Genomic DNA, 72,089 nt, shown 5'->3' on the forward strand with positions numbered 1-72,089 from the left:
CTACCGAAAGTTGTGATTATAGGCACTTTATTCTCTTTCTAGTTTTTGGGTTAATATAATGCTATTTATCCAGTAAGGATAGGAGCTATGTTTTCAATTAATTTTCCAGAAAAGCGGAAGAACTTGTCAGCAGCCGCTGCACCGCGGCTCCTTCTCCCTTAGATGATCTAACTTGAGGTAGGGTTTCTTGTGTGGTCTGTGGCCAGGGCATAGCATGTTCTCACTCCCCTTTACCCCCTGACGTAATTAACTCTATAGTGATCGAACCTAGGGAGGCTTAATAGAGTCAACCAACAGGTGTTGTCGCCACAGGGTGCCACCATATCATATAAGCAGCTCACTCCAGCCAATCAGATTCCACGGGTTTGAGAATTGGTTACTAGGAAAACTCTTCTGATGTTTCTGTATGCACTGTGAAAGTCATGTCAACTACCCTGTTAGTGCTTTGCATGACAATCACCTGGGGCTCTGGTTTAAAATGTAGTTTTCATTCTGTATATCTGGCTTAAGAGCAGGGTTGTCTACATTTCTTACAAGGGATGCTGGAGCTGGTGGTCCATGAACCATAGTTTGAATGGCAAAACTTTAAGTGGTATCAGAAACATACAGGCAAGCACCAGCATCCTTCCTCATCACCAAACGCTTGAGGTATTAGAAATAAGAGTACTTTTCCCTACGAGATTTCAGATCATCTTTGGTAAGTAGCAAAAGTGGCTGTCCTGATAGTAAAATTTATTTTACAGTTTTTATGTAACTATTTATTTAGTATAGGGAGTTATGCACATGCCATGCTGCACGTGCGGTGCCTTGCGGGAATTGGTTCTCTCCTTGTAACATGTGGTTTCCCAGGGTTCCAACTCAGGTCTTCAGGCTTGGCGGCACTCAAGGGTAGCTCACTGTCCCGTACCACCCCTAGTGTTTTTAATGTAGTATGGGAAAGTTTTCTATGGAGACTCAAAACATTTAGACAGAAATAAATGACAAAATGTTTAAACTCTAAACAACCTTAAAGATGGTTTATGTTCAAGCCATCATTTTTACGGAGGAAAGAGCAAGAAACTTGAGTGGTTAGGGTAACTGTTTCTGGTGTTGAATGAAAAACGGCACAAATGACATCTGAACACAATCCTTGTCGGTTTTAGGCTGTCGCCAAGTTGATGTCTGTGGACTGCCGCTGCCATGGAGTTTCTGGCTCCTGTGCTGTGAAAACCTGCTGGAAAACTATGTCTTCTTTTGAAAAGATTGGGCATTTTTTAAAGGATAAATATGAGAACAGCATCCAGATTTCAGACAAAACCAAGAGGAAAATGCGCAGGAGAGAAAAAGATCAGAGACAGACACCCATTCACAAGGACGACCTGCTGTACGTTCATAAGTCTCCCAACTACTGTGTGGAGAACAAGAAACTGGGTATTCCTGGGACCCAGGGCAGAGAGTGCAACCGTACATCCGGAGGTGCGGATGGCTGCAACCTCCTCTGCTGTGGCCGAGGCTACAACACCCACGTGGTCAGGCACGTGGAGAGGTGTGAGTGTAAGTTTATCTGGTGCTGCTACGTCCGCTGCAGGAGGTGTGAAAGCATGACTGATGTCCACACTTGTAAGTAACCTCTCCATCCAGCCTAGCATGAGACTCCGCAGTAGCAACCAACGGTTGCAATCTGGAGGGCGCCCCCTACTGTGCAGGGCTGGAGAAGCAGATCCCTGGGCCAATCTGCGATTTCTTCTTTCTGAGAAATATCCAATCACAAGATGATCGTGAGGACTGCTTGGGATTCTAACGTTGAAAAGGTTGGCAGTCACCTTTGGATGGTTTTGGGAATAGACATTGACATATAGGGAACATCAATCTGTCCCCTAAGCAATAGAAAGGGGGGGGGGGGAGATAGCAAGAGAGGGAGGGAGGGAGAGAGAAGAAAGGAAAGGAAAAGAAAAGAAAAGAAGAGAAAGGAAGAAAGAGAGCAAAACGCCCTTATCCCAGAGACCTGGTCCAGGCTTAGGATAAGAGCCTAGACCAGGGACACAGATAGAGAAACCAGTCATGGTGCTTGCACAGCGATCATTTTTCCTCAGTATTTTGATAGAATTAATTATACTAAGTGTTTGTGCATAGACAGAAGAGGCTGGAAATGAACTATGGGGCAGGGGCTTGCTTTATGCTGTCCCAGACTGCAAAAGAAGAGCCACTGGAAAGAATCCTCACAAAGAGATACAATGTCCCTTTAAAGTATTTTTAAAGATGTTAAGTAATGAAAAAAATCAAAATGTAAGAAGTGAAGCATGAATTGGATTTTTAAGTGCCTTTAACCAACAGGATTCCTCTAAGGAGTGAAAGAGAAAATAAATAAAAACCTCTGTAAAGTTCATCTCACTTTTAATCTTTAGATTAAATTATCCTTTTGTTGTAGACCAGTTTCTACCATTAAAAATTCAGCTGTGAAATATTGGGAGGTGAGATTCTTAAAAAGATATGAGAAAAATGGGAGTAAAGAGATACAGCCCCTTAATTATGTAAAGACAGTATTTTGTATAGTATTTTTGCTTTAAAAGATTTATAATTTGTAAATATAGTATTTAACTTATGTGACATATACTAAGAATTAAAGACATTTATTGTTAAAGTCTTAGAGTGCTAGAATAATATAGTTATGTCAAGAAATAAGAATAGCCTTCTTTTTCATACCACTAATTCTTTCTTACAACATTGAAAAGGAAGATAATTGAGGCAGTTGCCTGGATGTGTATTTCTTGCCAAAATGACAGCTTTCTTTCTTCTTTTAAGAAAAACAAAACTGGTTTTTTTCCTTGGTTTTTCAAGACAGGGTTTCTCTGTGTATTCCTGATTGTTTTGAAAATGACAGTTTTTTATGCCATAGATTAAAGTATGTTATAAAATATTAAAGATTGTGTTATTTTGATAGCCAGATAACTGAATTCTCTTTTCAACCTTCTCTCTGCTTTGTTATAATAAATTTCACAGTAAAGGTATTAGTTTGGAAAAGGAATCTAAGCCAGAATAATGGTGAACTTGATACCCTGGGTATTTACTATATTTTACGCAATGCTGCCTTTCCATTTGAATGCTGAGTGCTGTTTTTCTTTTTTCTTTTGAATCTAAGCCAGGGTCTCATGTTTGCTAAGCAAGTGCTCTACCACTGAGCTAAATCCTCAACCCCTCTGTCTTGTTTTAATATCCATATATATATATATATATATATATATATATATATATATGTTTATCTATATATATATATGTTTATCTATATATATGTTTATATTTCACAAGATACCTAGTGAAACATCACAGGGCTGTATTTGAGGTTATATTTTAATGTAAATGTTTACATTTTCACACTTTGTTAAATAATTCAGAATTATATAGAAAAATAGTTTTTCTAAGCTCAGGATGGACACAAAGAAATAATATTTTTATTAATAAGATATTTATCAAAGATTTTAATTTATTTCCTATTTTTTTTAAACCAATATTGAGCAACAATTTGAAAATCAAACCTATGGAAGATATCTCAAATTCTGTTGTTAAAAAAAAATCAAGACTGCTGCCAGGCGGTGGTGGCGCACGCCTTTAATCCCAGCACTCGGGAGGCAGAGCCAGGCGGATCTCTGTGAGTTTGAGGCCAGCCTGGGCTACCAAGTGAGTTCCAGGAAAGGCGCAAAGCTACACAGAGAAACCCTGTCTCGAAAAAAAAAAAAAATCAAGACTGCACATTTCATTGTGACCCTTAAAGTCTAACAGTGACCATTTGCTTAAGAGAAATATGGACATGGCAAATGAACAAATACCATGCTAATTTGAAAGAATCGCTTCAAAGTTATTCTCTGACTATAGTGTGGGGTGAGGTACTCTCATGCTCTTTTTGCAAAGTAACCAATTTATCTGCACTGAAAATAATCACTCTTTTACTTTAAAAGAGAAAGACTATAGGGCATTAACTACTTACCCTACTTACTAGAAAACTTCTCGTATTATGCTATCAGCTGACTGAGAATCAGTCAACCTCTGATTCACTAACAGCTGGTAACTCCAGCCATTGCTTTAAAAACCCAACGCCCACTTGGCTGTCCTTTCGAGGATACCAAGGAGGGATTTCTCACTCCCACGCTGGCTCCAGATTCTCTACCTTCTTACCTTTGACACCACCCCTGCAATTATCCTTCAGTTTTTCACCTATCTATCTTTATGTTGCAAATAACAATAAAGGCGGACTAGACTGACTTAGACATTAAAGGAACCATGCTGACTCAGAAATTGAAAACTTCACAATTTTAATTCGATCAGAGGGAGCGTTATCAGTAAGTGTCCACCACGGTCCTTAGGTTCAGGTCTCCCCATTGCTTTCAGCTGATTTCTGCCACTGTCCCGAATGGCAGGCTCTGTAGCTGTGTGCCTCAAATTCTTGTAACCCTGGCAGCTCCATCTCTGCTTCTCTTGGTCACATGGCCACCACATTTGCAAACCTAACCTTCTAGGGAAAAATAGAGGTCATTTTCTTGTTATGAACACCAAAGACAGGGGGAAGTTTCCGTCCCAGAAGGTCGGGCAAAGATCTGAGTTGATGTTAGCATTGACTGGTTAAACGTGCATATATCTAAGCCAACCACAATGACAACTGGGAGTTGGGGGTGGGCAACAGGTGCTCTTTCTTATCTGTCTAGTGGCAATCTGAGTCCAGCAGTAAGTTTCGACTCCAACTCCTTCAGGCAGTTTGAGAGCAGAGAGGAGAGGATTATGTGTAGAGGAAAACCAGGGTGTTAATTTACCCGGAAAGGGACCAAGAATGACCACCATGCCTAGTTCTAGTGATGTGTTGGCAGTGTCTGGCCTCACACAGAACTCACAGACAGACAGATCAAACCCAAATACTGTGGACTATGTATGTAGAAGCAGTTCCACTAAGGTATTATTTTTTCAGCTGAAGAGTTTAAGCTTTTTTTTTTTTTTTCTGATTTGGGACTTATAAGAGACAATGGATCATCTTAAAATCAAATTAAGGAAAAATAAACCAGGTATGGTGGCACACACCTTTAATTCCAACACTCAAGAGTGGAGGCAAGCAGATCTCTGTGCATTCCAAGCCAGCCTGGTCTATATAGAGAGTTCCAATCTAGCCAGGGCTACATGGTGAGACTCTATCTTTAAAAAAAAATAATGAAAACAATAACATTATCTGTAACCTCTGCTTTAGGAATACGGAAAGCATTTTTCTGATACCAGTACACTATAGAACCTATTCATTCTTTTGAATATAAACAACCACAGTATTCCCTACTCCCAATTTGGATGCTATTTGTTTAGTTCCATAGTTTAAGGAACTATACATGATACCAAGAATAAGGACATGTCATTATATATGTTTACATGCCCTGATTTGATATGTCCTTGTAGCTTTAGAACCATGTGATACTCACAGTACATATTTTGGAAACACACATTTTTCTGATGCATTGTTAGTACTGACATGAACAGTTAGTTCTACTGTTAAGATCAGTACTGAACATTCAACTGTGACCCTTAAGATTCAACCAAATTATTATTTACTAAATGAGAGGCATAGAAGCACAAGGGCCGACTCTTTGTGGGTTGCTAGTTTTTGTATCACCTCCCATAAGTGCTCAAAGACTAGAAAACAAGCCACTAGTTAATTAGTTCCTTAACTCAGAGCGCTATGATCTGCTAAGCTATTCTGATAAAAGTTCAAATTCTTTCTCCAAGTACCACAAATAATCCCCAAGACAAGCCTTTCTAAGAAAAGTCAAGTTATATTGCTTCTTGTTTTAATTTCAATTTTACTATGCTGTAAGTGTAACACGTCTTGGCTAAAGAGCAGGGCTGTGTCAAAGCATGAAAGGGGATATAGGGGGATACCAGAGAAAGATGGGAGAGACTCATTTCCTTTGAACAAAAATATAACTTTAGTAAACACCTTGATAGCATTTGTTGTAGTACTGGCATGTGCCAAAATTAATATCATTCATATACATACATATATATGTATACATGTATTAAATTTCATTCATATATTTATATGTGCGTGTGTGTGAGTACACACACACACACACACACACACACACACACACACACATATTCTTCACAACAATTCCATAAATTAGACACCATTACTGTGGCTCCATTTCTCAGATGAGGGAGATAAGCATAATAACTGTCAGTCAAGCAGCCAACCATGCTCACACAGGATGGACCAGTGGCATCTGTGCCATCCACAGCCACGGTGTTACTGTACATCTCCCAGTATCCAAACCATCAGTGGACTAGGTTTACATCATGTCAAGACTTTGAGGGCTCTGTAAATAGAGTCAAATTACAGATGTTTCTTCATAGTTTGGTTATATAAACTTGGTTAAGGAGTTCAAGGTGATTGAAGCTAGCCTCTATTTTAGATCCCAACAGCACTAACAGTTGGAATACCCAAGAAGCTATCAATCTTCCAAGAAGAAATGACTTGAGGAAATAACAAAGCAATTTATGTCAGCATAAAATAAATACACCCTTGCTGATGTGGTTAGAGCCAACTGCTTCACAAGGCATTCTCTTTAGAAAATGGGTAACATTTGTCGTTTGTGATGGTTTACCTTCACAGACAAAGTAAAACTACCAGAAGCAGATTTGCACCAGGTTAAAGCTTTGAAAAGAAATGCTAGAGAAAGTAGCCCTCTGAGTGATTATAAGAGAGCAGAGCAGTAAATATGAATCGAGTTGACACAAACAAATGTTCGTATGTGTCTTTTGAATGAGCACAGTAAGTGGAAGCATCTGATTTGTAAGAATTGGAAGCAAAATGTCGCGGGATAAAGACAGTCTATTCTCCGTTAAATGGCTGGTCTAGCACCAGGGGTGACTGACCTCCACAGCAGCTGAGAAACATTAGTAACAACCTAACAGCTGTAATCATACTCTATAGATACATCTATATAGGTATATCTGCCTAGTTCTGGGTATCTATAAGAAAAGGTAAACCTGTGTCCCTGTTGAGTCTTTCTGATGAGCGAAGGCCATCACCGTATTTTACTGAATATTTCAATACAACTTAAACTCTAAGGCAAACAGAGGGGACACACAAATTAAATCAGTGATCTCCTTTTTCTCAGTACATAATCTCCATTCTTCACTAGTTACGCACTACCATTCCCACATCTTAAGCTCTCCAGAAAACTAGTATTTGCTCTACTCAAGCTCTTTGGGCAAAAAAATAGCATACTTTAAGACTGCAAAATGGGAAAACTGAAGTCAATGGGATGGATACATAGTCTCTGACATCCCTTCCATTTAATGAGTATAGGATGATTTCACAAAACCAAATCTCATTATTTTGAGAAATTCTTCCTTCTGTCAACTTAAAAATGTTTTCTCTCTTCAAATAACCAACCTATTATTTCTCAAGATACTACTTTAAATTTCATTGACTTAATATACAAACCTCAAAATTCTAGTTGCCACAATACCTGCCACTGTGTCCCATATCCAACATGCCCTGGGATTTAGAACCATAGGGAACCTACTCCAGAATACTTCCATAATAATAGATTTTTGACAGTATTTGCAAAATACATAATTGACCACTCATGTTGACCAAGAGTTTCCAGTTTTATTCACTTATCTGGTATCTCACATCTTCTACCTGCTGAAGAGCAGAAAACCATTGGGGGCAAAGCACATTCTCTAGAGCAGGGACCTAGATCCTATTCCTCACAGCTAAGGAAACTCACCAACTGAACGTCCTACACTGTAGTCTTGGACTTCCCAACTTACTGGCACTACTGACTACTGGCTTGACCATGAACTGAACATATCCAGATGACAGTGTCCAACATGATTCCCTCTTACATCTTTCCCGTGCTCAGAACTGAACTCTGAAGACATTCTTGCTGTTCATTTCTGTTCTTGCCAAAGAATGCAGGTCTCATATCAGGTCCCCTGTAAACAGAACTAAACCTAAGCACAGTAGTGTTGGAGCTGAACTTGCAAATTATTCAGATTTCCATGTTAATGTCGTCATGCATAAACAAATCAAAATGCAAAATGACATTTAGTTTTAAGGTAAGACACTGAGATTCACATTGGACTCTTAGTTAAAACCTGAGTCCCAGGAGTGAGTATTAACCCTTCTCTGCTTGAAGGGATGTCTTTACAGAAGACATTTGTTTCGTAGTAGGCATACAATAGGCCATCATATTTCACTGCTGAGCTACAGCTGATGAAGAAAGGCAGGACTTGGCAGAGATTTTACTTGTCCCTAGGTTGAGTATGTTCATATTAAGCTGTATCCAGTGGTACCAGTCTCCCAGGCAAGGAAAAGCACATTTGAACGGTAGTTAACACATTGTGGAAAATGTACTTGGAAATCCCCCAAAGCGAACAATAATGGCAATAATAATAGTGTCAAAGTCCCCACTTCAGATTCCTCCTTTGCCTAGACCATCCTGATGGCAAGAACCTTCTTCATAGGCCCTTCTGAGCAAGAGGCAAACGCTAGTGAAACAGCATCTGAGGCCCCTTGTCTCCTTCTCTATCCCTGATGCTCTCCCGCTGCCCTACAGCCAGTTGTTAGGAGCAGGGACCAAGGGCTGTGTTCCCTACAAGGCTCCTCACACTTTCATCCATAGCTAGCCTGGTAAGCAGAGCCCCCCCTCCCCCTTTTTTTAGATTTGAAATACCATCTAGCAAGAAATTAAATCTTGGATTTTGCATGTGACGGGGCCTTTGGTGTTCTGAGTAAAGAATGAGATAGAACGTGAAAGTCAGTCGGAGCCTTGGGAGATCAAGGAAGGCCTGAAGTGTAGCTGCATTTCATCCATTAATGAAATCACTGTCCCATCACTGACTGGTTCCTTTCTGGCTTAGTAGAACTGGTAAATTTCCCATGTACACTTGGCAACTTTTGCATCTAAAAGTCTACAAGAGGTGTGGCTAATAACAGTAACTGGATTTAATGAGTGTTTTGTCATTTGGCTGGCACCATAAACACTCTAGTACTGTTTTACAGGAAATTGATAATGTTCACATCATAACCAGTGGACACACAGGGCACACTCAGGCACATCTATGGTGTTAAGCAATACTCTATACCATCTCCTCTTCCAGAATTTCCCCCCTTTAAGGCCGTAGGCCTTCTTCTCTCTGGTTATCAAGCAAATAGAAGCTAATTCTAAGAAATGTTAGGAGCTTGCATTGATACTGGAACATCTTTATTAATACAGTCCTAAGTTCTCTCCACGTCCAGTGCATCCATGCTGCCAGACAGATGCAGAGCTGGACAGTGAGTTTAGTATTAGCAACAAGTAGTACCTGTCAACTCTCCTCATGCTAATCACATGCTTATGGGACAAATCCAACAGAAACACGGCCATTACCTAACCACAGGGCTGACCTATCCTTTTTCCCTCTGACCACCACTGAAGGGCTTCCTCCCTACAGTGCTCTCAAGGTGTACCTTCTGGACTGGAGGAGGACTTAAGACTCCCCATGGGGCCTTCCCCAGCCTCAATCCTGTCCTTTGATGCTCCATTATACTACCTGGCAACAAATAACTGCAACTCTCTTAAGTCTGACTGCTTTTCCTCCCCTCATACTCTTGATTTGACAGGTGGGTGCCAAGAGTTTCAAGAAGGAATAAGAGGAGACAGAAGGGATTTGAGAGGTGGGGATTGACTGATCATTTGGCATGTGACAATCAAAACCAAGTTTGTGGTAGAAAAGCCATGCTGGTAAGAACAAGAGAAGAATCCTTAGAAAAGGTAAAATCCATTCGTGGCTTCTACAGCTCCACACCATATGCATTTGAAGAGGTGGAAGTAATTGGTTGAGTGCAGATTGGGTGAACAAGCATTTCCCCTCTTTCATACTGACTTGAAAAGATGTCAGATGTCCTTCCATTTAAACTGCTTTGCTCACTGAACACAATGCATGTCTCTTTTCTTTTTCATTTAAAGAGGATTACAAGAGAGGGTTGACAGAACAGAATGAACAATGCACCATTTGGAGGCCAAACTATAATTTGTGTAGACCTTTGAAGTATAAAACACAAGCTAAATCATAAAAACTGCAAAATATTGGCTGATTTATTTAAAAACAAATATAGCAAAAAGAAAATGATGAATTTAACTTTAACCAAATTAAAATAAAGCATTCTCTTTATTTTTCTTATTTTTCCCAATATCCATCCACTTCGTTTCTCCTTCCTTTTTCTAACACCCTCCTCCCACACCCACCTCCCACACCCTCCTCCCACACCCTCCTCCCACACCCACCTCCCATACCCTCCTCCCACACCCTCCTCCCACACCCTCCTCCCACACTCACCTCCGCTAGGGAAGCATCTGTGATTATAACTGGAACTGCATCCGCAGCCGACCCTCTACATCACTTCAACTACTACACGGCAGTGTTAGAGCTTTGATTTTAATACACAAAATTCTCAACATTAAATGAGCATCATTTCACTTCTAAGGCTGATGTGAAAGTAAAACAGTTGATTATTGCTTCCAGAGTTAAGCTGGCGCAACCAAGACAGACAGGATCCAGAGAAAAATGACTGCACTGTAGCAGTTACATAACCAATCTCACCCCTCCTAACATTTTATACAACTGTAAAATCCATCTCTCCAGTCTTTAAAATTCAAAGGGATAACTTGTTGTCAAGCAACTTAACTTCTATACATGTTCATATACATCCAGAGTATTACTGTGGTTGATGGCAGAGACTTAATTTTTTTACGTTAGGAAGTACGGAAAAAACCGTTTGTCAAAAAGACACTCATGTGATGTTTTACAGGTACAGTATGTACTTTGTCAAATACACACACATACACATACACACACACACAAATTCACCATGTGAAACCAAGAGTACTTACATTATTTAAAAAAAAAAAAAAACTGCAACATTTATTTTTCAATCCCCTGAAAGTGTAAAACGACTTACAAAATCAAGGGAAATATTTTACATGTCAAGACGTACATGCTGGATATGAGTTATATGGATATGAATATAGAAGCACCAGAACTCTTAAAAGTGTACAAAACTTGTCTGAACACAGAAGATGTATCTCCTTGTGAACTACTACATTCAGTTTGTGGGAAGAAACGGTACCACAGGGTTAGTAATATTCAAGAAGTATCTGAACTGCTTCCGGCTTTTAACAAAACAGCAAATACTGCTTTTTGATTTTTATGCGAACCACCTAAATTTTAGGTTCCAGTTTGAAGTGTTGCCTCATCCCATGACGGGCAGCATGAGAACTACTTTTGGTATGATGCATTTTAAGCTATTCCATACATGTCACATATGATATTAGGATATTTAGTGCCCCAATAAAGTAATTAGGACTTTTCAAATACTCTGCTACAATTGCAGGCAACAGTTGTTATTATGAAGTTAGAAGTAAATAACAAAATTTCTTGGTTTACAAATCAAAGCTATGATAGCAAAGAATTCCTCTTCTAAGACCACGTGGTCAATGAAGGTAGCAAAGCAGACCAATGTCTGCATCACCCGAACTGCGCTAACCCGGCTGTCTTGGATGACCTGATATGTTTGAGGAAGGGACTGGTTCTCTGGTTCTCTCCCACCTCTAGGGTTACTCTAAATAGCTTATACAAAATCATATAATTCACACTAACACAAACTCTAGAAGATGAGCCCCAAATGACACCTACATTAATGTTCATTTTCAATGTATTAAAAAAATTGTTGTGCTTTTCACAAATCTGATGAAAAATTTTCATGTGAAATATTTTATTTCTTGGTTTCCTTGGAAGGAAAAATAAAAACTATGAAAAGAAGTACACCAGAAGTCAGACTGTAAGATAACATTACACATACAACTAGCCAAAAAATCTCTTTAATTTAAAGGATACTGTCATCACATGCCAGGTATTTATACAGAGACATATGTACGAACAAAATTTCCTCCCTAAAAGCCATGTTTTTTTCCATGATAGTTTCACAGCAACCAGAATAGAAATCAATGCCTATACAGCCTGCCTGGTTACCCACTGAATATGCTTTTAGAGTTAAAATACATTATTGCCACTCAAATCTAAACATTGTACTTTTAGGGAACTGTGCTTAAAAATGGCTCAGCGATTTGTTCAGTATGAGGACTATTTACAAAGGTAGCCATTTATGTTAGCAATAAATAATCCTGAAATCGACAGAGACGGTCTGGCTCATGCACACCCTGGATGGCTGCATGCTACTAAAATATGTACACGGAGCGGCTGCTTCCCAGCTCTCCTTCAGGGTCAAAGTGCGTTCCTCTCTTCTCCACACTCCCTTCAGTCTTGCTTCTGGGGGATGCATCCTTCCATCTCGACCACCTCAGGCCATCCTTCGTACTTGTTTGTATCCTTATTGTTCTTTATGTGCTGAGGGAACACGACAGGACACAGCTTAACAAATGCTTGTGGTCTGCTAACTTGCAGTAACATAACCCCCTCGCTCTCATCTCAGTAACACACGTCAACCGTGAGGTAACAGAAACCACAGCTCAAGACATTCACTGAGTGACCCTTGTGGGCTGGGAGCTATCCAGCAAACCTTAAAGAACAAAAAGCTTGTAAAGAAAAATCTACAAATGTTTTTAAAGTATTACTTGTCAGTAAGTTTATATTCTATTTCAGTTCAGAGATATTTGCAAAATTAGCTGATTCGAGCATCAAAGTATAACTGAAATCCACAGTAACTGAGAGCGATAACGCACTGTTGTATAAGAGGGAAATAATTTTAATTTTGAAAAAAATGTTTTTAAAGTCATCATTATTTTAATTATTTACCAAGAACTTGTAAAAACTATCTGGAGATATTCAGTATTTGCTTATCTAATTTTTTTCCCCTCTTTTTTGGTGATGGCAAGGGTTGAGACCAGGTTTTTCTTCATAGCCTTAGCTGGCCTCTAACTCAGAGGCCCACCTGCCTCTGCCTCCCAAGTGCTGGGATTAAAGGAGAGTACCACCACTGCCTGGCACTTAATCTAATTTTCAAACAACTGGTGTGCGAATATTATATGAGAAAATTTCACTAATTTACTCTTGCCCATCAGTTATGAACATCTCAGACACTAACCTGTTCAAAGGGGCTTTTTGTCTTAATGCCCTTCCCACCACAGAAGACCCAGTTATCTCGAAAACCAAGGCTGGTGATGGACGTACTGCCCAGCTCAGCAATGAGCCTCCGCGCCTCATCAGTAAGTCTGAAAGAGAGGACAAGACATAAACACAGGGCATTGCACTTTTTAAATACTTACCGAGAGACTCGCTGAATATGAGGGTGGAAACATTTCAGATTAAATCAGAGAATATACAAAAATGAATACAGAAAAAAAATTGTAAAACAACATTCCTACTTTCGTGATGAAAGGCAAAGTCAAGACGCAAGCAGTTAAGAGAGTACCCTGTAAACATCTGCATTTCCTAACATGTGTCTTCATTTAGTTATTTCCAAGTCCATTCATCATCAAGGGAGACCAGGGCCCTGCTAACAGATGCCTACAGGGCTATCCAGCTCCTAAGCAACCAGTGTCTTTCACTTACTCTCCACCAAAGCCTTTGTGAGTTCCATGTAAATGGAAGAAAAGTGAATGCTGATGGGTACCAGAGGCTTCTTAGCACTGTCTTTTATTTAAGACAAATTCTGAGAATAGATATATAAACTGTACTTCAGTTATTTAATAAAAACCAACGTAGATGCCACGTGAGGGCTAAAGGTTTATCAGGCAGGCGATGACAAGTCAGCCTCCAGACAAACTCTCAACTGAAAGATGCCATTAAAAATACCTGTGAGGATCCCACGTGTGCAGTGATTCCCTCTCCTGCCTCCCAAAGAGCAGAAACAAAGCAGATGAACACTAGCTATAAATCTAGAAAAGGAACACTAAGGATCGGGTACCCAGGCTATTTGACACGAAGTCCTGCAATATAAACAAACAAAACCACCAACAACAACAACCAAAAGCCACCTTTTATAGATTCCTATAGATCCGTCCTGCTAGCACCCGAGGCAGGTGTGTGTGTGTGTGTGTGTGTGTGTGTGTGTGTGTGTCCGTGTCCCAGCAGGACAATCATGAAGAAGGTGCCGATTCACACCAGCATAGCCTTCAGCTCTCTGATGCCCCATGGACAAAACACAATCTTAAACTGAGGAGATACGTGGGGTGCCTTGCATTTAAAAGGGGAGCTTTATAAAATATGGAACACACAGATGTAACATTCAGCTCTCACAAAGTATTCAAATAATCACATCCACAGGACACGGGGCCTGTTTCAAACACAGCTACATAGGGTCACCCTGGAGGAAGTTCACTAGACTCTGAGAAAATAAGCAAAAGCCCCTGGAATATGCAGCCTGTCTGACTCACTTCTGAAAAGACGCAGTGTGAACAAGCGAACTGAAAAGGTTCAAAAAGAGCTCATGAAAATTAATAATAATAATATTGATGGGACTGGAGAAGTGGGGCAGTAGTGAAGGGCTGGTGCAGCTCTTGTAAAGGACTCAGTTCCCAGTTCCCACAATGGGTGGCTCACAACCATGTGAAACTTCAATTCTAGGGTCCAATGCTTCTGGCCTCTGAGGGCATTTGTGTGCATGTACACACACGTATGTATGTATGTATGTATGTATGTGTACACACACACACACACACACACACACACACACACACACACACACGCACTTATGTGCACGCGTGGGCTATTTAAAAAAAAAAAAAAAGGAAGAAGAGCCCATGCCATCTGAGCCTGTGTGAAGACCTTCTCACGGATGCTCACATGCTTCTGGCCAGCTGCATGGGCTCAGCGATCACTTCCCATGGTTGGCTCTGTTGTGGAGCACCTTCTGCACTGGACGGTAACTCTGAAAAGACTGGCTGAGTCCTGTGTCCCAAAAAGTCATGGTTCTTCTACACATGCAGTTTCGCTATGTGCTCTACTTTCTGGCTACTTTTGAAAGAATTCTTTGCTTCTGTCAACACAGCCGGATGAGCTGTGATCCTGGAAGAATAAAAAAACATATTGCGATGTGGCTGACAGGCAGTCGGCTCACGGGGTGCCAATGTCACTGCCTCCTAAGACAGCCATAGGGCTCCATTCACATTTATTCCTCAGAGAAAGTATAATGAATCTTAAATCCACAAACAATGGTAACAACTGCACCCCAAACAGTTGGGTTACCCAAACGTAGGTATGTTCCCCTATTTTAAAAAACAGAAAGTAAAATGTTTCCTATCCAAGAGTTTATATAAACTAAAACACATATACTGAAGGTGCAGTCAATCATCTTTCTGTGCTTTTGAATTTCACAAGTGAACATTATGATCCATGTGGATAAACCATGTCAAGTTAACCACAGCAAGAATCAAATTGACTCTGTTAACTCCTGCATTTTCCATGAGAACATTATGATGTTCTTGTGTAGAAAGGAATTAGCATAAAAGACCTAAGTTCCCCTCAGAAAGCCTGCCAGCAAGACTGGCATTGCTGGCATCTGGACACATGGATCTGAGAAGAGCACCTACCCTTTCTAGAACTGTATCTGTGTGTACAAACGATGTCAGCTCAACTAGTCAGCTTTCAGCTCAATAAGAAACCCTGTCTCAAGGCAGTAAGTCAGAGAGCAATAGAAGACATTTAATACCCTGCTCTGACCTCTACACAGAGACATATAGCGCGCACGCGCGCGCGCACGCAGACACACACACACACACACACACACACACACACACACACACACACACGCATGCGCGCACACGCACACAAATGCACACAGAATTTAAAAGTTAAAAATAAATAAAAGGACTATTGGAAACCTGGCCCTGGTTCTCTCCAGCCTTTCCCCCTAGACTCGTACCCTTGCTTTCTACCTTTTCCTGAAACAAATCATGGCCACAATGCTCAAACCCAGACACCTGGGTCTATATCTAACTATCAAATCACTTATTGATGACTTCTAATGCTCCCTGATCTTCCTGTGTAGAGTTCGTGGGTTGTTTCAGTGTTCCTTTTGGTTGTATTCTATTTTTAGCAAAGGACAATTTCATATTTCAGAAGGAAGTCTAGATCAATGTAAAGCAGTCCGTGTCCAAACAATGTAACATATACAGGTGTCAAAATGTCTTCTCTTTAAAAGCCCAGAATAATCAATACAGTATAAAACTCGGAGATACAAGCTTTTGGTTCTGAAGGAAGTAGTAAGGACTTGCTGTGTGTTTAGTACTTACTAATGGTATTAACTAGTTGAGTTCTGAATTGATGTTTTAAAAGCTAAGGAGATGACTTGGTGGCTAAGAGTGCATGAGGATCTGGGCTTGAGCCTCAGCATGTCCACTGAAAGCCAGCGAGACCACATACGTCTGTATCCCTGGTGCTAGGGAGAGCATGGAGGCTGCAAGATGATACCCGAGGCTTGCTTGCTGACCAATGGCCCAGCTGAGAAACTGTAAGTGCCAGGTGCAGCTGGAGACCCTTTCTCAAGGGAATGATCCAGAGAGCGAGAAGAGGACACCTGATGTCCTCAAGGGCACACATGCCTACACAATGTTTTGTGACACATACACACACACACACACACACACACACACACACACACACACACATTTTTTTAATGTTGGGGCCAGCAAGATGGCTCAAAAAGATAAAAGCTCTTGACACCAAGCATGAAGAGCTGAGTTTGTTCTCCAGGATAGACATGGTGGAAGTAAAGAACCAACTCTGGCAAGCTGTCCTCTGACCTCCATATGCACACCATGGAATGTGTGTGCTCATTCACACATCCACAATAAATGAAGTGTAATACATTTTTAAGGGATTACGTTGAATCAACTATTTTAGTGAAGAGTTTTCTTGAAGGTAAATATAAACCTTTCCAATGACATAACAGAAAAGAAACAAAGCCAGGGGGTAACGTTTTTTGTAAAGCCATCCTAATGCTGCACAGGGTTGACCCAGAACAGAGACAGGTGTAATAGGGCCCCAGATCTTAGTAGACCCTGAAACCTTAGCACAACTGACTCCATGATGGAAGTCCCATCCAGGCCACACAAAACTCAGCACCTAGACAGTGCTACCTGCCAAAATGAAAACAAATACCCAATCTATCAAAGTCCATAGTACTGGGAAAGTCTCTAAATGGCTTCTATAATTCCAGTTCCAGCTAACTGTTCTTGTTAACTGAAGTATGTCAACCCAGGGCATAGTTTTTATGCTTAAAAGCTCACCCTGAGAAAGGCTGAGATCACTGGGGTCCTGAACACCCAGTGTAGTTGCCGGCTGGCTAACAAAGACTTTCTACTGACTTAAACCCATGTCCGAGCAGTCTCCTCTGGTGGATACTCTACCACACAGGGAACAACTGGAGATGGAAGTCTCCATTCAGGTCCCATCCTTACTGGGAAAGGAGGTATACCCAGCAGGCCTACACCATCCAGCCAAGCCATGCCTCTTTAAGGAGGTATACCCAGCAGGCCTACACCATCCAGCCAAGCCATGCCTCTCCTCCCAAGCACAGAACAGAAAAGGGAGAACTGGTGCTCTGGGATCAATTCTTATCAGCAGGAAAGAACAATGTAGGAAATATAAGTACCAGGAATTCTGGAAGAAAACAGTCACACTCCTCTAAAGTCTGAAGACTAAGAAATATAATCACAGGGGGCTATCGAGACCAGAGATGAAACAGCTCCTAAGGAATTCTTATGAGGATATAGTTCTTTGAAAGCAAGCAAACATGGACCTAGGAGATGGCTCAGTGGGTCAGGACACATGCCTACAAGCTTGGTGGCCTCAGTTTGATCCCTGGAGCCTGCACGGCAGGAGACAGCCAGCTCCTGAAAATTGTCCTCTGACCTTCACACATGTGACATGTACCCCGACCCCACCCCCAACAAATAAATAAAATAAATAAATGTAAAAACAAGCAAGCAAACAAACACAACTAATAATTTAACTATGTAAAAATCTGGGAAGGGAGGTAATTTCTAAATTAGTGCTATCATAGGAAAGGCTTAATTGAAAACAGGAAAGCTTTTAAAGCATAAGGTACGGATCGCTGTGAGTTCAAGGCCAGCCTGGGCTACAGAATGAGTTCCAGGAAAGGCACAAAGCTACACAGAGAAACCTTGTCTCGAACCGCCCCCCCCCCCCAAAAAAAAAGTATAAGGTAAACCACATTACTAAAGACAAAGTTTTTTTGTAATACTATAAAAACTAGCCATGTCAGAATGAAACAGAACTCAAAACCACAAAAAACAGCATCTGCTACAAAGACAAAAAGAGTAACGACATGTAATGAAGGGACCCTGGTGTTACAGAAATAGGAACAGAATACTGTCTGATAAAAGCAGTCTGCCCAGGGAAGCGAACATTGTTTGGGTGATGGAAAAGAGAGCCGTAACTCAACCAAGTCCAGGTCTGGACTTTAAAGATGATCTAAGCCTCTGGGTCTACATATATCACACACACTATCTCTAAAGGAAACCACTAACACAATTTAAGGAAGTAGCAACTGTTTTAGAAACAATTAAGACATTAAAAGTGTTAACACTCTGGAGTTTTCTTTCTGTAACTCTTTTTTTTTTTTTTTTTTTTTTTGGTTTTTCGAGACAGGGTTTCTCTGTGTAGCTTTGCGCGTTTCCTGGGACTCACTTGGTAGTCCAGGCTGGCCTCGAACTCACAGAGATCCGCCTGGCTCTGCCTCCCAAGTGCTGGGATTAAAGGCATGCGCCACCACCGCCCGGCTATATTTTATTTTTAAAAATAATCTTTGTTTTTTGTTTTTGAGATGACATCATTTTCCCTTTCCTTTTCCTTCCTCCTAATCCTCCCACATATTCCTTTCATTGATCTTTTTCCAGTTTAATTCATGTCCTTCCTCCCTCCCCCTCTCCAATTTAATTCATGTCCTTCCTCCCTCCTTTCCTCCCTTCCTCCCTCCCTCTCTCTCTCCTCCCTGTCTCTGTCTCTCCTTCCCTCCCTCCCTCTCTTTTGAGATAGGGTTTCATTACGTAGCCTTGGCAGTCTTGAAGCTCACTATGTAGACCCTCCCCATCCCACCCCCCTCACCCTGCAGTACTGGGACTGAAGGCGTGAGTCACATGTCCAGACTCTTTTTCTTTAATTGGTGGTGGTGTGGTGGTGTGTGTTCCTAAATGAATAAATACAACATGCTCTGTCCATATGCTGGCACTTCCATGGCTCAGGCAGAAGAGAAGGCAAAGAGATTGTAAAAGTCAGAGGAACAGGAAGTGTGCTGTGAGTAGAAATGTCAGTAGCTAGAAATGTCAGCAGGGGCAGGCATGAAGTCTCTTCAAACATGCCTAAACATGACCTGAACAAGAATACCAACAGACATGTTAACTCGGCAGGGAGGGGGCGCTCAGGAGCCTCAACCCTAGACAGACCACCACAGGCAACTAAGGAAGCTGAGAAACAGTCTCCCCCAGGGAAGGACACACCAACTGATTACCTAGTTTGTTTCGTTTTGTTTTTAAGGTAAACAGGAGATGATGGCTTAGCCGTAAAGTGCATGGTGGGCAAACCAACAGACGTGAGTTTGACTCTAGAACTGCACTTAAAAGCCAGAGTGACAATGTACACCTACAACCCTGACTCCAATAAACCAAATTCCAACCCCTAACAAAACTCTGGATCGGAAGACAACACACAGCCCTTGTGAGGATAACAATGAAGGGAGACGTCAAGGGGGAGTCAGCTGGACGGGCACCGGACTGAATCAGGCCAAGCTAAACGACATCTCTGAAACTTAAGCTCATGGCAGCAGGTCAGGCACTGTAATTAGTTTCCTCTATGAATTTCAAGTCAGCAACTGATGGCCTCAGAAAACGCTGCTGTGAGTAAAAGAACTAAGCCGCAGCTGGAGAGCCCACCTACCGGGGGGACACTGGCCGTTGTCCGCAAAGCCATCCCTGCCATGGATTAACAGAAGAATCCCGTGAGGAACCAGGTCTCCAGTTTGGTGGCACGCTGCCCTCGGTAAACATTTTTATCAAGGGCTTAAATTTAGACACATGAATGACTTTGGAGTGAGTACAAAGCCTGGATCTCGGAACCCTCCGAGGACACACGTCAGACTCAAGACCAAGCAGGCCCAATCAGTACAATCACATCTAACAGGAATAAATGAATATAAAGTTCTTCATTTACATTAAACAAAATCAAGTTCTGAATGAAGGAAAACCTGACTTGGCATCGGTTTAGAAAAAAAAAAAAAGTCTGAGATCAAAGGAAAAGATCTGACAATTTAACAATCTCACTTGACCAAAAATTTATGAGCCAAAAATGTGATTTGATTGCTTAGAGAAAACTAATATAATTCCAGTCGGCATGAATATTCAAAGAAATGTAATCTCCGAAACATGGCAAGTTAGCGTCTCCATTGTAGCCGTTCTGGCCAGGCCACATCTGGAACACTGTGTTTAATTTAAAGAGAGACAATAATGAACTGAAGAATGCCCAAGAAACGCAGCCAGGAAGGGAAATGAACAAGAGCCTAATATGATAAAAGGTTTTCAAAGCTATGTGTATTGAGCCTGGAAAACTACAAGAGAAATGTCAATTAGCTTCAAATATTTTGGTATCAGGTAACGAGGGAACACTTTCATTGTCTTGCTGTTCCATTTACCCGAAATGAGGACTGTTGAACAGCACTGACAGCCCACCCTGAAAAGACAGCATCTCTTCCCTATCGCCTCTGCCTCCTTTGTTTTGAATAGGGAAGCAGCGAGGGTGCTGCCTCCAGCAGGCGGGAAGTCGAAGGACGCAGCTGAGATTTAAGGAACTTGCTCAGGCTTGCTGCCTGCTTCAGGTGGCCTTCAGGGCATCCACAGTGTGACCTTCTTAAGGTGACATCCAAATCTCATCAGAGTTCCCATCAGGCTCAGTAACAAAAGCATGTGGTGAAAAAGAAAGGTCTTGTGTGTCTAGATGGAAAAGGAGCTTTTATACTGAAAGTTGTCATTACACACACAATAACCCATAATCTAGCCAAACCAATGCACAAGTCACCTTTTTAACAAATAAAGTTTAATTAATTAGACTCTGTACTATTTAGCTATGTAAAACCAGCTGAACCTGCAAGTCACATTAAGCTTCGAGTTTATAGACTGAACATTATCATTAGTTGAATCAGTGAAGATGCAATGTCAATGTCATTCACAAAACGCTCTAAAAAATAATACCCGAGAAGAATAAAGCATGCTCATTTTCACAAACCAGTCATTGAGGAACTGAAACAGTGTCTTTAGGAAGAGAAAGAGGTTGACAGAAGAGAGCTAGAGAAAATCCAAGCCATCTTTGAGCCTGACACAACACAGACGCTGGAAACCTCTGGAAACGACAAACGGGTTTTTAAAATACAGGAAAAGAGTAAAATCTCTGCAAGAGAAAATCTACTAATTATCTAGTTAGGAGACGGAAAAATATTTCTTGAGTTTAAGAGTCAGAAAAACTAAAAGGAAAAACCTACAGGCTCAACTATGGAAATGCTACCCTACTCTGCTAGAAGTCAAAGGTACCTAAAGTTGACAAAATTAGAAGCAAACTGTCTACAAAAACTATATTTTCAATAAAAGAACTTGTTAATAATAGCTTAAGATATAAAGGGCTCTTACCAATTAATATAGGTCAACTTGAATGGTCAAAGGATAATTCATAAGAGAAAATACAAAAAAAAAAGAAAGAAAAAAACTCACCTACCATGCGCACACGCACACACACGCACACACGCGCGCACACACACACACACACACACACACACACACACACACACACAGAAGTCTAATCTCATAAATAATGAAATAAGCCATTAAAAAAAATTCTGCAACTGGAAACTCTAAAAAATGTACATATACCTTAACTCAATAATCTCACTTAAGATTTTCATCTTAAGAAAACAGACAGGTCACATTGATTTTTTTTAAGATTATAAAATCATACATTTTAAAACACTCTAAAAATTGTACACATACCTTAACTCAATAATCTCACTTAAAATTTTTATCTTAAGAAAATAGACAGGTCACATTGATTTTTTTTTAAGATTATAAAATCATACATTTTAAAACAATGAGACATGAGCAACTATATTGTAAGAAATATTTAATATGGGGAAATATATACCAAATAAGTGGAAAGGTATGTTTTAAGTGCTGCCATCTGCAATACTTAAAGTGAAGAGACTGTGCAGGAAGTCATCGGAAATGGAAAGAATCTACAATGTTTTTAACTGTTATCCCTGCACAATGAGATGATCTAACTTCTTTTTCTCTTTGTGATTTTCTATGCTTTTCACATTTCACAACATACACAAGTAAGTTACTTTTTCTCTTTGTGATTTTCTATGCTTTCCACATTTGACAACTTACACAATACAAGAAAATAAGTTACAAAACTATCACCTGTTAAACTTTATGAAAACTATATAAATCCTGGGCTGCAGAGAAGGCTCAGTGGGTAAGAATGCTACTGTTTGGGCAAGGGACCCAAATTAGACTCTTAGCACCCATGTCACGTGGCTCACAATTACCCATAACTCCAGCTGCAGAGAATCTAACACTTCTGGCCTCCATAGGTATCAGCACTCATATGTACGCATACATACTTACACATACAGACACACACATACCTCACATCTATGTCCTTGACCATTAATTTCACTTTTAGAAATTCACCATGTTATAATCAAAAGTACAGAGAAAAAATTATATAAAGCAGTTATCACATTATTCATTAGAAGAAAACCTTTGCAGTTACAGAGGAACTGTTCCACAATGTGAGCCCAGAGGCCAAACTGCTAGGAGCCATAAAAATGCTACTGAAGAATGTTACTCCAAACTACAAAACAGAGCAATGTTAGAGAAAATAGTTTAATACTGTTACAATATAAAAGAAAGTATAAAATACTATCTAAATGTGATTTAAATTTCATCCTAACATGAAGAATCTTTGCACGTAAAGATAGGAAAGAAGTAAGACTTTTTAAAAGGCGATAGTGCTTATCTACAGCTACCTTATCAATTTAATAGACTGTTTTTCAATGAAAATGCATTGCTTTTTAAAGGATAAAGTATAGCTCCAAAAGCTGTGTTCGGCTTTAATTTTACATACTTGGTTGCTCCATCGTCGTACGTTGCCATTAACACGACCGTTCCATCTGGTATGTTCTTCAGAAACTCAATGAACGGTGCCACATCTGAAAGAAAAAAAGGGTTGGGGATTTTCTTTGTAGATGATGGAATTACTATCACAATAATTTCTAAAATTAATGTCATATGCAGTTTCCACAAAACAACTATCTAATGAAAAGTAATGTACAGGTAAAACAGACAAATCTTAGGAAAAGTTTAAAAACTCAAGGTTTTTGAGTCCACCCAGGGAAGAAAAAAAATATACTAAACAAAATTACCAAATTGATTCTTTAATATGGTCCCTCCATTTCCTGATTTATTTCCCAGTTCTGAATCATCTTGTGTCTTTCGTACTCATACCATCAAGGCCAATAAAAATCCATAGTAAAGTCATGTAAATGCATCTCTTGTAGAGTGAGGACCTCAGGGATCTCAGAAGTATGTAACTGGGCTTACAGTCCACAGGAAGCCGGATTCTCAGGTCCATGTGAAGAAATACATTACTGGGCTTACAGTCCACAGGAAGCCGGATTCTCAGGTCCACATGAAAATATATAACTGGGTTTACAGTCCACAGGAAGCCTGATTCTCAGGTTCATGTGAAGAAATACATAACTAGCTTACAGTCCATAGGAAGCCCGATTCTCAGGTCCACATGAAAATATGTAACTGGGCTTACAGTCCCTGATTCTCAGGTTCATGTGAAGCTTTGGGGACCACAAGGGGCATGGCCTTGAATGTTAATATGGGTGCTTTTCTGGGAACAGGAAGCCTTGCTTCTATCCACTCCTCAGGAGACCTCTGTAAGAAGGCAGATTTATAGTTCCTAGGTGTATCACTTTGTAACAAACTGGGGGAAGGAATGCAGACAGTGACTGAAAGCCAAACTAATTATGGCCAACATCGGTCCTCTTCCATATCAAGTCCACAGGAACTTCACGATATTCCAGCTCGCTGAGTGCAAGCCGGTGCTGCCAGACAGACTGGTGAAGTACTAAAGCATTTTCCACCACGGACTCCTTGCAATGTTAGCTTTCCTTATAGACCACAAGTCTAAATGTACTCCAAACCTATATTACTGCAAGTCTTCCCTATTTTTTTTCAACATCAAAGATTCCAAAAATTTTTCTCTAATTGATTATAATTTTACCAAAACCGCATTTTCAACGTAGAAACATAAATGCCAACAAATCATTTCCATTGAAATGAAAAGATGGCACTAAACTGCTATTATTTCTGAACCAAGAAGAGTCTTTGGCAGCAATCTGGTGCCTGTGATGGGCAGTAAGAGCCATACCAGAGCTCTGTTTACATGCCCAATTTCAACAGCTTCATGGAAGAGTTTCTACGTTATAAATTATACTAAGAGCAATTATGCTCTCAGAATCTAAAATTGATGGGAACAGTGTAATTTAATATACCTCTGACAGTTATGAAACATTCTCTAAAGCTTAAATAAATAATACATAGCATCTTATTAAAAGCTGAAGAAATATTGGACATGTTAGCTTGTCTGAAAACCGAACATAAATGTCTGGAAGCCTGAGAGCCGCTAGCTTGTAGGGCATATATAAAGAAGCCAGGGAACCGAGAGGTAAGCCAGGTTGGCCTGCCTGCCTTAAAGACGAAGAAATCCTGGGGACTGGAAAGGTGGCTCAGAGGTTAGGCTACCCCTTGAGTTAGTCGCTAACTCCAGAGTAACTTGTTACTCTTCTGGAGGACTTGAATCAGGCTCCAGCACCCACATCAGGTGGCTCACAACACCTGTAACTCCAGCTCCAGGAGTCCAGTGCTACATGCCTCCTCAGGCACCTGCACCATGTGTACATACCTCCATGCAGACACACACCTACACACCATCAAAATCATGAAAATAAATACGTTTTCCTTGTTGTAAAAAAAGAGATCTTTCTCTTTGGGGTAACATCCTTTGGGGAGCCAGTATTTGCTTCAATTTCACCAGTATTTGATGGCGACAGTATTCGAAGCTATTCCTAAGACTCCCAAACACGGAAGGGAAAAATATCTGTGGCTTGTTCTGAGTCCAGTAAATTACAAAGCAAAGCCCATGTCTTTTCTCAAATGTCTGCTACTGTAATAGCAGAATTCAAAGGTAGAAATTGGATAGATTAATGGGATTACTTCAGTCTAAAACTGTGTGAACTGGTTATTCTAGTCTTCAGACGATTCTGACTTTCAGGCAGAAATCGAAACCGACTCAGGGCTTTGAGTCAGTTGTTCTGTCAGAACAGGGGCGCTAATGTCCTTCAAATCTCACTGGAATCTCAATTACAGGCGATCTTCCTACCATAACCAAACGGCATGCAACATGACAGCCCACTTAAACATGGTCAGACATGCAGTGAGAGCAGATAGAGGGAAACAAAATGGAAACGCAAACAGGGGCACAGCTCTCTCTCAAATGGGTTCAGCGTCAGCCAGCAGGAGCACAGGGTAAGCTGCACGTACCTCCTCCCCACATGTCAAAATATTTGGTGTCTAGCACCTCCCCTGTTTTCCCTGAAAGAGACAGAATACATATTAAATCACACAACGGAAATATCAGGGTAGGAAAAAAAAATGGTCTAACCCAACGAGTGACATGAACTCATCGACAGAAGGAACTGCTTCTAGAACTTATGATCTGAATCACACACACAGCTATGCATTGCTGACTTCAGATCAGTCCTATGCTACACTTCACGTTCATGTGCGATCATCAACCCAAGACATTACCACCAATACATAACCTCTACAGCAAAGAAATTATCTACTTAAATCAGGACGAAAACAACAATCTATACTAAAGCTTTTTTTTTCCAAATAAAATGTATACTTATTTTATCTCAAAGATCAATTAAGTAGAAGAAGAGACATTAAAATTTTTACTTGGGAAAAAGAAAGTACAAAGTCAGATAATTATCACCTATGAATAAGAGCAAAGAGAGCTTTTCCCTGCTGGGGGTTGGCTGAGCTGCTGGGAGATTCTACTCACCCCAGGCAGTTACGGGAAGTAAGTGGCTGAACAGAGGCTAGCGTACAAAGGCAGCCTGTACTTTGTGGGCTGGATGCTTAAAACTGATTTTTTTAACACACACTATGTCCAGGATTCAGTGAACTTATTTGCACAAATGAACCTCTGAGAAGAATGTGGACAGTATTGAAAACTTACAACAAACTATGACTTTATTCTTCCCTCTACTTATTAAGAGTCCACCATCCTTTGTCATTTTACACACCCTTAATCCCGATTACCTATCCTCATATTAAGTAAGAATTCTAAAAGGTGCAGCAAGATCAGCAAGATGGCATCCACTTAGTATCAGACTAGTAGCTTGCAGTTTCACAAGAAGCTCGCCACACAATGCACATGACTGCAATATGCCCATGAAAACGTGCTACCCATAAGAAGATCCCGAGTCTTCATCTGCAATGGTTTGGACAAGAGGGTACCCTTGTTGGGAAGGCTTCAGTATTGAGTGGTGCTTTCTACTCTGATGCCAAGGGTAAATTTTAGTGTGGGGCATAAATATACCCATTGATTACATCAATAAAGTACAGTAATTATTCTTACCATTTACCAAGGCAACATTTATTCCTCTTCCAACATTGTTCTTAACACCACTCATCAAACTAAAGGGAAAGAAGTCAAGACAAACTCATTAGAATATATGGAAACATGTCACAAAAATACAATGCAAAAAAAGGTATTATACACATATCAAACACTCAACTCAGCATATTAAAAACTTACTACATCAAAGACATCCTTAGTTGAGTCAACTATAATATCAACTCAAATAATACTTCATAAAATTAAAAAATACACATAAAGATACAATGGTGCTCGAGAAATAGTTAGTGGTTAAGAACATGTACTACTCATACAGAGGATCCAGACCCATGTCAGGAGGCTCACAACCGCCTCCAACTACAGGGGATCTGACGCCTCTGGCCGCCATCAACACCTGCACTCACGTGCACATATCCAGACACATACAAAGAAAGTAGATTCTTTAAACTAGAAGCATTATGTCTCAAATGCCACAGTACTACTACTCTATCTATACTGTGCAGTGCCACCTGAGGCGATCCTTTAAGACATGGGCAGAGCAGGACTCAATCTCCACCACTGTCAAGAAGCCAAAGACCACGCCCTTTCTTCTCCATCTTCTGTAGGGTCACCGTGATACCATGACATGAAATGGAGTCGTATTCTATAAAGACACTTTCAAATCGGAAGCCAGAGGAGTAACGGAGCACTGTCATGCCCATGTCACCTCACTGTGAACATTTTCCTATTTTCCTAGTGATTATTAACGTAAACTTTCTCTGCACTCACAAGGAATGCTGTACTTGCTGATTATCTCACCACAGCCCCAAATGGGCTGCCTGAGACAACCAACATCACTGCAGCTTACAGACCATAATGCCAGTTGACAGTGTGGGATGGAGGGCACAGTGGCACACTGGCTTGATATCAGCTTACTTTATTGAATATTAAACCCAAATTTGAGGCAATGTTAAATTACTAGAATTCAAGGTATTAGCCACTTCCCCATCAGTGTGTTGGAAGAGGGGTGCTGTGCTCACATTAGTACACTGCAAATTTTCCTGACAGAATGTGTAGCACACAATTTTGCAAATGAAATATATACTACTTTATCTTACATTCCTCATAGTCAATTGATTCTCACAGAACATGTCAACTGATTTCCACCAAACTCCCATCTGTAACTGAACTATGGGTGTAGGGAATATAATTCTAACAATTACTGAGTGACACGCTCATGTATGTAAATGAGTAAGACAAAGGAAAAACTAAAAGAGTGTTGAAGCCTCATTTATCTGGTGATGAGAATGTCTTCACTGGCCAGTTACTTCCTCGTTCTGTTGTTTGCAATGTTGTAAGAACAAGCCAAACAATGTCATGACATGCAGCTAGGTCTCCGCTACACAAATAACCTGTTCTCTTTTTCTCAAGTCTAGATCTCAGTTTCAAACCCTTCCTGTTAAGGCACAGACAGTAATCAGTATAAAGTATCTACAAAGGGACGTACTCAAAAACAGTAAAGAAACTTCTTAAAATGTTTGTATTACCATATATTATAAATATGAATGAATCTCGTTACATTTTGCATGTGCTTAGAATGTATTTTGATCATATATCTCATTACCCGCCTCCTCTTCCCAGCTACTCCTCTCAAATTAAACTTTTAAAAATGATCATAAAACTCAAAGTAAGCTGGGTGGTGGTGGCACATACCTTTAATCCCAGCACTTGGGAGGCAGAGGCAGAAAGATTTCTGAGTTCCAGGCCAGCCTGGTCTACAGAGCTAATTCTAGGACAGCCAAGATTATACAAAGAAACACTGTTTCCAAAAACAAAAACAAACAAAGAAATAAACAAACAAAAAAAACCTCAAAGTAAAACAATCTGAAAATAGAATAAAATGCTAAAATGATAGACTTAATGTCTCATCTATCAGCATGTACAGGGAATATAAGTAGCTCAAACATACCGCATAAAAACAGAATAGGAACAATCAGTTATTACAGAACCAACTACATAATGATGACAATAAATTCACCTGAAACAGGTAACAGGAAGTAAATGGCTAAGAAAGCCTTCATGCAAACAACCCAAAGAGGAAATATCAATAATCAATTTTAAAAACAGAAGGTTGGGATGAACAGTTTTCTATGGTAAATTTAAAAAATGTAAGACGTTATTAACAACTAGGGAGGCACAAATCATGGACTCAAAGAGCTACAACTTCACTCCTACTAGATGCATAGGCATTTGGAGGACCCAGGACTTCACACTGTTGGTACACAGGTCAACCGATGAGGCCACTCTGGAAAAACAATCTGACAGTTCCTCCAAATGCGAGACAGCTATCTGAAAGAAAAGTCCACTACAGTCCAAGCACAGAGAGTGAAAACACATCCACACACAACCTGTATAGAAAAGTTTCAGAAACACTGTTCTGGACAGTCAGCGAGGGGAAACATTCACACATCTATCAACCGATAAAGGACAAAGCAAATGAGGCACATCTATAATGGAGAGGAATTCATCCATGAAAAGAAATAACGTGAGCTACAAGGTGGATGAACCTTGAAAACGTTACACCAAGCGAAGAAGCCCGTTACCAAAGACCACAGATAATAATACATCTACGAAACAAGCAATCTCTAGGGGCAGAAGCAAACCAGGTTATTTAGGACTTGGTGTGGAGTAGAATGAAAACGAAGAGCCGGAGTTAAAGGACACAGTTTCTTTTGGTACGTTGGCAATGTTTTATGCAGGGACTGCAATCCCAGCATTCTAGAGACAGAGGCCAAAAAAGAATGAACGAAAGAGAAAGGAAGAAAAAGCCTAAAATGGACTACGGCACAGTTTGTACGCAACAGTCAATCACACTACAAACCAGTGATTGCATACTACAAACAGGAAGTGTAGGTATATAAACTACATCTCCAAGCTGTATCAACAGAAGAATTTGTCTTGAGCATACACATAAGACGGACATAAGTTTCACCACAGGACAACTAGCCGGGCTACATCAGAGGAGGGGAGCGCTCCAGACCCGGGGAAGCATATTAGATGTGTAAATTCCATCATTGGCAGCAAAAAGCAATGGTTACAGCTAATGTGTTGGTTAACAACCAAACTCCAGTGATTTTCCAAGTAGAGATCATCTTGGAACATGCTACTCTCTATTCCAATAAACTTCAGTCCATCTCAGAACAAAGAAAAGAAGGCAGCAGCAGGAAGCACAGTTCCACAGGCTTCCCACAAGAGGGCAGCAACCTACCAAGTTTTAAATAGATGACCCTGGAGAGATTTACCATCAATGAAAAACCACCAAAGTCACCAAACACATCAAGAGTGGTCACAGCAATTAAAATATTTACTATTCTTTATGACTGTGAAGGCCCTCTGGCCAACCACACACCTTTAGGGAAAAAAAAAAACCCACAAGGAAATGGCATAAACACTATATATAACATTTTCAAACACAGCTTTGCTTCACATACCTGCCACCAGCTCTGGCTACTTTAAACATCTTAGAGGGAGCTTGCCTGAGCGCTAGAAATGTTCAACAGCTTTGGCTCTGCAAGTGGAACCTCTACAGCTATGACAAACAGCAAATAGACCATAGGGAGCAAAATTAGCCCTGCACAGACACAGCAATCTAGAGTATTCTATCCATGGTGAGTTCCTGTACTCAGATCAGGTGCAAGGATACACATATTTTTTAGTATGTTCTTGCACATTTTGTAGGTAGACAGGCAAAAAAAAAATTGTTGTGAGTAGACATACCACGTCAAGTAGCTAGTGTGACTAATCATGGCCTTCCCACTGTTCTTTATTCCACTATGTAAGTCATTTTATATAGCTGTGAAATTAGTTTTTCAATACAAATGAAATCATAAGTAAGTCTGAAAACTGTCTCAGCACACTTAGAAAATGACCTCAATCTGCACTGCTCAGAAGTTCTTGTGTGGTCTGGCCCACTCACTTCTAGAACTTTGCTCCCCTATGGGCTGACCATGTGCCTCATGTCTGGGATGTTCAGACCTATCTGCTCTGCCTCTGGTTGTCTCCTGATCCCTAGGTTCTCAGAGCACACTCAGTGTCTTAGAATCAATCCTCAACACTCAATCTCAAGTTAGACCCTTTCCCCTTACTGACAATGTCAAGTTGAACTCTACTTCACTCACTCCCACTAGAAAGCATCACTTACGGCCACTGCCTGCACAGCTGGTGTCCTGACCGACAGCCACTAACTTGCATTCACTTTTTAGGTACCTGTCAGCCCTGCTAGGCTGTATATCCCACGATAGGGGAAACCAGATTCAATAAGCACTTGAACAGATGAACTGAGTGTTGTCTAGGCAAGCAGACTCTTAAGCTTTATGTTAGCACTGTTTAAAAACTTCATGCATTTTCAATACAGAAATAAATATACAGGAAAAGGCACTGGACTTGGTCCTTGCAGCATCCCATTGGAGGTCGCCGGCCAGTTATGAAGCCCTTCTACAGGGACCAGCGTCATGACCTGAGGCCTAGCTATAAAATTTCATCAATTATTAATCTCTCATGGGAATGGCAGAATGATTCTTGAAAGGCAGCTGATTGGTGGGCAACCTCAATTTGGGGATCAAACAAACTACTGCAGAGTATAAATCCTACATGACATGCCCACCATGCTAGAACCAAAGAATCTGGCTCCCAGCCCGGCACAATGATGCTGAGCCCTACCCTCAAGAAACAGTTCTCTTCTGACCTATGCAACTGTGGTTGGAAAACCAGTGTCTGAAAAGGCTCTTCCTTGCACTAAACTCCATGCTTCAAAGGGACGGGGCAGGCATCCAAAGATGATCTGTGGGTGAGATATTCCGAATGAACTTTCATCCTATTATTTAGACTCAAACTGAGTCTTCAGTGAAGCAAAGGTGAAGACAAAGAGGACTGTCTCTAAAAACCTAGAAACTTCCAAACCCCACGCGCTTTGCTGAGATCTGGGGTACCGAAGTCAGAAGGTAGCTGATTTGACAGGGGCTGCCCACTAGCATGAGGGCAAAGAATGGGAATGAACAGAGCTCAGTGAGCATCAATTTTGCAAGAAAGTGTTGTCCCAGGAGCCAATCCTTCCATAGTTCACCGCATATTTAACTTAAAAGCTCTGTGTGAGATTCATGCACAAAAAGCTGGGAGAAACGGCCCAGTTTCTGTTGTTTAACTGTACACCATCTTAGTCTTTAGTCTACACAGCCAAATGTCATAGTCATTATTTTACGTGAATTTTAAATGAGCTCATGTCCCAAGTTTTCTGAGCAATCGGATGAAAAAACAACTAAAGGCAGGAACTTGTGAAAGCTGACAAGGCAGGACGACAAACCTAAAAGCATCCTGTGCACAATATCACAACCAGGGAGCCACTCAGCCCAGCCCAGAGCAGTGGAGTGCAACAGGCCGGCCATGACCACCAGGTCACTTCACACCCCAGCAAGCAGCACTCAAGTATCAAAAAATGAAAGATACTGACCTATAATGGGAAGCATTCAGTGCTCTGGGAAGATTGTCAATGGGACTTGGTTCTGACACAGTATTTTACATGGGATTTGTGGTCAAGAGCCCTGTGGAGAGCCGGGGCAACGGTAGCGCACGAGTTTAATCTTAGCACTCAGGAGGCAGAGGTAGGCGGATCTCTGTGAGTTCGAGGCAGTCTGGTCTACACATTGAGTTCAACGACAGGTCTAATTATTGAGTTCCAGGACAGCCAAGGCTGTAACACAGAGAAAGAGAAACCCTGCTCGAAAAGATAACAAAAAAAAAAACAAAAAACCCAAAATCAAAAAAGAGCCCTCTGGAGTCATTGAGCACTTGAAATATGCCAATCGTATATGAAGATTTCCTTTATTTTAATGAATTTAAAGGAATTAATTTTTTTCTTAGTATTTAAGAACCATAATGAAACAGCCACATTTATCCTTACATAAAGCCAAATAAAAAGCAGGTCTCTCTCTTAATGCACTGGGGGAGGGGGGGGGGAGGAATCATACAATAGTAAAAGCACTTCAGAAGCACCATGGCCCGCAAGCCCACCAGCTGTCACTCAACACAAGACCTTTGAGTTCTGAGCCATCTAATACTCACACATTGTCTTCTAGGCAGATCTTGGGCCCCACGACATTGGCCGCTCCACTGGCCATTTTAAAAGCAAAATGCTTCTCAGGGCACGCTTTTGAGATTCCACATTTGTACCTGGGAGGCTTCGTAGCTTCGGAGAGAACAGAAATAGGTTTGAGATTCTTCAGAAAGTCAATTAATAGGATTTTATAATCAGTTTGCTTGAGATCTCAAACACTACACACAAATATATATGTATATTAATATTAATTATATCATAAAGGAACACTTAGTTAGGGGTTAGAGGGACAACTCAGTGATTAGGAGCACTGGCTGCTTTTCCAGAGGACCCAGCACCCACACGGTGGCTCACAATCATCTGTAACTGTAGTTCCAAGGGATCAGATGCCCTCTTCCAGACTCGTTGAGCACAACATATGTGATGCCTACATATGAAAAAATAATTTAAAAAGAGCGATACACATATTTAAAAATAAATATAAAATTTTTAATCTTCTAGAATTCCCCCCCCCAAAGAATATAAAAAAAAAAAAAAAAAACAAGCAAGGAAGGAAGGCAGGCAAGTCCCCCAAAATAAAAAGTCATAAGAACACAACTCAGCCCTCGTGGAGAATGAGCCGACTACTGAGAGAAATGGACCGATCATGCCATGTGATCTTGCTGAGCGAGGCAGATCTGATTTAATTATTCCTGAAGTTATCTTTATATTTCTGGGTGCCTTGGGGTTTTTTAATTGCTCCTTTGTATGTCTAGTGCATCAAAAACAGGATCAATAAAGTCCGGTCCTCCCATCCACCCAGGTACAAGGGGCAGCTGCCTCTCCTATGGGCTCTCACTGGCTGTGCTCACACAAGGCTGCAACCCCAGCACCAAGCCAACACCCACTGACGACGAAGCACCTGCAACACTAGGCCGTCCAATGAAACGGCAGCTGCACAGTTTTCAAACTCGACTTCCCCCTCAGGGTCTGTTCACACAAACTGCCCACACTGCTCGCACATAAGCTCTCCCAGGGCCACACACAGGATAAAGCACTTAGAAGACACCAAGGTGAGGGACTTACAGCGAGTGGCTGAGTCCAGCGCAGATCGAGCTAAGAAGAGAAAGTTAACATTGTTAGAAAGCACAGGCCCATTGGCAACTATCTACTTCAAACACAGTAAAGCATCTAATGAGTCAAGGAAGTGTGTGTTCGGACGACCGCTCACGTGCAGTAAGTACCAGTACTACTCCAGAGAAGCAGTACCTCTCCACTAATTCATTCTGGACAAGTGTGTGCTGAAATCACGGAGAGGAGTTTGTTATTACTCAAAGATCATTCTAAACTATTTATTTAGTTAGTTAGGTGTTTTTTTTTTTTTTTTTTTTTTTTTTTTTGGCGGAGAGGGGTGAGACAGGGTTTCTCTACATAGTCCTGGGACTCATACTGTAGACCAGGCTGGCCCTGAACTCACAGAGATCCACCTGCCTCTGTCTCCCCTGTGCTGGCATTAAATGTATGTGCCATCACCACCTGGTTCATTTTAAACTTCGTATTTTGTTTAATTATTTAAATCCTACTCAGAAAGTTAGTCTGAAAACACACCTTTAAAAGACTACTAACTGGTACTGGTGAACAAAATGGTATTTAAATGCTGTTGTTGCTGTTGCTGCTGCTGCTGCTGCTGCTGGGCAGGGCTGGGCTGGGCACCCCCACAGTCCTGGAGAATGTGCATAAATCTATCTTGGGGTTTGGTGAGGATTTGGGCATACAAGAAGAGGGGGAGGGGGAATGTTGGGGAAACCTGAATTCTCCACAACAGAAGTGTATAATAAAATTAATGCTGTTACTGAGAGTTTCTTATTTCATCAAGGAAGGGAAAAGGTCAACTCATAACGCCCACAGTGGCTCTCCACTGTCCTCCATCACAACTACACTTAGTGCTCGGTAAATGCACCCGTGTCTGATCCGAGTCCAAGAGATTTTAGCACACATCATCCAAGTGCCATGGACAGCCAGTTTCTGATCTGGCTAATAAGTACACAGTGTGGTCGTTGCTGGCCAGCTGTCTGACTATAAATAGTCAGAAAGTTTTCACTTCTGCACTGTTTTTGATAACTGCGAATTTCCTCTAAGTCCACTATTCAAATTATGGAACACTTGAAGCTGAAAAGAGGACCTAGATGTTTAAAGAGACAGAGCAAGTCAGCGGCTTCAGCACTCAACAGAACACTTGGTAGGATATTATACACCGTGCAAGTCCCACAGCTATAATGTAGGGAAAGAGTCATGCATGGAATATAGTTAAAACAGCCTTCCCCCTCTCCAGAACCTAAATACAGAGATGATACAAAGAGAGATTTGAATAAGCAAATAACGAAACAGGAAAAAAGGGGGGAGGGGAGGGAAGGAGAGAAGGGGAGAGGCCACAGATTCAGGCGCTGCGTTTTCCTTAGTTCATTCTTTCCATTTCCTTGTGTAATTACAGAGATTTGATCCAATGCTTCCACTCTTTTAAATGGAAAAACTAAACCCCAGAGCAGAAGCAGCAACATGAAGACTAGAAATTCTCAACTTGAGTCTGTCTTTAAAAAGCAAACAGACAAGATAGTGCAGTGGGTAGGGACTTGACACCAAGCCAGGGGGTTCCCCAGGATCTCGATAGCACAAAGAGAAAACTGACTCTCACGGGCTGTTCTCTGATCGCCATTCATGTGCCATGGCACATGTGTACCTACACTCCTATACAAATACAGACACGCACGCACGCACACAAATAAATGCAATTAAGAAAAAAAAATTAGTTGGGCAGTGGTGGTACATGCCCCGATTCCCAACACTCAGGAGACAGAGACAGGAGGATCTCTGAGTATGAGACCAGCCTGGTCTACACAGCAAGTTTGAGGACAGCCAGGGATACACAAAGAAACCCTGTCTCAAAAACAAATAAACAAACAACAAAAAGCTTAATTAATTAATTAATTAATTAAAGAAAAAGAAGACTGTATCATCAGACTCTGGTGTTAAGATTCCTAGAAAGCAACACTGGTAAAATCAGGAACTTAGGTCTCCCAGACTGACCTCTGTTGGCTGATTACACAGCAGGTTATCTGATCTATGGTAATGAAGTGGGGAGCAACACTCATTCCTACGTGCTAGCTGGGTCAAGTTAGTCTAGATGGTCACTGACAGAGTCATCATGTCTCAGAGACAAGGAAACTGAGGACAGAGTGTGTAACTGGTGTGTCTGTTTTAGGTCATAATTGTAAGTGGTGGAGCTAGCTTTTATTTTTTAGTTTATTTTTAATTTTTCATAACATTTATTTGTGTGTGTGTGTGTGTGTGTGTGTGTGTGTGGTTGTGTAGGTGTGTGTGTGCGCACGCGCATGTGCGCCAAAGGACACTGTGCAGATCTCAAGGACAACTTACAGGACCAGTTCTCTCCTTCCCCATGTGGATCCCGGAGCCTGCTGTCAGGCTTGAAGGTGAGCATACTCACCTGCGGAACCATCTTCCCAGTCCAGAACCGGCTTTTAAAATCATCTCATGCAGCACTCAGGCCCACTGTGCCACTTCCGGTTTTTGTTTTGTTTTGTTATTGGTTTTTGGTTTGGGGACACAGGTTTCTCTGTGTAATAGGCCGTCCTGGAACTCACTTTGTAGATCAGGCTGCCCATGAACTGAGAGAGATCCACCTGCCTCTGCCTCCTGAATGCCACCCACCACCACCGCCGCCACCACCACCACTACCCGGCCCACTGTACCACTTCTAAAGAGGAACTTTGTAAGCAAAAACACCAGTCATTCCCAGAGCGGAAAGCCAGGTTAGGGACCTTTTAGAATAACTCTAACCAGAGGCTCAAGTCTGAGTCTATCAAGAAAGACCCTGTTGACATAACCTAGGTTTACAAGAAGAAGAAAAAACGAAGCCAGTTCTGGGAGAGGAAACTCTTGAGGTGTTCACTGGATTTTTTAAAAAGTAGACAGAGTCAGAGCTAAACACCACAGACAGGGTTTAGGCTCAGACGTGGGCCAATTGCAGGGACAATGTAGAGGAAGGAGTCGGGGCTCTGGCTCGTCTCTAAAGTACCTGTATTCTTCACACAAGGAGGGCATCCAAACACTTTCTCTGCACTCAAAACCTTTATAACTATGTAAGGAGGGGTGTGTGTGTGTGTGTGTGTGTGTGTGTGTGTGTGTGTACACCAGTGATGGGCTCCACCCACCATGTTTTAAGACACCTGGTGAAGATCTAGAAGGAAGAGTATGGAGGTCAGCTAGATACAAGGCCTGGGAGTTAGACAGAAACTGGAATCTGAGCAAACTGATGAGAACATCCAGGGAGCACCGAATCCGAGGACATCAACCATCAAGAACTGACCAAGACAGAAGAAACTTCGGAGCTTGGAGTGATGAGCAGGAGAAGCAAAGGCTGGGTGACTTTATCACACAGGGCTGGAGAGCTGACTCAGGTCAAGAGCACTTGTTATTGTTGCCAAGGACCCGAGTTCAACTCCCAGCACCCACAAGGAGGCTCACCACCTCTGTGGGCACCATGTACAAATGAGGTCCACAGAAGTGCATGCAGGGCAAACACTCATCCATGTAAAAATAGTAAAAATAAAAAATGTAAAAAACAATGTTAAAGATCAAATCAGTTTGTTAAATTTCACATGTCAAACCTGTAACTGCTCTTTAACTAAAGACACAGAAATCCGTTTGTTAGCCGTCAGGCTTTTGGGTAAATGTACCTCCACGGAACTTGTGTGAGCTGATGAGAGGCTTCAAGGTAAAGACACTCGCTGGAAGCACTTTTTACAAGGGAAGGTTATTTTTATCCAATACTCATCAAAACTGAAAGACTTCCCCGAGCCTGTTAACTCTGAGACTGTGAGAACCTGGAGGCAAGCCAATGAACTATTTCTCACTGACACAGGTTACTGCCAAAGCATCCTGCCCAAGCACAAACTGCAAACACAACACTCCCTCCTCACTGCGGGTTTCACTTACTTGATAACCCTAATTGTATCTTTCGGATAATACGTCAAGAAATGGACACAAACCTGCCTGATTCATCAGACTTCAGCGCATGTCCTTTAGTGAAGTCAGACTAGAGAATTTAGAACTACTTTATACCTGAGCTTTTCATACTATCTCAAGTAATCTATGCATATACTACTTACCCAAGGCTTAAATATCCAAGGGTAAAAATAATCAAGCCCACGACACTCACTGCAGCAATATCTACAGAGATAACCTCACTGTGTTTAGGTTCTATACTAGATGAATGTCCTCGAGGAAAACTAATACTGCATGAAACCTCAACCAGGAACGAGACTGGCAGACTGTGTGAAAGTCTACATCCTGCCCTGCCCGTGACAGTTTACAGTTCCTAAGATGTTATTGATGGGTGGAACTAAGGCAAGGGTGTCCAGGGTCTCTGGGTATTATTTCTTACAAACAGAGTGTGATTCTATAATTCCTTCACGATTAAATCTTGTTAAAAAAAAAAAAAGTTCCTCTGTGTGTTTGGGGGTGGGGTATGCTGGGGATTGGAATCTAGGTGTGTTAAGCAAGCATCTAGCATTCTATCACTGGGCTACATCCCTATACCAAAATACTGTTTAGGAGATTAGGTTTTTTTAGTTGTTTTTCTTTATGTTTTGTCTTTTAAATTTTATCTTATTCTTTTAAATCACAACCTATCTTGGTAATTTAAATTATTAACTGTGGGTAAATTTTCCATTCTTTCTATCTTGAAATGTTTGTTTTATTTTTCTAAAACAATATGATATAAAGAGCCTGAGTCAATGAGCCAGGTTATCCAACCCTCAGGAAGCACGGGCAGGTGGATCTGAGTTCAAGGCCAGCCTGGTCTATAGAGTGAGTTCCAGGACAGCCAGGACTAGGCAGAAAACCCTGCCTCGAAAAACATACAAACAAGCCGGAGTCAAAATGATCCGTCCAGTGAGTGGCTCTCTGATTCCTTCTTCTGGGCTGTTTCCCTTCTCTTTGCTTATCCAACTTCGATGTGATGGATGTTCTCTTATCTTATTATCTCTTATTTTATCCTGTTTGGTTGATGTCTCTCAGAAACCTGCTCTTTTCTGATGAGAGACAGAAAAGGGAGGATCTGGATGGGAGGGGAGACGGGGAGGAACTGGGAGGAGCAGAGGAAGGGGAAACGTAATCAGGATATATTGTATGAGAAAAGAATCTATTTTTAACAAACAGGGGGAAGGATCAAGCTATTAAGTTATTACAAAAAAAGTTGAAAAACTCAACTACTGAATGAATTGTAGTTAACCATACAGGTAACTAGAGACCAGGTCCTCTATGGATTCAAGCTGATGACCTTTGCTAAATTAAGTTGGATGCTACATAAATGGTTAAGAGAACTAACATATTCCAAACAAAAAATAAAACAAACCCCACAATTAATATTTTCACTAGTTCAATCTAGACTGGAATCCAATAAGTAACTTTTATAGATAAAATGCACTATAGTTTCAGGATGAAAACAAACACGTGCCCTAAACAGTGCCTAAGCCAAAGAGGTAAAACACATGCAGTAAAAAAGTCCCTAGCAACATGGAACAGCAGAATGGGAATTAGGAGAGTCACCTGTTCCAGTTAAAGTACTCAACACGGGCTCATATTGGAAAGGCAGAATCTCATGCCATATCCCAGACACCGAGACATTAAGATTCTCTGAAGAGTATTTAGACATGAACGGTTGAGTACTGGTGTGTAGGAGGATCTCGGGTTGACAGAGAGGACGTGAATTAAATGTTAGGAGTCCCTTCTAAGTATTAACTTATGGAGAGGAAAACTCACTAAGTCAAAGCCCTCAGCACACTTTTGTTTAATTCTGCCGACTAGAACAAGATGCTTCCAGGATTCAGTCTCTTTCCACACTTAGTGTGCAGCCAAAGCTCACCCCCACATGGGCACAGGGACCCAGGAAAAACAAACAACCTCCTCTGGTTTCCAGAGGCAGCTGATTGTCTCCAGAAGAGATCTGGTATTAATTTTATATAGTGTGAGATAAATACAGTCATTTCCATTTTAATATATGAACCTTAAGTTCTATTCTTCATCCTCCTAATAATGTACTTAAGGTCATCATGGATGTAGGTCAGTGGTATAAGCACTTGCCTAGCATCCACAAAGCCCTGGGTTTGACTAAAAGTGCCTCAAAAGAGAGAGAAATTGTAGGGTGGGCACTGTGGTGGTGCACACCTGTAATCCTTGCACTCGGGGAGTAGGGTGAGGCAGGAGAATCACGAGCTGAGGACAACCCAGGCCGCACAGTGAATCTGAAACAGCCGGCAGTACCACAGGAAAGTCACAGTACACTTCTGGAATAGAAACATCTGGAAATCAGTAAGATGTAGCACTATCTAAATAAGCATTAAACATAACTGGTTCCATTTTATTAACTTAGGAGTTTTGTTTAAAACTGAGTTAAGAATGTAGCCCAATGGTAGAGCGCTGGCCTAGCATGTGCAGGGCACTGGGATGGACCCCTAGCATTGAAAAATGTAATCTGAGTCAAAATACCTAATACAGGTACAGTTACAACATAAAAACACCAAATAATGAGCAAAAATAAAAATCACAGAGGAAAGAAAAAGAATGTTAAAGACCCACACGTGCAACACATTTCTCTGACTGTTTTTACAAACTAGATCTGGGTCCATTTTCTAGCAGCCAACTCAAATGAAGAAACAATTTAAACATACCAGCGTTGTGTTTTCCAGAGTGAGCACTTAAGAGCCATGATTAATGCTTCTCATCACCGTGTAGTAAACAGTTGCTAAATATGCTTAAAATGTCAAACAAAAAATCGATTGCTTCACACTGGCTTTATTCTTAGACATGTTATATTTTTCAGAATATGGTAATGAATGACATTTACTCACATAATAATTCTTTTTCTAGACAAAGCAGCAGTGAACTCATGATGAGAACTTACACTTTGGAGAGTAATATTAAGAATAAGATTCTTAGCCGGGTGGTGGTGGCGCACACCTTTAATCCCAGCACTCGGGAGGCAGAGCCAGGCGGATCTCTGTGAGTTCGAGGCCAGCCTGGGCTACCAAGTGAGTTCCAGGAGAGGCGCAAAGCTACACAGAGAAACCCTGTCTCGAAAAACCAAAAAAGAAAAAATAAAAAAAAAAAAAAAAAAAAAAAAAGAAAAACCAAAAAAAAAAAAAAAAAAGAATAAGATTCTGGGGCTGGGGAGCTAGCTTGGCAGTGAAGAGCACTGGCTGCCCTTCCAGACTACCCAGGTTCTATTCTCAGCACACAAAGATGTTCACAACTGTCTGTAACTCAAGTTCCAGGGAATTCAGATGCCCTCTTCTGGCCTCTGAGGGCACCAGGCATGTACAAAGTGGACAGATACACATGCAGGCAAAATATCCATACACATAAAATAACAAAATAAAAATTTCTTAAAAGAATAAAATTTGGCCGGGCGGTGGTGGCGCACACCTTTAATCCCAGCACTCGGGAGGCAGAGGCAGGCGGATCTCTGTGAGTTCGAGGCCAGCCTGGTCTACAAAGTGAGTTCCAGGAAAGGTGCAAAGCTACATAGAGAAACCCTGTTTCAAAAAAACCAAAAAAAAAAAGAATAAAATTCTTCTACAGTAGGTGGCAGCTAATTCAAGAAACTCCTAACTAGTCAAAGTGCTATAAGAATACGTGACTGCTAAGTGTTCAGCCCTATACAGGACTTGTGTACCTCCCTCTCTAAAGCTCAGAGAACATCCTGCAAGAGGGAACAGAAAGTGGGTGGGTGGGGCTGAAAAGTACCGTTTCCTAGACAACATAGCTGTAGCACTCAAGACATCCCATCAGCTGTGATACGGGCCTAAGACTGTACCAGTCAGTACTCCATCATGGATGAGGAGGAGACTGGGAGGTATTCCTCCTCTCTGAGCAGCCACTGGAGTTTAACTGCTACAGTGGGAAGGAGAGCCATTTTCTTCAGTGGTGTAGCCACCGGCAAGGTGCCCATGCTAACCCATGCTCATGTGAGCAAGCCTAAACTGAATGGGTTGCAAAAAAAAAAAAAAAAAAAAAAGACATGAAACTCAAAGGAGAGTGTGCAATAATCAATGGGAGTAGTCGTGGGAGGGAGATAAAAGTGTTATAAATTGGGGGGGGGGGGAGGTAATGAAACTTACCAAATAGATTTCCTAAGCTTGCATCCATTTTAATTTCAAATACTTGAGAAATAACATAAAATGTCAATACAAATACTGCGACAGCCACCACCAACTTTGCAGCTCCTAGAAAAAAAGCAGAAGCAACTCAGCATGGTTTTATAAGCCAACAGAATTTCTGCCACGCAAACTCGGCGTTTCTGCAGAAGCATTATGACTAATGCAGCTCTATTTTGTAATCTACTAGATCTTAATGTTCCTGGAGTTACAAGGACTGCATGCTACCCACAATCACAGAACTCACAGACACACCATGAGACGCCTGTCTAGGGTAACTGTGGGGAGGTGGTTTACCTACCATCAGCTGCTGGCTGACTACAGGTGATCTGATGAGTGCACCACCACCACCATGCCTACAGGACTACATGCTTCCCAATCCTAAAGAGCAATGCCCTCTGACAATGACACAAAACTAGATCTTCTGGAGATGCCAAGGCCAGGACATCCAGGAAATAAGGAGTTGAAGTGAAATGCAGCAAGCTTACTAGCCAACCACCAACCCATCGCCTGGAGCTACCTAACCCCACAGGGAACTGCAAACATGACCTTCTGCCTTACAAGAGGAAGAAGGTAAAGACATGGTTTCACATCTGGAGGACAGGCTTGAACATCACAGTGACGGGCTATGTGATGAGCTCCATGAGGGCACACTCCTCAGCTTTAGACTTTGTATCTTTATGGTGTCAGAGTACCTTACAATAGCCATCACTGCCACATCTGCTTAGTATGAATCATCCCTTACTCTTTGTCCTAGGTACCCCAATCTAGGCAGCAAATCACAAAGGGCAAGAGTAAGACAGGGAATGGAACAATGGCAGAGCAACAGCTTCCACCTCTGGATTTCAGAAACACGACCTGCTTATTCGGAAACAGTACTAGCTTACTCATGTCTACACAACCTCAACTGCCCGCGCCTACTAATAGTTCGGGTTTAGTTCAGGTGTAGTCTCGACTGATAGGAAAGAGGTTGTCAGAATCAGCAGCCATCTAACCTTAAAGAGAAAAAAAAAATCCCAAAGATGAAGTAATGCTCTTCGATTACAGATAAATCCGTGGCTGCACATGAACCAGAACTCAAGCCTACCCCAAAACACCTAGTAGCCTGTACAGTACTTCATTCTAACACTAAATGACATATTCTTGGGGGGGCTGGGGGGTGGAGAAGGACTCAATATTGTAGGTAAGGAAGAATTTAAAAAAAAAAAAAGATCATCTAATCTCATAGACCCAAAAGAATAGTCTGTATCTTCAGAGGAGAGGGGGAGGACCAGGAAGAAACTGAAGATGTTTGGAAAGGCCGATGATGCTAAAGGGCACCCACATCCAGGGCTGCCTCAGTACTATTTAGAGATGCTCTATTCATAGCTATACGTGAGGACATACAAGAAAAATCTCTGCACCTTCCTTCCAATTTGGCTGGGAATCTAAAACTGCTCTAAAAACCAAAGCCTTAAGGATTCTATTAATACAGAACACAGTGGTAACGAGTACGTCCAACTAGCCCTTCTCACCCTATCTCCTCACTTCCTCCTTCCAAAGGTTGCTTCTGAGTCTTTAGAGCAACTACTACTAGCTACCTCCATTGTTAGCATGTAAGAGCAAAATTTCATTTGCTTTGGACCTCCTTCTCCCAGGATCTAGCTGAGTGTCTCATACAAAGCATGCTCTCACCACATATGTGCTCGACAGATAAATGACAGCAGGTGGCAGACACTGTTTTCATTACGTAAGACTGAGGCCAGTGGCATGAAGGTGACAGATCGCATGCTACCCTTCTACTTTGTTTTCTAGCAGCCATGGGCATGTACAACAGGGGATAAGCCCTCACTGTCTTCTAAAACAGACAGATGAGGCTTGCGTTGTTCACGGCTGAACTTGCACAGGGGCACACCAGTGGTAGCACAGGGTCTTTTCTTTCTTAAGATTTATGTAATTTGTGTATCAGTGGTTTTGCCTGCACATACGCCCGTGAACGTGTATGCCCAGTGCCCATGGAAGTCAGAAGACAGTGTCAGATACCCTGAACTAGTTACAGATGGCTGAGTCACTGTGTGGGTGCTGGGAACTGAGTCTGGATCCTCTGCAGTAAGAGCATCATGGAGTGCTCTTTCCCTCTGGCCCATCTCTCCAACCCCAGCACTGGGTCTTAACCCAGGACCTGTTCACTGACACTGGTCTGGAACAAGGAAGCAAACAGATGCTCCAAGAGACAGAAAAGTCAGCAGCAAAGACACTCGCAGTCTCTACAGTGGGAGCGTCCAGGAGCTTGCTACAGAATATGGTCTCAAAGGTTGGACCCGAAGCCCTGTGCCAGCCTGGAGGGGCTTACCACATCACACCACAACTCCCATTCCTGACGTGGTGGTGCCATTACCTCTTCCTTCTAGCCACTGACCAAAGATCATTACATTTCAGGCTAGGTGAGCATTTCAAAGCAACCAGATACTATTTTAATTTAGAAGATATTAATTAGTTCAAAGCAGTGAACTAATAACTCACCTTCCTTATTTGTCCGTTAAAGACAGGGCCCCCCAAGTCCTATGCCAAGAAAAGGATGAATGTAAAAACTAAGTGATGGAGTTATTTTACTGAAGATGAATTTAGAATTATGTGCAAAACAAGAACTGCTCTGGTCACCACGCTTCAACAGCGTACTTAGAAATCCTCAGGAGACCACAATTGTAAACCGTCCTGCTGAACCCAAGAACATCCAGGAAGAAAAGGCAGCAGAGCAAACAAGAGGCCCACGTGGTCTAAAACAAGCAAGCTCTTGGTTCCTGGAGTCCCCTTCCTCCACAAGTGTCTAACTACTTAGAAATGATGCTGTGACTTCCCAGCCAGGAGAGGCCAACTTTTCAGATTTCTACAAAAGCATCTGTAGCAGCCGTCCGTTAACTTGGTTTTAGTAACCACGGTGTCTGATCAACTCAGCTTGACTCTATACAACTATAAGCAAACTAAGGAGAGGGTCTTTTGTCCACCTGCCTTGGCTTCTGGCATCTCTGAGAGACGACCCTATGAAAACACTTGGTTTGCTTGTAAGACAATGACAATGAAGAATTAGACTAATTATCTTGATTTTGGAGAACAACCTGTTTTCTCTGTCACACAGATTTAGCAGAATTCCTCAGGCAATGTGCCTTTGGGGGTGGGGAGGCTGTGGCTGGAGGCTGCATAGCAGAAACACATTTATTTTCACCTCCAGGTAGGGAAAGGCTAACTGGGTGTTTATGGATCTACCCTTTAAAGATGCTTATCAATACCTTTATTAATACCAGGAACATCTAGCAAGGACTTTCAATGTATATGACATACTACTTCAGATTACTGTTAATGTTCTAGGTTTATACCTAGACTAATAATTCAAAGCAAAATCATATTTTAGTAAATTCTTCATGTATGTTATACTGAACTGCACATAGAAGAGAGTTCTATTTTAGAATTCCTTTTTCTAGACGGCTAGAACTTAGCAAGAAAAAGTCAGTCTCTTTGCATTTTCAAAATCATTCTTTGAGTATTTTATATGTACTATTTGGGCAAATACGCTTACCACATAAGAAATAAACATTAATATTTAGAATAATTTCAGTAAATGTTCACCTACAAAAACGCATGTCATACGTACTAATGTCCAAGTTGAGACATGTTGACGACATAAAATGGAAAGGCTAAGCATGATCTCATGACTTCAGCCTAGTACTTAACTTTCAGAAACATTAGAGGTATGTGGCCCCTGTATATAACCTCTGAGGCAGGAAGACGGCGTGAACCAGCATAGACGAGGAAGCAGGACCCACCACCAAAAGGGGTTGGGGGGAGGAGGAGGAGGAGGAAGAATCAATGAATTATGAACCCTCTCCTTTAGTCATTACTGAGCAAACAGGTTATAAAATAAATTATAAAATAAAAATCACTTCCACTGGATTAAATGTCTTACCTGCTACCCTCATTTTTGCTTTTTCAATCTACGGCACTTCTCAGAAATAAGGTCCTAAAATCAAAAGAAAAGGCAAACACCATCAATTATACAATGAATCTTCCTCCTCAGATTGAGCTTATTTTAGAAGGTATGCATAAAACCAATTAGGTATATACCATGACATTTCTAAGTATTCTATGAATTGCAATGTTTAACAAAAAAACTCTTTATCACTGGCCACTCCTTCCACTGGGCCATTAAAAAAAAAAAAGTCAAAAGAAGCTGCTTGCGTGTGTCTCCCACTGGCTGTGTCCACTGCGCCCATCATACCCCACGCCTGAAGAGGACAACTATTACCCTCAGTGATTACACACCCATTAGGAGCTCACACATTCAGATTCAAACACTGGTTAGCACATCACATCAGTAGTCAGTAAGTAACAGAAAAGCTTGTGGAGAAATGGGGTTTAGCTATGCCGGTTCATGCCAGCACAGGAAGCTACTTCATTTCATGCTTTTCAATTCCCATAGGCAAAATGACATATCTAGAGGTTTAGAATTATAATTTTAAGGACTCCAGCAATTATCATTACTGACAGAATGGTATATATCAAACAAACTATTCTTTGACATTATTTTACTAACTGGCAACAAATGCTTAAAAAAAAAAATCCATATATGTGTGTGGTTTTCCTGCCTACAAAACAACTCAAAAAGGAACTGTAAAATAACTCAAAATGGAACTGTAAATAAGACTTTTTTTTAATGCCAAAGCCACACCCACATTCAGCTAGACAGCTGCTTCAGTCAATGTTTTGTAAAGGAGAGAATTCAAAAGTTAAGTTTCACATAATGGATCCTATTGATCAGAAATATATCATTTCTCTGATCTCCTGAACATGCACCGTGGCACATAGGTCCCCAGACACAAGCACACATACACTCAAGCATGCACACACAGCACATACATGAGCATGCATACCCCCACACAAGCAAGTACACACATACTAATATACTTCATAGAGCACCCAAAAAACAAACAAGCAAACAAACAAAAAAGACCTTTCCCCAAAGGACACTGCAAAAAAAATATCCAGTTTTCTTGTTCATTGGAAAAAGCAACAGGATGAGGACCCAGCATGGCTCCCCATCCCCCATATCTTCCACTGGCTCCCTTTCTTCTGCAAAATCTAACCTGGTTAAAAAACAAACAAAAAAAGAAAAAGAAAAAAGAAGAAAGAAAAAAAGAGCAAAAGAAGAAAAAACAAACAAAACCTTCAATCAACACTTAACTGAGATGTCCACTCATGGGATATTTTTTCCTTTGTTATCTATGTGAACACCTTCTATATAATAGCCAAAGTCAATGCTATCTATCTATTTAAACTCCTTAGCCACCAGCCAGAATTCTAGAAGGAAAGAAGAGATACGGACTTTATATAAAAGAGGGAAGGGGGGGGCGGTAGGCCCTTGGCTTCTCAAAAGAGAACTCCGACAGGTCATAAATCCTCTTTTGGCTTCCAGTGAAATTGAACTCTGCATTCACAACACACACATGGCCTTTCCTTCCCTTTCATATGCCAAAATAATTTCACTCCTATCTGAGTGTGGCCCAGGAAAATTTCTCTGAAAATGTGATAAGCAGTTGGGTACCAGATGCCTGCTGTTCTATTTCAGTTTCCATTGCGGAAGGGGGGGAGGGGAGGACCACACCTGTATAATTACAGTCACCAGCCGCCTGCTTGCTTTTCCCAACAATCCCGCTTCTGAACTCATCACAGGCCGCTCTGTAAGCAACTACATTTGTGAATACAATTGTTTTCCATTAAAATATCTTAGGGAATTAACATTTAGGAAAATTTCTATATTAAAATCTCACCAAAGTGCCTCAGTCATTAACACATCTTTAATTAATTTCCTTAATTAACTTTCTTGCATCTTTAATGATGCAAAAGTGTAAATCCGAGGAACAGGAGTATTGAAATAGATTGAAGGGCAGAGTATGGTGAGCGTTTATGATGTGCTAATTCCAAACCAAGCCTGGCTGTTTAGAGAGCGTTTGAAGACTTTTTACAATCTGAGCAGGGGAAGAAATAGCTCCTGAAGACTTCAGGGAACCAGAGAGAGACAGGTCCAGAGACAATGAACAGAACAGTGAAAGAATAAAAAGGCCTCAGCTGAAAACTCAGAATGCTAATCTCAGTACTCCAGATACAGAAATGAGAACCAGTTGCCAAAACCAGAACATTAGTAATTAAGAATCTTCTTAGAACAGATAAACATGTAAATATTCAAAACAGGATACCTAAGAAATTCATGACTCCAAAAGTGTAAGGATAGACCAAACCAAGTTTCAGCGTGTTAGGTAGATAAGGGTGCAATGTCAGCTCCAAGTCAAAGCAGGAGGGCCACACTGCCCTCTAGGCAAAGGAACACTGACCTAAAGGCCACTCAGTCTGTGACCCAGAGTAAAGGAGAGGGCCTGGAGCAGGGCCTCAGAGGGACCACCCCACTTATCCGGATGCTTTAAACATTTCCTTTAACCCAACTACACAGTTTTGTCCAACTTAATAAAATTTTGTTGCTCAAAAATTGGGCTGCTCTGTGACTATGGAAGGCCTGTCAGGAAGTCACTAAAATAAGGACCGATGGTAACAAAAGCATAGGTCAAATGGCACTCCCGTTCCTTCCTGGAGAAATGAAGTCTAAATTACAACACTGTCCTGTACGAAAGACTACTACCAGGAAGCGCTGTCTTTCCCGGTTATCTTCCCAGCAGCTCTCTAGCTGTCCCGACTACTGTGATGCCTTACAGAGAGGCAGAGGGGTTTGCCCATAGTCCTGGGAAGAGTAGGGGGAACGCTCACAAACAAACCCCGTTCCATTTCTCCCCCTGAACGCTGATGCACTCAAGTATAAGAGCTTGTGGACAAATACCATGTCAATCAATTTGGCTTTTGCAAATTGCTCTGGGAATTGCGAATCTCTGCTGCAAACTAGCCACTCCAGAGATCTGACAGTTTGTCAAACTGACTTAAGTTTGAGTGTTGGAAACCCCACTACCACCTCAAGACAAAAATGATCCAAGAAAATGTGCATGCAAATAAATACAGTAGCAAAATACTAAAAATAAAATTAATCCAGCCCAAAGAAAATATTGTGAATTGCATTTCACCATTCATTTTAATCCAACGTTCAGTCAGTGCTGGCCAGATAACCATTTTAACCAAACCAACTAAATTCAGATGGTCCCAATGTTTAAGTGGACTGGGACTTTTCTTTTGTTATATATGTTATATATATTTTTATAGTATGTGTATAGATGTTCTGCATATGTCTGAGCACCATGCGCACGTGGTGCCCACAGATGACAGAGTTCATAAGAGGGAGTCAGGTATGTAAGGATTGTGTCCTTAATTGTGTCACCAGCCTGTGATGGCATCCCAGCCTAAAAAGTGTGCCCTCTGTGCGTTCTCTTCTCTTTCCGCTCTCTCTCCTTCTGTCTGTCCTCTCTCTCTCTCTCTCTCTCTCTCTCTCTCTCTCTCTCTCTCTCTCTCTCTCTCTCCCTCTCTCCCAATAAAGCTCTAAAGAGGTAACTATGGCTCGTGAGTCTTCTGTGACCCACAGCATCCATCAGCATGGCCGCCGCAGGCGGTGGCCAGCCACAAGTGCCGGTGCATAACCAACAAGGTCCCCTGGAACAAGGGTCACAGAAGACTGTGAGCCGCCTGTGGTTGCTGGGGTGTGAACCCAGTTCCTCTGTTAAGAACAAGTACTCTTAACCCTGAAGCTATCTTTGCAGCCCCCAGGGAGCTGGAGCTTTTCAAGAGACTTACATAAAAACATGTCGAGCTGCAAAACAATAGATGTAGACTACACTCAAGCCCTGTTTGTGACAGTGAACTTCACGTGTTCACCTGACAGGGCTGCAGGCTGCCTATGAGTAAACACCATTCAGGGTGTGCACGGAAGGACCTTCCCGGACAAGCAGCATCTGAATCTAGAAGAAGGGATGCCTAGTGCCTTCCTCAATGGGGCTCCAATCCAGCCCTAACAACACAGGTACTGATATGTATCTCCTCATACATGTGAGCATCCATCCATGGTTCCTGGCCCCAAACTCCATCCCACAAGGCAGGATGCAAAAATTATCTAGTTATCCATTAGTCTAGACTATAGGACGTAAGAATCATGTAGTTATCTGTTAGTCTAGACTACAATTTCTCTTCTCCCTTGCAAGAGACAGAAACCTAATCTACCTTTCTGTGTTGATGCTAACCACAAATAACCTTTCTGCACAGTTCTGTCTGACAGATCACAAGATCCTCCATGGTCCTGAGGACGGCTGCAGAGGCCAAGATAAATAGGTGGGGTTCCCCATTCAGTCTACCAGCATTAGTTCATTTCCTTTTTTGTCCAACCACATTTCAACACAGCTGCCCATGCTTCAGTCATGCCTATGTAATGAAGTCTCACAAAACCCCACAGGACAGGGCTCAGAAGGCTTTCCCGGGACAGAAGGCTGAGGCTCCTGGGGAGTGGTACACCAAAAGAAGGTGAGGAACTCTGTCCCCACTTCCCACACCACCTCTGCATCTGTCCACCAGTGATGTCTATACTAGCCTACAATGCAGTGAATGTTGAGTATAAACCACTCAAATTACTTGAGCCTCAGGAAGGGATTGTGCAGGCCCCTGTTTATAACTGGTCCAACAGACTCTTATGTAAAAAAGCAGCCTGGACTTATAATTAGCATCTAAAGTGGGAGAGGTAGTCTAGAGACTGAACCCCTTAACCCATGAGTCCTGACAGTGTCTCCAAGTAAATCAGAGGACACCCACCTGTAATCTGATGCAAAACGTATTTGTTTTCTGGTTGGGAGAGCTCCCATCACCTTTTGAGGACACACCTTTATCCTGGTATCTCAGCAGAGGAAGAAACACTGGCTTTTCTAATAGGGAGACTCTGCTTTCTGCCTGTCTTCAGGCTGGGAAAATGGTGCACAGCCACGCTGCGCCATCAGCTCTGCTGGACCACTAACAATGTGCCAATGAAAAACCCGGATCGCTCAGCCTCTGGAACTGTATGCGTCCATTTCTTCCAATAAACTGCAACATATGTATAATAAATCATGTAGCTACAGAAATGCATACAGTTTATCACACAGAACCTTTCTCTCTCTCTCTCTACACACACACACACACACACACACACACACACGCACGCACGCACGCACGCACGCACGCACGTAAATGTCCATATCTATAACCTACACATCATTTATTTTTCTAGGCATACTTGGACTGATAAAAGCATTGTCACGATTAGGAGTTAAAAACTAAATTTTCATCCTCTGAGCAATGAATATACAAGAGAGAAATGGGTTGGTCCTGAGAGCAAAAGGGTTACATCTGGAAGAGACACTAGGATAAGCTACTCTGCTAACTACAAACAAGCGCAGCGTTCAACACAAGCGCAAGCAGCAGGTGCACACCGTAATCCCAGCACTCCGGAGGCGGAGGCAGGCGGATCTCTGAGTTCAAGGCCAGCCTGGAATACAGAGTGAGTTCCAGGAGAGCTAGAGCTAAATAGTGAGATCCTGTCTCAATGAATGAATAGATGAATGAATGAATGAGAGAGAGAGAGAAAGGGAGAAACACACTGCAATAACATACAGAATTATACAAATGACTACTGCCAGGCAAAAGCCCAGAAACTTTCTGTATGGAAGAGCCAGACAGAACCAGACTGAAAATGTGCTCTGGCTCAAGGACCACAATTTCTAACCCTACTGTACACCCACAGCTGGGGGAATGAAGATGGCTGGTCCAACTGCACTGCAGTTTGGGGTTTTTGTTGTTGTTGTTGAGAAGGGGTCTTACTAGGTAAGCCTGGATGACCTAAAACTTACTAGGTAGGCCAGGCTGGCCTCGAATTAAAGAGATCTGCCTGGCTCTGCCTCCCAAGTGCACCACCAGGTCTGACTCAACTGTGTTTTAATAAAACTTTATTTATGGACAACAAAGTATTAAAATTTTATTTTTCAACCTACTCTGAAAAATTATCTTGGCCTAAAGACTATACAGGATTATGTATATGATTAGCTGAGCCTCAAGAAAAGAGTAATATTTTTTTTAATTAGAGAAAAGTAAATGGAAGACTGAAAAACTTCCCTAATGGTCCCTAAGTAGTTGACCAATTTTGCTGGATATTTGGAGACTGTAGATGGCTCCTACGGATCATCTCAGAAGGCAGGCCTGCTGCAGAAACAGTGTTGAGCAAGTTCTATGCTGGACCAGACATGTCATCAGTATGGACCCTCCATGAGAACCAGGAGGAGGCCCCTTCAAATGCAAACACAGCAGAGGTAGCAGAGCCTGGACCTGGTCCTGCTTCAACCCACTGCTGGAGACAGAAAGACACAGACAGAAGTGGTTACTCACTTCTGTTTCCCTGACGATAAGATCATGCTCACTGGAAGAAGGTGACCGTGTTCTCCTTTATGTGGGTGCTGATGTGGGATCATTTTGGTGACAGGCTTTTAAAAAGTGCAGGTACCTTTGCGTCTGACGCTTGACCAACTTTTATAATTTAGCTTTTAGATACATTTCCAGGGCTGGGGAGATGGTTCAGCACACAAGGCACTTGCTACACAGTCAAGAGGGCAGGAGTCTGGATCCCCAGAACCCACTGAATGCCAGATGGGTCTCTGCCAGGCCCGACAAATTTTTGAAACAGAACAAACAAAAAAGGCAGGTAGGAAGATTGTACTCATTGGGAAGGAATATTAACATTCAAAAATCCAGTATGAGCCAGGTGTGGTGGCGCACACTTTTAATCCCAGTACTTGAGAGGCAGAGGAAGGTAGATCTGAGTTCAAGGCCAGCCTGGCCTACAGAGTGGGTTCCAGGACAGCCAGAGCTACAGGGGTGGGGGTGGGGGGCTGTAAACAAACAAATAAATAAATAATGAAGTAAAAATTTAAAAAATAATCCAGTGTGAGGACTGGGCTCATGAGCAGAGTCAGCAGAGTGTCTGCCTATTATGCACAAAGCCCTGGGTCTGATCCCCAAGCACCATAGAAACTAGATGTCATGATGCATGCCTGCAACCTCAGCATTTAGGAGGCAGAGATGCTGTGGTGTGCAGTAGAATATTTTAAGGCGTGTTACTTTTGTTTATGTTTCATTTGTTTAACTCTGTGAAGCTGTGTTACTGTGCTTGTCTAAAACACCTGATGAACTAATAAAGAACTGGCCAATAGCAAGGCAGGAGAAAGGGTAGGCGGGGCTGGCAGGCAGAGAATATATAGAGGGAGAAATCTGGAAAGGGAGATCGAGAAGGAGCCAGAGAAAGGGGCCAGCCTGCCGGGCGGTGGTGGCGCACGCCTTTAATCCCAGCACTCGGGAGGCAGAGCCAGGCGGATCTCTGTGAGTTCGAGACCAGCCTGGACTACCAAGTGAGTTCCAGGAAAGGCGCAAAGCTACACAGAGAAACCCTGTCTCGAAAAACAAAAAAAAAAAAAAAAAAAAAAAAAAGGGGCCAGCCACCCAGCAACACAACCAGCAAGCCACGGAGTAAGAGTAAGATTTACAGAAGTAAGAGAACAGGAAAAGCCCAGAGGCAAAAGATAGAAGACAAGGAAAGCTGGCAAGAAACCAGCCAAGCTAAGGCCGGGCACTTAAAATTAAGTATAAGTCTCCGTGTGTGAATTTACTTGGGAGCTGGGGAGGGGCGGGGGAGGGGGTGCAAAAAAGAGCAAAAACAAACAACAACAGTGCTGGTCTGAGTGAGAACGGCCCCCACAGGCTCCTGTATTTGAATGTCTAGTCATCAGAGAGTGACACTATTTGAGAAGGATTAGGAGGCCTGGTTGGAGGAAATGTGTCACTGGAGGTAGGCTCTGGGGTCTCAAAAGCCTATGCTAGGCCCAGACTCTCTCTCCATCTGAGCATCAGGATGTAGTGCTTGGCCACTGCTCCAGCGCCATCGTGTGCTGCTGCACTCCACCAGGATGACAAGGAACCAAACTTCCGCAACTGTAAGAAAGCCCCCAATTCAATGCTTTCTTAGTAAGAGTTGTCTTGATCATGGAGTCTCTTCACAGCAACAGGACAGTGACTAAGACAGATGGGAAGATCAAATTTCAAGACCATCCCTTGCTACAAAACGAGCTGGGGGCCAGCAAGGCTACCTGAAACTCTTTTCAAATCACACATCCAAAGGCCTGGCATTGGCTCCCCCGACCCAGCCTGCACTACAAAACGAGAACAGTAACTCAGTATGCAACATATACTGTTATAACTGATATTGTGAATTTAATAGACAGATTTTAACATCAACTGATTTTAAAGATTTCAACACTGAGTACTTAATAGAAATATTAACCTGAAAAAGGGTTTAATATTGGCAGGACACTTTGGTATGGAATCCTACAAGACACTTTATTTTTAAAAAATAATCTATACGGAGTGAGAGAGCAGGAGAATGGGGCAGAGTGTGGAATTCAAAATACAAGTATGGTGCACATACCTGTAAGTCCTTGCACGTAGGAGGTAAATGGAAGGGAGCAGAGTTCAAAGTCATCCTTGCTCAGACAGGGAGTTCAAGGGCAGAATGGACTACATGGGACTCTATCCCCAAACACAAAACAAAACCTTACAAAAGGAACATGAAAGTTACTGAAAAGAAAAAAAAATTAATGGTTACCTAACTATTAAAAAGTCTTACAAGTTTTTAAGGAAACAACCTAATGTTATATTCTAAGTAGAGGGGAAAAAATAAACACAATATAAAAAAAAAAAAATTCCACTTCTGCCAACTGGTATTCCAAATGGGAGAATACAAAGCCACAGACCAAAAACGTAAATAATGAGTCAGTGGAGTAATTCTTTCAGAATACTGTTCTAGTGAAACATCTTGGGGAGAATGGGATGCAAATGATCTATGCCTAGCCGCCATTGTTTGACACAGAACTTCAACATCTTGCTCGCCCTGCCTCAGTCTCCAATCTCTAGAATTCTGGGATTACTAGCCTGTGCCACCATCCCTGTCCGTCTCTGAATTTTTCAGTTATCTGAATCAACATCTTCCGGCTTTTCTTGTTTATCTTCGGTAGCACAAAATGGAAATCCATTTAAAGGAGGCTTAACATCGAAATGTGGGAAGTGGAAACACAGGTCCAGAGTGTTCTTACTTCCCCCAGACTGTTAGTCAATGAAACGTAGACGAGGCAAAATAGGATTGCACTGGAGAGACTTCACTGTCCTCCTCAGCCCACAGAAACTGCCTTAGACCTGCTTCTCAGCTGCTCTTCCTGGATGGCAACAGGGGAGAACACTTCAGACACCCGTCATCTGATCCACAGCAGCCTGGATTGAACTCCATTCTCCTACACCGGCAAACATAGCTCTAACACCCACCGTCTCTACTTAAAAACAGGTTAGAGAAGGTGCCTAGCCTAGGCCAAATTTGCCCCGAAGACTTAATAGAACAACAGGTCTGATGGACATTCTGAGAGCAGTGTTGTAAGACCAGACAGCTCAGTGCTAGCAACTGCATGGCAGAACTCTGGAGACTGTAGAAATCAGAACGAGACCTACAGTTCCTTCTGCCTCTCCAGACACGTGAGCTAGCTGATGGCTGAAACAGGCCAGTTGATCCACATGCATTTAACCATGCTTTCCAACAAAACCCTTAAGAGATTAAAAAGAAAATAAAAAGAGGATTCTTCCCCCAACCTAACAATATAGCTAAGCAACTTTCCTCATCGATGAAGGAAGCTCATACGCAGGCAGGGCTATTCTCCACTGACTTCCCAGTAGTACAGAAAAAGACGGGTTCTCACCCACAGACTTCATTCCGTCAAGGTCCCACATACCACCAGAGCTTTTCATGTTCTGAGCTGGACAGCCAGAGCTCAGGCCTCTTCGGACACAGAGGGGTTAACCTTATTACCACTACATCTGAAAACCATTCTGCAGAGGCGGGTACATGGTGAGTGCAGGCAGAGTGTCAATAAGCAGGAGTTAAGGGGGGCCACTAACTAAAAAGGACTGACAAAAAGCTACAGGTCAAATGAACCTGCCACACCTCCTGTAAATGCTACATGAAGTAATTACTTCAGTGTACTACAAGACTTTCTAGTCAGCCACTGCTGCACACACGAATGGAAATGAGTAGCCAGGCTCGAGTGCCTGACATCTCAAGACACACCTGAGGTACACTTCGGCCACCAGTACAATCTTCATTACAAACAGATGTCAGGCAAGGACACCGTTCATCAGCTCTTACCAATATTTCACATGGTTGAACATCTGAAGAACTATTAATAGAATTATTCTACACGTGTGGTACTTACGTGTGTGCATGCTTGTGTGGGTCTATGCAGTGTGGGAGGGTATGCATGCATGTGTGTGTGACAACAGACATCACTGTCAGGTGTCTTCAGTTACTCTCTCTGTGGTCTCTCATTGAAACTCGATACTCATTAGGCTAGGGTGACCAACCAGGGAGCCCTGGAGATCCCCTGGCAAGCACTTTCCAGATTGAGAGATCTCCCCAAACTCCAATATAACTTGTTTTTATCTTACATCCTAACCCTCACAATAGCCCTTTAACATCATAAGAGAAGCCCTAAAACCCTAGACACCTAAAAACCTTTATTATGAATTTTAAGAAACACACTGCCTTTCCCATTAACCGTCCACATGGAGAGAGTTCCCAACACACTTTTCTTGGTAGAACGGTACCCAATGTTCGGTGACACATCCTATCAAGTTCTCTTAAGGCCTCTCCAAAGTGTTGCCCACACCAGGGAGGCCAGAAGCACTAGTGTGCCTTTTAACAGGCACATTTCTGTGCTGCTGCAGACCTGCAGGATCAGAATCCTCCAAGTGGGCATTAAAATCCTGCATGCTTAACAAGCTCTTGGAGTGATTCTCTCTCGGGCTTAGAGCCCAGAGCTTCAGGGTTACAGCACACCAACCCACACAGAGGAAAAGAAAGGAAAAAAAAAAAAAAAAAAAATGAAAACCAAGGTAGACCTAAGACGAAATAAGAACCCGAAGTGCAATTCCTATGACAGGTATGTTCATTCTTTCCTGAACAAGGAACGGAAATGAGGCTGGCTGTCCCTGGGCCAGGCCTGCCAGGTAGAAGAGGGCAAGGCAGGCAGTTAATCTGGGGAGTGTGGTGAGGAAAAGAAGAAAGATCTCCTGTTTGCAATGGTTCAAAGGGATTACTCAAGCTTAAACTGTCCACATGTTTTCTTACAGGTCTTCTCTTTTACAAAGCAGAAATTTGTTTAACAATCTAATAGCCCCTTGAAAAACCAAAATGGTGATTAGCTGTCTGGAACCCAGAACATAAACAAAACAGTGCAGAGTCCTACAAAATAGCCTTCCTCCTTTAGAGTTCTACAGCTGTTTAAACACCTCAATCCTACCCAATACCATTAGGGGAAAGATGGACAGACAGACAAATATTAGCAAGAAAAATATTACAAAGGGGCAGCAAAGATGGTTAAGCAGCTAAGTGTGCTTGCGGACAAGCCTGACATCCAGAGTTCAAGTCCCGGAAGGAAAACCAGCTCCTACAAGCTGTCCCTTTATCTCCACACATAATGCACAGCATAAGTATTTGCCCCATCCCCTACATAGGAAAAGAAACAAAGAGAGATAAAAGTAAATAAACTTTTTAAAAAAAAAAATGACAAAATTAAAAATACATTTTAATTATAGGAGGAACAAAACAGGGTATGGACATTTGAATTTATACACTGTTGGGGTTTTGTTTTTTGTTTTTAAGAAAGAAAACAGGGAAGAAAGGTAGGCATAAATTTACACCCCATGTGGTGGGGTCATCATTTCCTGTAACTACTTTACATTACACTTGATAAGGATTTACAGCTTCTTCATCTCAGGTTTCAGGATTTCCCCTACACAAACACTTCATTTACGCTTTAGGTCACATGGGAAATTGAAGTACATACACCAAGGTTCACACAGCCACACCACCTCCGTCTGAGACGTGCCCCAAGAGTGGTTCCATCTGCCCAAACAGGAAGGCAAGTCAGCAGCCACTGGCACAGCATAGAAAGAAGCCACAAAGGAAAAAATTTATCAGCTAAAACAATTTTACAAGCTCCTATTTTTACTGTCCAGTGCCCTCCAAAACCCATTCAGAGACCACTAATTGCAGGTAATGCATGGTGCCATTAGTTAGCACAGCTGATCCCACAGCACTGCCTTAACAAGCCTGGTGGAGATGTGGTGGAAATCACCAGTAACCCATTGCTAAGGATATTCATGCAACAATCTAAGTGGCACACAAGATGCTCCACTGCCTACCAAGGGGTAGGGGTGGGGGGCAAAACAGAAGTTGTGACACTGAGACTTTGTGCCTGTCACTCTGGTCGACATAATTCCACCATTCTGTGGCTTCCCATCTCCACAACCATGGAGACGCAGAAAGTCACTGACTGGAGGAATTTTATCTTGCCCTTTTCTATTATTTCTTCCTACAAATTATGGTCGTTTTTTAATAAGTAGAGAACATGTTTTAAGAATCCGTGAAACAACCCTAGTCACTTGCATAAAGTTAAAAACAAAACCTAGTAAACTGCCAGAGAAATCCAGAAACAGTGGAGTACAGCCCCACAAGTAAGGCTAACTTATCCATTCCTCCACGTTCCTGTTTAGTGGCATCGGGAAAGTTATTAACTTTACTTTCTGCATTAAATGGAGATCTCTCTATACTCCCTAAAGCGCTGTATTAACAATGTTTCCAAAGTCTTGGAAAATGTACAGTCTATTCTGGTCCCGCCAGGATTTCACAGGCCCGGGGATCTGCCATTATCATCCAATTTTACTTACTATCTCACGAAACTCATATTTTAATGCGTAGAATCTGAGAACCAGTGATAGGACCCGTGTGAGGGGTTATGAAAAATAAATATGCGCGTGAAAATACTGGGCAACTGTATCTAAGATAGTAAAGATACAAATTAGTGATTTTGCATCCATGTATTTCTGCCTAAACAGAAACAAGGCAAAAGTTTAGATAGTTCTGTATTATAGGAAGTAATTATGTAAGTTGAGGCTGACGACTTCCACCAAGTTACAGCTGGACACATCAATCTCAAATCGTCCAGCTGTCACTCATTTTTTAGGTATAAGGGCACTGACGATCACGCATACTACAGCTATGAACACAGCAGAAAAAAATAAAAATAAAAACAGCGCTCATCAAAGACATAAACACCAATGGGCTAGCTTGCAAAAGGAGAAAGTGGCTCCAGTTTGGCAGAGACATAAACTTTAAGACGGCCCTGCACCGAGTTCAAGTCCAGCCTGCAAGTCCACCCCATCCCGTTCTCCGGGAACGCTCAAAGGCGGCGGGATTCCGACCGCCAGGGGCCAACACCGGCTTCCAGGTACAGCCCGAGCCCGGTGGGGCGGCCGCGACCCAGCAAGCGCCAGGTGCAGACGCCGCCGCCGAGCGGGCCGCGATGCTCGCACGACCCGGCCCCGCTGCAGCCGCGCCCCGCGTCGGGATGCCAGGCAGCCGGCCGGCGCGATGCTCCGCTCCAGCCTCCAGGCGCCCAGCCGCGCCCAAGCCCGCCGCCTGCCCGCCCGAGCCTCACCCGCCAGCGGCCGCGCCGCCGTCAGTCCTGCCGGAGGCCGACGGGAGCCTCCTCCTCCTCCGCCGCCGTCGCCGCCGCCGCCGCCTCCCGCTCGCGCCTCGGCTTCCTCCGGCTCCTCCCGCTTCACCTCGCGCCCGCTCGCCCGCTCGCCCGCTCACCCGCCCGCCCGCGCCGAGGAGGAAGCCAGCTCGCCCCAGACCTCCTCCCACGCTTCCCGCCGCGGCCAATGGGCCCCGCCGCCGCGCAGCCGCGCACGCCCTCTGGCGGTGGAGGACCGAGCCGGCGCCCCGGCGCGAGGAGGAAGGGCCGCAGCCCGCACGCTCCCGGGTCGCCTCGGTGACTCCAGCCCCGCATTGCTCAATCTGGGCTTGCCACGTGGGAGCTGCTGAGTCCGCAGCCAGAGGCTAAGTGGCACCCCGGGAGGAGGGGGAAATGTGTCAGCGCCTCCGCCCTCAAGTCACACACACAGGGAATCCCAACCATTCAGGAGGCAATTTGAAATGACCAGCCCCTGCTAGACTTGCATCAGGCTAGGACCACGGGGTATCTTCCCTTGACTCCTAGAAACTAGGTAACTGATCATAAAAATCCTATAGGCAGGGGCATCGTTACGAATTCTGCAGCCCTGAATGATCTATCCAAGAAGAAGAGTCCTGCTTGCATTTTGCATGCCAATTTCTTTTTTTCAAATTACTAGCACTGTGACAAGTGTTTTTCCTCATCTGTTAGGAACTTTATCTTTTGCAAAACTGTATGGGTAACTGAGAAATTGACACAAATTTTAGTATACGCCATCTGAGAATACAATATTATTTCATGTTTCAAATCCATATCTGAATAATTAGCAACTATTAACTATTACTTATTGGGGAAATTCATGGTAGCAAAAATTAAATTGCAATGAAGTAGAAGGGTTTGATTATGGCAATTATGTTATCAAATTTCAGCTTTCCTCCAAAAACACAAAACATACAACCTAAAAAAGAGTTAGGACTTCTGATGCTTGTGACCCAGGAAAGGGAAAGAAACAGGAAACAGCTGAGTGCCTTCTAAATGCCCAACACATGTCTAGGTCTTTGTCTTAGTCACTGTCCTATTGCTGTGAAAAGACACCATGACCAAGGCAGCTCTTGTAAAAGGAAGCATTTAGTTGTGGGCTTTCTTACATTTCCAGAGGGTAGTTCATGGTCATCGCAGTGGGTAGCAGACAGGCATGGAGCTGGGGCACGGGCAGAGAACTTTACATCCTGAGCCGCAGGCAACAGGCAGAAAACAAGGGACATTGCTGGGCCTGGCAAGGGCTTTTGGAACCTCAAAGCCTACCCCTAGTGACACACCTCCTCCAACAAGGCCACACCCCCAATCCTTCCCAAACACTTCCACTACCTGGTGTCTAAGGATTCGAATACATGAGCCCATGGGAGAGAAGTGGCAGTCTCATCAAACCATCACTTTCTTAACGAATATGTTCTCATGCTTAGTCAAAGTAGAAATCTATATGCTACTTTAATGAATCAATGAACCAAGACTTAAAAGTTCTTTCTACATCACTTACTCAAAACATAAGTTGTGGATCTGGGCTTCTGTTTAGAAAGCATTTAGCTTTTACAGTATCAAAAAGCTATAACAATGTATATATGCCATCCCTCTAGTTCCTATATCCCACTGAAAGAATTTATGAAGCCTTTTGAGTAGGAATTTCCTGATTGGGAATGAGCTTTTTCCTCTATAACTTAACAGATTAGTAAGGAAACTATATTTGTCACATTCTTACAACACCACACCTGAATCAATGTTTGTTCCCAAAGTCTGTTTGATCTCTTATTCCCAATCCACAATAAGATGTAGCTCAGAATCCTTCTGGTCAACAATAAAATTAATAATACTGAGTCACAACCAACATTGTTTTGTTTTGATTCGTTGAAATAAAATAGAGCCAAACCATTCCAAAACATGTGCTGAGTATGCTTTGTGGGAATCTGTGTGTTTGTGTTGTGTGTCTCTGTGTCTGTGTTATATGCCTTGTGTTATAATATAGACTATATATTTCTTACTTAGTACAGGTTGTGAGGGATTTCTTTTTGTTTTGTTTTTTGATTTTTTTGGTTTTGTTTTTTTTTTTAACTCAATAAATCACTCCTTTAGAATGGTTGTGACTTAGGCTGCTTTGTGGAAAAGTCAGACTAACTTCCCGTGTTTTATTTGTCAGGGTTAAGGAGCAGAGGAAGTGCTTGGGTTTAATGAGCACCAGTTAAGGATAATGCAGGGCACTTTACGGCTCCGAGAGGTACTAACTAGGCGGTGTTACTGTGTGGTATAATGACAGGCGATGATTACTTACGCTCTAAAGTAACGCCGCCTGTATACTTACTATGGGCCAGCGCATGCCTAAGATCTTTACATCTGCCCATTCATTTAATCCTATAAATACAGAGAAGGAAAAGAAAGACTAGAAGGAAACTATGCCCAGAGTCCAACTACTAGGACCTCACAGAGCCAAGCTGCAACCCATGCAGTAACTTCATAGCCCCTCGATTTGATTGCTCAAGAAGAATATCCAGAAGCCGGGCGGTGGTGGCGCACGCCTTTAATCCCAGCACTCAGGAGGCAGAGCCAGGCGGATCTCTGTGAGTTCGAGGCCAGCCTGGGCTACCAAGTGAGTTCCAGGAAAGGCGCAAAGCTACACAGAGAAACTGTCTCGAAAAACCAAAAAAAAAAAAAAAAAAAAAGAAGAAGAATATCCATGGGCCAGGCATGGTGGCACATACCTTTAATCCCAGCACTTGAGAGGCAGAGGGAGGCGGATCTTTGTGAGCTCAAGGTCTTCTTCCTGGTTCACATAGTGAGCCCCCAGGACATCCAGGACTCCAAACAGAAATTGTCTCAAAAAACAAAAAGGAGGAGGAGGAGAAGATTCATCTTCTATCCAATGGGTGTGGGGTTTGAGATAAACTACAATCTATAATTATAAATATCCCTTCATATTATTAAACATAAAAAAATTTAAAAGCACCAGGATCTTAGTTAACTGGAATAGTCCATTTGGAATCATTCTTCTGTATTTAGAAGAATAGATTGTATATAAACATGGTCACCAAGGATTCCAGGGACCATGTCAAGTAACTCAGACCAGGATACTGAATGATGAGAGAGTACCCTATGGGAGGGGAAGTTAAGTATCTCCAAACCATACTAATCACCCACACTGAGGCAATGGTATGGGTGTGTTGTATTGTGCCTCCAACCTGCTATGGTTTGGGTTGGTGTCCCCAGAACCATGTGTTAAAATCTTGGCCTGTGATACTGCTGGAACATGTTGGTGTTTCTCCACCTCACACAGCTCCTCCCTAAACCCGCCCCTTCAAAGCCCGCCAAACACAGCTCCTCCCCCAGAGAGGCTCAGGACGACTCCCACGGGGGATATCTAAACTGCATTCCCGAAAACAGACTCGTGGTTCTTCCAGTCTCGTCTCCTTCTCCTCTCTGCAGGGCCGAGGAATCGCCCCGGAGTGCTTTACCCATTAAACCCAGGCTTTTCCTGATTCGGTTTGTTGCGACGGTGGAGAGGCCTTCAGGAGGCCTAAAACTTATTAGTTGGGGCCTATAAGAGGTAAGGTCTCAGTGAAGAAGTTATACTACTGAGGGGAGATTCTTGACTGGGTCATTGGGAACCTAGCCACTTCCTTCTGTAGTTTGGTTCTCTGCCACGGTGACATGCGGAGTTTCCTGCATGGTGTTTGAGTTTATAATATTTTTATATTTTAAAGTAATCTACTGGCCAGCTCCTGCCATGAGGCCCTGCCATGAGGTCCACAGGCCCAAAAGCAACAATTCAATCAACGTGGATGTAAACACCTGAAATACTGAGCTAAAAGAAACCACTCTTCCTTTGAGTTGATGATCTCAGGAGTTTTGTCCACTGACAGAAAGCTGACACAGCCCTGGCCATGCTCTGACATAAATGAATCCCTAAAGTGACTCCAGATGTTGCCAATAGACCTACCCGGATGAAACAACCCACGGCGTCTTGACATAACATGCATTTGTTAAGTTCTGAAATAGTTTTTAGGATAGAAGTCAATAATGTAACCGTAGAGAATCAGGCTTATCGAGGGGTGAGAGCTGGTTGCTGCTAAGAGCAGGATTACTTTAAAACATAAAAATAATGGAGCCGGGCGGTGGTGGCGCACGCCTTTAATCCTAGCCCGTGGGAGGCAGAGGCAGGCGGATCTCTGTGAGTTCGAGGCTAGCCTGGTCTACAGAGTGAGTTATGGGAAAGGCACCAAAGCTACACAGAGAAACCCTGTCTCGAAAAACATTGAATTATAAACTCCAACTGTGAGAAAATGCCAGAAACTCCTAGTGCTTTAAAAGAAAGTGGGGAGGCATGGCAGATTAATGAGAAGTACAGAGAAAAAGTGAAGCTTTATATCCATACGGGGTAAAATATAAGACTCGGGTGTAGTTTCAAGCTGTAATTCAGAATGTTTATCCGAAGTACAGTCAGAATTTTCAGCTCTGTCCTTGCTCAAAGAACACAATAATTATAGAGAAGTTAGAATGTTGACACTTTTCACAGCACTGCATTTTGGTGCACACCCAATATAGTCCTCAAACTACGTGGTTTAATTTGCTATGGTGTGTATAGAAAATGTACTATAATCATGTACCTTTGCATAAAAAAGCATACTTCAGTTTTCAGTCTATTACCATTTTTCTATTAACATAAAAGATAATTCTAAATACAATAAAAGTTTGGTTCCTTAAATGATACTGTTTCCATTCTGCTTCTAGGGTATCTTTCAGTGTGTGAAAATTCAGCATTGTTGTCCAAGTTATAAATTAAATTAAGTGATAGAGTATGTAAGGGTGACCTACATCTTGAAAATGTATTCAAGTACTGACTGCAAAGCCAATTCCCTGCCCTTGAAATTAAGTGCAGATGTATATTGCAATTATTAAGATAAGTGGACCCCTCAAAATTACTTTTTAATTCTGTCTCATTACATATTACTCCCTAGAAAATTTTCTGACTTAATGTCATAACTTTACGATGCTTTATAAAAGGTTTATATGGTGATGATAAGTCTGTAATCCTAAAAAGAGATGAAAAAACCATGGATCAAATTAAACACACAAAGAGATACAGACCCACATAGGTGTGCACTCAGAGATACAGACAAACACACGTACACACACCCATATACACAGGCACTTTTATATGTATAATATGCTCATAGCCTAAAAGATATTTTAAAATTATGTTTGTCAGGAGCTGGAGAGATGGCTCAGCAGTTAGAACACTTGTTACTGTTGCAGAGAACCTGGGTTCAGTTCCCAGTATCACATGGTAGCTCACAACCATCTATAACTCCGGGTCCAGGGGCTGGGACCTACTCTTTTAATCTCTGAGGGTACCAGGAATGCATGTGGTACTCATACATACAGGAAAATACATTAAAAAATATTAAATACACCTAAAAATATTTTAATTTATGTTTGTCAGATTTTTAAAGCAAATGCCTTAAGTATTTTCACTGCCATGGAGCAAATGGGAAAATGTGACTCCACCTCTGACATTCTTGTAACTCTAAGTAAATACAACTAGATAAGCCCAGAGTCAGCAAAAAACACTTCTGTCCGCATTAAAGAAAAAAGATTTGGCCAGAAAAGCTTTACAGAAAATATAACTGAAAAAATATTGAATAAAGTTGTGTTATTCTAAGACATACTTGCTTAGGTCTGTGACTTCATTTCTGAAGACTTAGTGTGGGAACCCTTTAAGCACAAAAGGACTCAGGCTGACTGGGCTGTTTTTATTAAACATTAACTTCTCTGGTTACATTAAATTGCAATGCACTGTTTGCTTTGAAAGGCAAGACAGTAGGAATATGTGTAACAAAATACCACCCAATTGTTAGACTCCCATTAACATTGTTCCCTAGTGAATTACCTGCTCATTACCCGCAGATCAGAAACAAGGTCGGGGCCAAAATCCCAAGTGTTCACAACAGGGCTAAGAAATAGACAAGTAACAAAACAGAGATAAAACAGAACTCACTGGTACATTGCTGGGCTCCTTCTGTACACTTCATACTGGGCTTGCCCTGCTCTTCAATTTGTGGAGCCTTTCATCGTTAGTTCAATGATCACCTGTCCCAAGGAGTTAGATGGGAATGCTGGGATCCTGGCTAGCTGCCCTGCTTGGCAAATGCTGGCGTAATGTCATGAGTAGTGTATCTCACCTTGATGCATAGCGAGAGCCTAAATACACACCAGGAACGACTTCATCACCTTCTTCTCTAGTTGCGTTTCAAATTGCTTTACCAATTCTAGGCTGATCTCTATCGCAGTACTTCACTGCTTTTCCACTCTCAAAGTAAGAGAATGCCTGTCCATGTTCCCCAATGCTCCTCCTAATGTCCACCGTCCATGCTGTTGTTTCAGACTCACTCTGGTAATCCAGGGCATGTTAGTTATTTTTGTGTCATGATGACCAAATTCCCTGACAGGAAAAAAAAATTATGGAAAGAAAGATTGATTCCTATTGGCCCACAATTTCAAAAGGATTCCATTCTATCGTGGCAGGGCAGCCATGGCAGTGCGGCTTATTGTGGCAGTGGAATTGTGTGGTAGAGATTTGTTGACGTGGAGACCAACCAGGTTCCACATCTGAGCTATCCTGACTATATCCTGATTGAGTATGAAAGCTTAGTTGTAACTCCTTTGTTATTTTTTTCTATATATATATTTTTGAAATATTTTCTGTAGAACCGCTGTGGTCTCTTTGAGGCTTAGTTTGTATTTCAAAGTGTAATTTATTTACCCAGAGAAGGTCTGCTCATATACAGCATCTGGTATTTTGTAGTGTTCCATTCAATAGTCAAATTTTCCATCTCTATCCATGAAGCCAAAGCCAAAGAAATCACTCACTTTACTGAAGAAGAAAAGAAAAAAAAAAAAAAAAAAACAGCAGTGGGAAATTTAACTTTCAGGTTCTATAGATTTTGAAGCCAACTCAACCTTCCCAGTCCCCCTTCTCTTCCGCTCCTCCAGGCCACTGTCCTACCCCACCATGTGGTAATGCTTACAGACTCGAGATGACAGTTATATTTGGAGTTAGAGGACTTCAGAGCCTGGTTCCACCTAGGACTAGCTACTAAGTGACTTGAAGCCAATCGCTTAGTCTGTCCAAGGCAGTGTTGTACCTGTAAATTAGAACAATGACATTTCTCTCCCTGTGTTCAGTATAGCTTTTAGTATGTGAGATGAAACTCACCTTACGTGTCTATGTTGCTAGAAGATGCTTAAAAGAGGGACTTTTCCCTGGTTTGCATGCAAATGCTGAGGTACATGCTTATCAGTTTGGCCAGCCACCGTACTCATTTGCATGATCCTACCTTACATGTCCTCAGGACTCCAGACAGTCACTCTAGCAGGCTTGTTATTGTCGGTATATTCTGCGCTACCCTTCACACCACCTGCCCTGAGTCACAGCATCAGGCTTCCGAGAACCCCATCCCTCCTTTACCCCGAGCAGTCAGCAGAAGGACACACCCACTGGTCTTTACACACACACACACACACACACACACACACACACACACACACACACACGCTGCTCATCCGCTGACCCTCTTCCCAGACATCAGAGGCCACACCTTTACTATCTGTGCCTGTAATTCAGCATCTAAGCAGCTCACCCTGCCAAATTCTTAGCTCCTGTACCAATCCTCTCATAATCCCTAGAAGAGGGTGGCCCTTTAATGGACTCTCATTTTCACCAAGAGTGTATGACGTAATTTCACTTTTGTGCTTCTCACCTGCTATCACTGAGGAATTCTGAAACAATAATTGAATATTTTCTGCACCAAAATAGTGTCAGGCACACCGCAGCTCCCCCATCCATGTCCTACTGAACTCATTGGCACAGTACAGGACAATTTTGAGCTGTGTAAGAACCCTGCCATGTTTTACTAGATCTCATTTTCAAGAGAAAGCACTCTCCCTGGCAACTAGAAGCCCGTTATAGACTGCTACAATGTTGTCCCTTCTGTTGTTGCCCAAATGGAACCTTGAAATGGGCTTTTTTTTTTCCAGTGTAATTTCCTTACCATTTGCCAATTGATTATCCCCCAAAATAAGAGTTGGAAAGGAGGTGAATGTGGTTATAAAAGGACTTGAGAGGTTTCTTTGTGGCAATAAAGTAATTCTGTCTCTTTGATGTGGTGATGGATTCAGGAATCAACATGTGATCAAATTACAGAGAAGAAAATCACATAGAGAAATGGCTACTGGAAAACCTGAGATTAGGGGATCGTATCCATGTTAATATTCTAACTATAGAATTGTGCTAGTTTTGTAAAACATGACACATCTAACTAACACTGGGATGGCTGGTATCCAGTCTGTGTATCCAGGACCTAACTAAAACTGTGTTGGCTGGTACCCAGTCTGTGCATCCAGGACCTAACTAACACTATGATGGCTGGTACCCAGTCTGTGCATCCAGGACCTAACTAACACTATGATGGCTGGTACCCAGTCTGTGCATCCAGGACCTAACTAACACTATGATGGCTGGTACCCAGTCTGTGCATCCAGGACCTAACTAACACCATGATGGCTGGTACCCAGTCTGTGCATCCAGGACCTAACTAACACTGTGATGGCTGGTACCCAGTCTGTGCATCCAGGACCTAACTAACACTGTGATGGCTGGTACCCAGTCTGTGCATCCAGGACCTAACTAACACTGTGATGGCTGGTACCCAGTCTGTGCATCCAGGACCTAACTAACACTATGATGGCTGGTACCCAGTCTGTGCATCCAAGATCTAACTAACACCATGATGGCTGGTACCCAGTCTGTGCATCCAGGACCTAACTAACACTGTGATGGCTGGTACCCAGTCTGTGCATCCAGGACCTAACTAACACTGTGATGACTGGTACCCAGTCTGTGCATCCAGGACCTAACTAACACTATGATACCCAGTCTGTGCATACAGGACCAACTGGAAGGGAACTCAGGGCTGTCTATTCTGGTGGCTTTATCTCTACTCAGTCCCTGATGTCTGCCAGTCTGCCTGCTTGCCCATCTGGACCTGAAGCTGCTAGTTTTTGATCAAAGTAGGTAAAGGGCTTATGAGATCTTCCCATTGCTGCCGAAAATTGCATATAAATCCACAATGACCACAAAATAAAAGACTTAATTAGGAACATCCTAGAGAGATTTATGACTATCCAGATAAGACAGTATTCTTCTAGAATCATCTAATTTTATGTCAATTTGTGTCAGAACTTAAGGGATTTTGGAATCTGCCACTGGAAAGAATTCAATCAGTGCAAATTATTCAAGGAGCCTGGAGCTATTCTATTAGCCTCTAGCATAAGAACAGGTCTCCTATTACACAATGAACTGATGGAGAATAATGTCTTCAAACAATCCTAGAGAATGACAGAGGTATTAGTTATTGGGGCTGCCATGACAAGTCTTGGACTTGTGTCCTAAACACCAGAAATATATTCTCTCACCATCTTGCAAGATGGGAGCCTGAAGTGAAAGTGAAGCCTTGGCAGTGAGACAGGAGAAATTAGGGTCCCCTTATAATGTTCTCCATCACATCAATAACAGAATTTAAGAATGGACTCAAATGTAAGCTCAAGGACAATTTTATTAGTGAAAAAGAAAACCTCAGGAGAAGGAGAAAAGCCATGCCATTTAAGCTGGCTTGGAAAGTTAGACGTGGTGGACAATAAGGCACGTGGTGGAGAGGGAGGATTTAGAGAAAGGGTAAGGAAGCTTAATGTCAGGGAGAAGGCCCACACTTGTTAGAGAAATAACACTAAGAAAGGAAGTAGAAGAAAAGGAAAAGCTACACATTTCTAAATTATTCAGAAAAGCAGGCAGGTTTACAGCTCTTCATAGCTGAGGGCCAAAGAGTTCTGCACGAGAGGTGGGGATTCTGGGAAGGAAAAATAGAGTGTCTATTTAAAGGACTAATTATCACGCCCATCTCTTTAACATCTCCTGGGGGGCTTTCAGCCAAAGTGATTGAACCAGCCCAACTGGAAGGTTAGGTCTCTACACAGGCCAGAGATTCCATTCTCTTGACCAGGAGTTTTTTCCACTCTAGTAACAGATTCCCTTGGAGGTTCAGAGGAGACTCTTTCTTTACCTTTTCCATCTTCTGGTGGCTACAGCTGTCCTTAGCTTGTGGTGACATTACTCCTGTCATCGCATCTACCACTCCCGGATCTTTTTCTGGGTTCCTTCTCCTCTTTTGGATCTTGTAAAGACACATCATTAGTTAGGGCTTGCTTGAGTAATCTGGGGTCTGTTGGTGTGGCAATCTGAATGTAATTGGTCCTCATAATCTCAGGGAGTGGCACTATTAGGAGGTGTAGCTTTGTTGGAATGGGTGTGACCTTGTGTGTCACTGTGGAGGTGGGCTTTGAGGTTTCCTGTGTCTCAGTTGACTGCCTGACACCTGCAAGATGTAGGACTCTCAGCTACTCCAGCATGCCACCATGCTCCCTGCCATGATGATAATGGAGTAAACCTCTGAAGCCGTAAGTGAGTCCCCTCAATTAAATGTTTTCTTTACAAGAGTTGCTGTGGTCATGGTGTCTCTTCCCAGCAGTAGAATCCTACCTAAGACAGTTGGTTAGTTTTGCATTACTATGACAAAAGAACTGACGGGGAAGGAAACTTATATAAGGATTTGGGGGCTCCTAGTTTTGGACGGATTTCATCCCATCATTGAAGAGAGGCTCTGTTGTGGCGGGTGGAATCATGTGGAAGAGGCTTGTTCACCAGCACTAGACCAGGAAGCAGAGAATAGCTGGAACTAGGAGCCTGGATATGACCTGTAAAGGCTTCCCCATGTGACCTACTTCCACAAGATAGGCCCATGATAGGCCCCTACCTACTAAACATCCCATGGCCATTTAAAACATTACCAGATGGGGATGAAGTGTTCAAAGCATGCATCTGTAGAGACATTTCAGATTCAAGCCACAACACAAGATATTCTCTCAAGACAATAGTTTTTCATTCAGAGTAGAAAAGAACAACCTAATTGAATATTGTCTTGAGGACACCTGTGTCAGAAACCTGGAACAGGTTTGTGTCCTTCCAGAATGCCAGAATATATCAAATAACAAAGAATTCACAAGCTGGTGATTTCAGTGGCAGCTTTTTGTCAAATAATCCTGCCTACCTTGGTAATCTGACTGAGGCAAGGGTGAGTTCTTTTATTCTAATCTTAACTACTAATATTAACTCTCATATCACACATTAATTACATAATAAAAACCTATGTCTATCTATCTGTGCATATATGTGGTTTCCAGAAGGAGTAGAAGATAGAGTAAGGCAGAGTTCAGAAGATTCTATCAATGGGCTGACAGAAATGCAAGTTGACTTTGCATTGATAAGATAAGGACCCCCAAACCAGCTGCAGGGCATCAGGTGCTGCTGAGACTGGGAGAGCCAGATTTTAGAGCAAAGCTGCAGAGTTGAGTCTAGCTGTGAGGTAAAAGGCAGAATTCGGGTCCAAGAGCAGGAAGTGCTAGGTTCGCATCCAAATGGGAGAGCAGACAGACCAGCAGATGGCATTCAATAGACCCCATTAGCAGCAGAGGAGCCAAGCTGAAGCCCCAAGGACAGATAGTCCTGGGCTCCATGACTGTTGGTTCTGGATGCACACCTCAAGTATCAGCCATCACAGTATTAGATATCCATCACTTTATGGGATTCAGGCGAGAAAGCAACACACTTTCCATGATCTGGTGTGTCCAATAAGTTCTCAGGCCTGGTTTTTCCTCATAGGATTTTAATACACCTATATGCCCCTACAATTTCAATTCATCTCTCTTGATAACTGTAAGAGTTTACTTTTCTCTTGCTATCATAAAACACCATGACCAAGACAACTTATAAAGAGTTTAATTGGGCTTATGTTTCCAGAAGGGTAGAGTCCATGTGAAGGCATGAGGGATGGTGGCAGATGTTTGGAGCAGCAGCTGAGAGGTCACAGGGCAATTCACAAGCAGGAGGCAGAGAGAGTGCAGTAGGATTGTGGGAGGCTTTTGAAGCCCCAAAGTCCATCTCCATGACATACCTTCTCCAAGAAGGTCACACCCAGTCTTTGCCTCTTCATATAAAGTTTAAAATCATTTTGTCATCATACAGTGATGCACTGAAATTGAGATTGTGTTGAATCTGTAGATGAAGTTGGGAAAAGTTGACATCATAATGCCGAACTTTTCTAGCCATGAATGTGAAGTAACTCAATTCATCTAGATCTTTTATGGGTCCTTCCAACAATTTGTAGTTTTCCTCAGAGAGGTCTTATACACCTTGCTAGTTTTTCTATTTCTTTTTTTCTAGACAAAGTTTCTCTGTGTAACATCCATGACTATCCTGGAACTCATTTTGTAGACCAGGCTGCTCTCAAACTCAAAGAGATCCTT

The 72,089-nt window shown here is 42.2% G+C and overlaps 2 protein-coding genes across 2 annotated transcripts in view; one reads left to right on the forward strand and one right to left on the reverse strand.

The window, feature by feature from the left end:
* Positions 1-1,833, forward strand: part of Wnt16 (Wnt family member 16) — a 9,742-nt gene extending 7,909 nt beyond the window's left edge. Inside the window, exon 4 of the mRNA XM_059256527.1 lies at positions 1,143-1,833. Within this exon, the coding sequence (XP_059112510.1) occupies positions 1,143-1,607 (465 nt within the window). The 3' untranslated portion in view covers positions 1,608-1,833. The remainder of the gene's footprint in view (positions 1-1,142) is intronic.
* An 8,590-nt stretch (positions 1,834-10,423) lies between these two features.
* Positions 10,424-59,701, reverse strand: Fam3c (FAM3 metabolism regulating signaling molecule C). Its single transcript, XM_059256528.1, has 10 exons — positions 59,610-59,701; positions 45,983-46,036; positions 42,007-42,111; positions 33,896-33,925; positions 32,839-32,962; positions 26,743-26,801; positions 25,638-25,688; positions 23,149-23,233; positions 13,103-13,229; positions 10,424-12,405 (listed from the first exon to the last, which is right to left on the reverse strand). Exons 2-10 carry the CDS (start codon positions 45,993-45,995, stop codon positions 12,316-12,318), a joined length of 684 nt encoding a protein of 227 aa, XP_059112511.1. The 5' UTR covers positions 45,996-46,036; positions 59,610-59,701; the 3' UTR covers positions 10,424-12,315.
* Between the last annotated feature and the right edge of the window lie 12,388 nt (positions 59,702-72,089).

Source organism: Peromyscus eremicus, chromosome 3 (genome assembly GCF_949786415.1).
Source record: "Peromyscus eremicus chromosome 3, PerEre_H2_v1, whole genome shotgun sequence".
NCBI classification, from domain to species: Eukaryota; Metazoa; Chordata; class Mammalia; order Rodentia; family Cricetidae; genus Peromyscus; species Peromyscus eremicus.

Coding starts and splice junctions, on each gene's coding strand:
- Fam3c (XM_059256528.1), bottom strand. Junction 25,689..26,742: donor AAATGTTGCCTTGGTAAATG/GTAAGAATAATT, acceptor TGTCTCTTTCAG/GGAAAACAGGGGAGGTGCTA. Junction 12,406..13,102: donor CAAAAAGCCCCTTTGAACAG/GTTAGTGTCTGA, acceptor GTGTTCCCTCAG/CACATAAAGAACAATAAGGA.